This window comes from Ovis canadensis, chromosome 2 (assembly GCF_042477335.2).
Source record: "Ovis canadensis isolate MfBH-ARS-UI-01 breed Bighorn chromosome 2, ARS-UI_OviCan_v2, whole genome shotgun sequence".
NCBI classification, from domain to species: Eukaryota; Metazoa; Chordata; class Mammalia; order Artiodactyla; family Bovidae; genus Ovis; species Ovis canadensis.
This window is the reverse complement of record NC_091246.1, coordinates 176,805,543-176,877,631: the sequence shown is the minus strand read 5'-3', so window position 1 is coordinate 176,877,631 and position 72,089 is coordinate 176,805,543.

Below are 72,089 nucleotides of genomic sequence, written 5' to 3'. Positions count from 1 at the left end.
GAAATTATTTTCGGGCCCCAGATGTTTGTACACGTTTTTTCCCGTGATTCTCATGATTGCCACTGAGTGGTTACACCTCCTTTACCAAGCTGAATAATACATCACACTTAAACTGACACTTCACCAGAGACGGAGTGATTCTGCAAGGCATCAGAGAGCTCAAGCTGTTGAAAATGAATGGATATTAAAGTGAAATATTAGGCCACATAGTAGAACATAGCTGGTTACATAAGAATGTTAAAATGATGTTATTGGCAAGTTGGAGAACACAGTAAGGAGAAAATGATTATAACAGCTAGTAAAAAATGATGACTTATGAAAAATTCATTTATTACCTTAAAGGGCTTGTTCATAATTGTAACCATTTTCCCATAGTGCTAAGAAAACATAAATCTTTTTTTCTTTTCATGCTCAGGTAGGTAATGTTTTTCTTTTTTAACATGCTTTCAAAACTTAGATCTATTTTCATTTCTCTAATTGATGATAGAAATAAATTTTACTCAAATAAGCATCAAGTGAAACAAAAATTTGCATATGATATTTTTGAGAGGAGATTCTGAGAATTCTTGCTTGGTTGTGTAATTTTACAAGTACATTTTATGGCTCATAATTTAGCCATCACCAGCCACTTTCTAAACATGTAAGTGATCCAGAGCAAGGCTTTATTGAAGGAGCATTTGGAAAAATCCCTATAGGTCTGAACTTTAAAACCTCTCCTTCTGGAAATGCATATAAACCTTAAATATTAGGCTGACCTTGAGCTCCAAGTTATATTATATATTCTTCTCCCAGTCAAGGGCTTCCCTTGTGCTTCAGCTGGTAAAGAATCTGCACTCAGTGTGGGAGACCTGGGTTAGAACCCTGGGTCAGGAGGATCCCTTGGAGAAGGGAAAGGCTACCCACTCCAGTATTCTGTCCTGGAGAATTCACAAAGAGTCACAAAGAGTCGGATATGACTCAGTGCCTCTCACTTTCTTTTCTCCCAGTCAAGATATTTTTATTTGTGAGTCAATATGTTAGGGATGGGACTTCCCTGGTGGCTCAGAAGGTAAAGAATCTGCCTGCAATGTAAGAGATGGGATTCAATCCTTAGGTAGGGAAGATCCCTTGGAGAAGGGCATGGCAACCCTTCATTGGTGGGAAGAGTTCATGGGGTCACAAAGAGTCAGACATGACTTAGTGACTGAATAACAACAACAACGTTAGGGGATAATGTGGCTCCTCTTTTTAAAAATGAGCCTAACATAGACTTCCCAAGTGGCACTAGTGGTAAAGAACCCACCTGCAAAACCTGGAGCTACTAGAGATGTGGGTTCATCCCTGGGTAGGGAAGATGCCCTGAAGGAGGGCGTGGCAACCCACTCCAGTGTTCTTGTCTGGAGAATCCCATGGAGAGAGGAGCCTGATGGGCTATAATCCATAGGATTGCAAAGAGTCGAGTGTGACTGAAGCAACTTAGCATGCGTGCAGACAACAATGCCAAGAAGTCTAAAGTTATGTGGTTTAATATATCCACTCTCTTTTGCTAAAATATATGCTCATTAAAAAAATTGTTTCCAGCATATTTTAGATTTACCAGGCCTAAAATGCCATCCCAGAGTCAACAAGCACTCAATGGATGAAGGTTAGAATATGAAAATGAGCAAGGGCCTACTGTAAAATAAATAAATAAATTAAGTTCTATTGGCAAACAGCAAAAAAAAAAAAGAGAGAGAGAATGTGAAGACAAGGGTGGAACAGAGTAATTGTTCTCGACATTACAGAGATTTGTAAATTTTTGCTACTAGTTTTGAATTTCTAGGGTTTCTGATTTCACTGATTTGAAGGGCAGCCTGAGCACCAGGATTTTAAGCCTTCCAGGCAATTCTAATGTACAGCTAAGATTGTGAATCCCTGGAATCAGAATCGAAGAAGAAGAGTACATTGACCAACATTGGGACCAACAGGGGTCCTGTGGAGGCATTAATGGCCTCCTTCTTTTCTGGTAGGATTGTCAGAGACCTGTCCTCTTCCTTCTCCTCCTCCTGCTGATGTCTTCCTCTTCCTTTTACTCTCTCTCATGTATGGAGTCCTTACGATGTGCCAGACAATGCTCCCTACTTAGATTCACTCACTGAATCCTTAACACAGACAAATGCTTCAGATAACACTTACCCCAGTTTTGCAGAAGAGGAAATGGATGATCAGGCAGATCTAGAAAGAGGCTAGATGTCTCCATGATGCCTTTGTATTTGGCTCCCTGTTTTAAAGGGATGAGCCCAGAAATATATCTGTTCTTCCTTGTCTCAGCTGCAGAAGTGCCCAACTTGCAAGTTGTATTTGAATCTGTGGAATGGAAATACTTTTGAAAGTTCAGAGATACACTCCTTTCCCCCAGGATTCCTTCTCTAGTTTCTTTCTTTGGCTGCGCTAGGTCTCTGTTTCAGCATGCAGGCTTTCTCCAGTTGTGGTGTGAAGGCTTAATTGCCCTGTGGCCTGTGGGATCTTAGTTCCTTGTTGTTGTTTAGTCACTCAGTCATGTCTGACTCTTTGCGACCCCATCGACTGTAGACCACCAGACTCTTCTGTCCATGGAATTTTATAGGCAAGGATACTGGGGTGGATTGCCATTCCCTTCTCCAAGACCTCTTCCTGACCCAGTGATCGAACCTGTGTCTCTTGCATCTCCTGTGTTAACATGCAGATTCTTTACTACTGAGACACCTGGGAAACTCCTCAGTCCATGGAATTTTCAAGGAAAGAATCCTGGAATGGGTAGCCTTTCCCTTCTCCAGGGGATTTTCTTGACCCAGGAATCGAACCTGGGTCTCCCACATTGCGGGCAGATTCTTTACTGTCTGAGCCACTGGGAAAGTCTGTTAGTTCCCTGACAAGGTATCAAACCCTTGTCTCCTGCATTGGAAGGTGGATTCATTCTTAACCACTGGACCACCAAGGAAGTTCCCTTAGCTTCTTATTGTTGTGTAAAGTTCATTCATTAAGCAGCTAGTAGGCTGGGTTATCTGAGAAGGCAATGGCATCCCACTCCAGTACTCTTGCCTGGAAAATCCCATGGACGGAGGAGCCTGGTGGGCTGCAGTCCATGGCGTCGCTAAGAGTTGGACACAACTGAGCGACCTCACTTTCACTTTCATGCACTGGAGAAGGAAATGGCAACCCACTCCAGTGTTCTTGCCTAGAGAATCCCAGGGACGGGGGAGCCTGGTGGGCTGGCCTCTATGGTGTTGCACAGAGTCGGACACGACTGAAGTGACTTAACAGTAACAGTAACAGGCTGGGTTATGTAAGATTTTTTTTGTTTGTATACAAATATCCCTAAGTGGGACGATGAGTTTGGTAACAGATTTAGGTATTACATCAGTAACCAAAGCTTTCCAAATTCTCACACAGACCTTCAATCTTTGGGAACTTAGGTCTAGTAAGTAGTGATGAGGGAAAAAATAATGATGTTTGAATAATGATACTATCCTTAGACTTCACGTTGACACCAGGAAATGAAGGTGGAGAAAAGGAAAAGGAAGTTCTAGCTGTCTAAAGATTCCTCTGCAGTCAGACAAGAGCAACTTTGTAAAGGAACCATCTCCTGTTAAGACTAAACTTGCCCTCTGCAGTTCTCTGTTCTGTGCTTTGTCTCAAGCTCTTATGCATGTGTTTTGCCCCACAATTTTGCAGGCATTTATATTATTTTCCAGTAACATTCTTGTTCTAATGCACTTCTATATATTTTATACAACAAAACTCTTTTATACCATGTACATGAATATAAGTAACTAATAAGTTGTTGGGGAGGGAAAAGCTCCATGGAAGGAGGAAACAAGTATGGAGATATTTAATGATATTAAAGAAGTGGAACACTAGTGTGGATGGATTATGAGGCCATCTGTCTATCTATCATCTATTAAAGGCTTCCCTGGTGGCTCAGTGGTAAAGAATCTGCCTGCAATGCAGGAGACACGGGTTCAATTCCTGGGTCTGGAAGATCCCGTGGAGAAGGAAATGGCAACACACTCCAGTATTGTTGCCTCAGAAATTCCATGGACAGAGGAGCCTGCTGGGCTACAGTTTATGCTGTTGTAAGAGTTGGACACTGCAATGACTAAATGACCACCTATTCATCTATCATCTATCTATCCATCTATGCATCTAGCTATCTATCTTGCAGGGTATACTTATCTCCCTAAAATTTGCTTTGTATCTATTTAGGAAATGTTTGTGTCTCAATATTGTGATTTTATACAATATTGTGATAAAATTTGCTTTGTATCTATTTAGGAAATTTTTGTGTCTCAATATTGTGATTTTAAACTACTCAAAAGTAGTTTACTTTAGTTTTGTGTCTCTCAATTGATGCTATTAGACAGTCAATGACTACTTTCATTCAGAGCATAACCATGTTTACTGCCTAAGAGAAAGCCACAAAACAATTTCCTGATACTTACTGAGAGTCTAGAAGAAGTGTCTTTAACCAGTGGATGAATGTTAAGTATATGCATTATGAGATCATAAGATCTATATTTTATAACAAATCACCATCTTGCTCATTGCCTTTGAAAGTTACCTCAGAAATCAATTTAGTCCCATGGAGCATCTGCTGTTCTAAATATTTTGAAATGCTTCTATTGAATATATTTTTCACAATTATTGCATCAGAAATTTTTCTACTTTTGTAATAACTGTGTGCTTGAAGATGTTGGAATCTTTTCTGTGTTGTTGGCCTGAATATGCTCAATGATAAAGTAAGATGTTTTGCCAGGTTTGAACAATACAGTCCTATATGATGGAGTTCTCTTTCTGAATAGTGATTCTCTTTCTAAATAATTAAGAGCAAGTTTGCACCCATAGAGGAAAACCTGTCTAGTTTGGGATAACAACTTTCTCAAGAAAAGAGATCAAAGAACAACTGTGTGTTTTGGAATTTATGAGTGCAACTTGTGTGTTGTAACAGCAAACAGCTGAGGCCTTGAGTCCCTCACTGTAATTTAAACTTTCAGTCTCCAATTCTGTGTGGGATAAGCATTTGCAGCATTCATGGGCATTCTGAGGAGCACTGTCCAAGAGAGTTTGTGTTGGACTCTTTTCACTGACAGGGTCACAATAGATCTGGGAGAGATCAAAGAAAGTTCCTCCGAGTTTTCATTTTCTAAATGACAAGTCAGGACAGGTGCTTCCATTAGTACTGTCTTTGATACAAAAATAAGTGTTACTTGAATCTTTCTTGCATTTCAGACACTTACATGGCAACAGATACATTTAGATCCAGTTGATACACAGTCACTTGTCTTTCTAGCTGTGTCTTCTAAGTCTTTAATTTTTCCTGCCTCCTGTTAAGGAGAAGAGCAGATGTATAGCAAAGAGAGCTTTACATATAATCAAGGAGGCCAAATTATTTTAATAAGTGAAAGTGAATTTAATTGTAGGAATATTCCAAGAACTTTGAGATTCATTCCTATAAAATGGAAGATCAAATTGGGAAACAGGTTATTAAAAATATAGATGTGATTCAAGTATAATGGGTTGCTTTTCTTGCATGGAATGTAAAGTGATTTTGGAAGTAAAGCTATAAAGAGAATTAGGAAGGTATTTTGAACAATGAAAATTACACTGGAATAAGAATACAGCTTTACAAGGTAATTCTTTGAAAGGTTGCAGTCTTGTATATACCTAAGCTATACAATTTTTCATAAAAAGATATATTAGTTCACAGTCCTTTCATAGCTCACCATACATTTGATTGATTGATTCACTGAGATGACACTTCTCATTCTAGATAGTCATTCTCTGACAATCAGTTCAGTTCAGTTGCTCAGTTGTGTCCAACTTTTTGTGACTCCTTGGACTGCAGCACGCCAGGACTCCTTGTCCATCACCAACACCTGGAGTTTACTCAAACTCATGTCCATTGAGTCAGTGATGGCATCCAACCACCTCATCCTCTGCTGTACCCTTCTCCTCCAGCCCTCAATCTTTCCCAGAATCAGGGTCTTTTGAAACTTGTCAGTTCTTCACATCAGGTGGCCAAAGTATTGGAGTTTCAGCTTCAGCATCAGTCCTTCCAATGAATATTTAGGACTGATTTCCTTTAGGATAGGCTGGTTGGATCTCCTTGCAGTCCAGGGAATCTCAAGAGTCTTCTTCAACACCTCAGTTCAACAGCATCAATTCTTTGGGACTCAGCTTTCTTTATAGTCCAACTCTCACATCCATACATGACTACTGGAAAAACCATAGCCTTGACTAGACGGACCTTTGTTGGCAAAGTAATATCTCTGCTTTTTAATATGCCATGCAGGTTGGTCATAACTTTTCTTCCAAGGAGCAAGTATCTTTTAATTTCATGGCTCCAGTCACCATCCACAGTGACTTTGGAGCCCCCCAGAATAAAGTCTGTCACTGTTTCCACATCTATTTCCCATGAAGTGATGGGATCAGATGCCATGATCTTCGTTTTCTGAATGTTGAGCTTTAAGCCAACTTTTTTCACTCTCATCAAGAAGCTGTTTAGTTCTTTGCTTTCTGCCATAAGGGTGGTGTTACCTGCATATCTGAGTTTATTGATATTTCTTCCAGCAATCTTGATTCCAGCTTGTGCTTCATCCAGCCCAGTGTTTCTCATGATGTACTCTGCATATAAGTTAAATAAGCAGGGTAACAATATACACCTTGACATACTCCTTTTCCTATTTGGAACCAGTCTGTTGTTCCATGTCCAGTTCTAACTGTTGCTTCCTGACCTGCATACAGATTTCTCAAGAGGCAGGTCAGGTGGTCCTATATTCCCATCTCATTAAGAGTTTTCCACAGTTTCTTGTGATCCACACAGTCAAAGGCTTTGGCATAGTCAATAAAGCAGAAGTTTTTCTGGAACTCTCTTGTTTTTTCAATGATCCAACGGATATTGTCAATTTGATCTCTGGTTCCCCTGCCTTTTCGAAATCCAGCTTAAACATCTGGAAGTTCATGATTCATGTACTGTTGATGGCATGCTTGGAAAATTTTGAGCATCACTTTGCTATTATGTGAGATGAGTGTAAATGTGCAGTAGTTTGAGCTTTCTTTGGCATTGCCTGTCTTTGTATTGTCTCTGACAATACAAAGTGATTTAGTTTTATCAGAAAAGTTTTGTTTAGTATTTATTTATAAACGTAACTAAAGTGAGTTAAGCTGAATAAGTAAATAGTGATGGTAGTCATGACACTGGGACAGTATGGTATTTCCAATGCTCTATCTGGAGATTTCATATTACTAACACTACACAAAATAAACCAAGTGGGAGTCCAGGGAGCAACATGGGACCCCATAAGCATACCAGTGACCTTTATATTTCTTTGTCTTAATAGCCAACAATTTAGTACCAAGGCTCTGGGTTGATAGTAACTCACTTTTGTGTTGTCGGAAGTTCAATTTAAAAGTGTCACCTCTGAGGAGCGACATTAATCAGAGGTGTGAATATGACATCTTGTAGCTTGTATTCCACCCTCATCCCCATCCTCTGTCAACAACAAGAACTTGATATTCATCCACAGACAGAAGTGTCTTTGTGGCAGCTGCCAGAATTGGGTAGGAGACTGCGAACCCTCAGGGAAGTCCAGTTCAGTTCAGTTTATTTCAGTCGCTCAGTCATGTCCGATTCTTTGTGACCCCATGAACTGCAGCACGCCAGGCCTTCCTGTCCATCACTGACTGCTGGAGTTCACCCAAACCCATGTCCATTGAGTCGGTGATGCCATCCAGCCATCTCATCCTCTGTCATCCCCTTCTCCTCCTGCCCCCAATCCCTCCCAGCATCAGAGTCTTTTCCAGTGAATCAACTCTTCATATGAGGTGGCCAAAGTATTGGAGTTTCAGCTTTAGCATCAGTCCTTCCAAAGAACACCCAGGACTGATCTCCTTCAGAATGGAATTGGATCTCCTTGCAGTCTAAGGGACTCTCAAGAGTCTTCTTCAACACCACAGTTCAAAAGCATTATTTCTTTGGCACTCAGCTTTCTTCACTGTCCAACTCTCACATCCATACATGACCACAGGAAAACCATAGCCTTGACTAGACAGACCTTTGTTGGCAAAGTGATTTCTCTGCTTTTAAATATGCTATCCAGTTTGGTCATAACTTTTCTTCCAAGGAGTAACCGTCTTTTAATTTCATGGCTGCAGTCACCATCTGCAGTGATTTTGGAGTCCCCCAAAATAAAGTCTGACACTGTTCTCACTGTTTCCCCGTCTATTTCCATGAAGCGATGGAACCAGATGCCAAGGAGGATGCTATGAAGAGAGTCATTTTGAAAAGAGACATCCACATCAAGGCGGTTGACTTTCTGACCATTGTCCCAGCTAGAAACTTAGAAACAGCTCTGTACCCTAGGGGATCAACTACAGCCTCATTTGACTTTGATTCTGGCATCAGCACCAAACACAGGACCCAGGAGGAGTCAGGTTCACCCCTACGATGGATAACAGGCATGCACACATAATTTGTCAGGAGTTTGGAGATGGAGGAAATGGGAAAATGTTGGTCAAAAGGTACATACTTCCAGTTATAAGAATACATTCTGAGGATCTAATGTATACCATGGTGTCTATAGTCAACCACACTCTAGTATATACTTGAAAGTTGCTAACAGAGTATAGCTTAAATTTTCTCACTACAAAAACAGAAGTAATTAGATAAGATGATGGAGGTGTTAATTAATACTTTAGTGGTCATACTTTTGCAAAACATATGTGTCACAAATCATCATTATACAACTTGAACTTATGCAAAAATAATAAAGTGAGTCTTTTGTAGAGAGTAAGAAAATTACATTTATATTATAGATTTGTAATTTCCTTTTAAAATGGCTCTTAATAATATCACTGGAGAAGAAAATGGCAACCCACTCCAGTATTCTTGCCTAGGAAATCCAATGGACAGAGGAGCCTGGTAGGCTACAGTCCATGGAGTCGCAAAGAATCGCACACGATTTTGCAACTGAGCACAATAATACCATATGGGCTAAACTTTTATAGTTAATTTGATGACTTTCTCATGAAAAAATAATTTAAAACAATTTAAGCTAGGCATTAAAATTCAATAGGATCTCCAAAGGTCAAAATGAAAATTGTGGTAGTGGGCAAGGCAGAGTCCAAAATTAGGTGAAATGATGATAGTCAAGAAATAGAAGAAAAATATGAAAGTCCTTTTAGATAAGAATTAAGCCATCTGTTGTATCACTAAATTAAAAATTACTGTATTAAAATTTTATTCTACATTCCTAGCAGTGAAATACTTTGAGGATTTGAGTAGATGAGTCAAATTCAATTTAATTATAATATGAATATTTGAAATATCCTGACATTCTATAATGCTAAATCCCTGGAAATACAATAACAAACACTAATGAATTTTAATCACAGAACTTATCACATGGAAGAATACTCAGCTCATGTTAGCATTAACATGATAGCCAATCAGTTTTTAAATTTAAGATGTTCCTAGTCAGCATTTTAAGAATATGTATGGTTGCTATTTCTTTTTAGCTATTTTTTTGTATTACATTTCAGAGGGAAAAGTATCTATTTCATTATCTATATCTTTTTCAGGTTGGTGAAAAGAGTGATTTCTGTATAAGCTGGCCAATTAAAAGAAACTGTAAATGTTCCAGGGTTTGCAAACACTATAAAATCCTTAAACCATACAGATTCTCTTGCCCCCGACAATTGGCTTTGGCAGTTGTAAAATTGATTTGGAGGTGGGGGGTGGTCCTGAATCTGATCCATCATCCCAGTTAATTGGAAAACCATACTTGTGATATAGCATGTCTTTTAAATGCTTAGGATAGCAGATGGTCTTTTAAAAGAAATAAAAAGCTAACAAGCCAAAAGTGACAGCAGCACTTAAAATGCAAAGTGAAAATGGACAAAGTTCTATTACTCTAACAATGGTGGTGTATTACACATAACTATTTCTGTTTTGATGTAAACCTGAGGCATATGCCTTTCAGCTAACAGTCTTTCATTAAAGCAAAGTCTCCTTCCTCTCACACCTTGATTATGTTTCCTGTACATATTTCGTACAGGGTTTATGTATGCAGTTTTTCAGTTTGAAAGTGTTTTTATGATCTTACAGCTCACTTAGGTCATAATGATCATTCTTTGCCCTCCCAAAGAAAAACAATAATTTTCTGGCATCTCTTCTCCTTCAGTTACCTCTACAGTCTAAGGGACTTGTTGGTTAGTCACTGAGTCATGTTTTGTGACCCAGGGACTGTAGCCTGCTAGGCTCCTCTGTCCATGGGATTTTCCAGGCAAGGATACTGAAGTGAGTTTCCATTTCCTTCTCCAGGGCATCTTCCCAAGCCAGGGATCAAATCCACGTCTCCTCCTTGGCAGGTAGGTTCTTTACCACTGAGCCACCAGGGAAGCTCCCTGTTTATAAGGAAATAGGATATCATTAAACTGTGTCAAGAAGGCTCTCACACCTGTGACTTGGTCTCACTGCTCTAGATCGATAAATCTAATCACACAGACATGGCAACAGGAGTCTGAGCTTTGTTGCTTGTGTCAAGAGGCACCACGGGCTGTTTCCGTTCATTTGCTTACTCAGCATCTGGATGAGATATGATAGGTAGCTGGCGGTTCAGAATTATCTTCTCCTCAAGCAGGCATAGTGGGCTTTTCATTGGGAAGGATGCTTCTGTTAACCTAACAAAGCAATTTTTGACAAGGTCATGAGAGCTCTTTGTGGCTATTTTGTGGGGAAATAATACTAGTAATATGGTTTTGACTTGCATTTCTCTAATAATGAGTGATGATGAGCATCTTTTCTCGTGTTTGTTGTCCATCTATATGCCTTCTTGGGAGAAATGTTTAGGTCTTCCACCCATTGTTTGATTTGATACTTGTGTTTTGGGGCTTCATGAGCTGCTTGTATATGGGAAGCTGCTGCATAGCATGGGGAGCTGAGATGAGTGCTCTGTGATGACCTCCAGAGACCGGATTGGGGGGGGGGTGGAGTGGGATGAGACAGGCTCAAGAGGGAGGGGACATATGTATACCTATAGCTGATTCATATTGTTGTACAACAGAAACTAACACAACTTTGCAGAGCAATTACTCTCCAATTAAAAAAAAAATTTGGCTAAAAAAAGTACAGTTAAGGGTCCGTTTTAGCTGATCAAACAATTTCCTGCTTTGGCATGCATAAGGAGCTGGCTAGTTCTGTTTGCCTGCATTCGTCACAGTATTTATTTTACTTTGATCACATGGTAGTAATCACAATTATTAGTTCTTTAGGTTTTTCTTTAGTATCATAGGAAACATGCTAGACATTTCTTTGTCCTCTGGAACTTATATATTTTGTTAGCAAGAATTAATATTATATTCATTTGATATTTCATATCATATACTAGGCATGTAGTAGACACTTGGAAAATATTGATTGACCAACTGGTTGTTTGACAGACCCAAGACATTGTTTGTTTTATTAGATGATCAGGAGTGTTGCATTGTTATGACTGATCCTGTGTGTGAAATATTTTGGAATGTTTCCGGTGATTCATTTAATTTTTAAATATTCTTCAATGCACTTCCACCCTCCAAATAGATGCAAATTTGAATATTTTCCAATAGTTTTATTCAGAGATCAAATATCATTTAAGGGAAGGCTAAATGATATTTATTTTTCATTACTCATCTGGATAAATTTTATTGGTATGAAGATCCAACTTTTTTTGGGAGTCAGTTCAAGGAGACCACATTTTAATTCAATAAAGATTTCCATTGTTTTACTCAAAGCCTAGGAGAGAAATGCTTACCAACAGCCATGTGGATAGAAATCTTGATTTGTCAAGAAAGGCTTAAGAACAAAGAAATGCCCACTCAGTTTCATCTGTTGTAGAATGCATGTACTTCTTTGCAATTCAGCAGCTTGATTTGGTGTAACTTGGTGTGCATTAAAATGAAGAAACAGATAGAGGTATCCTGCTTAGTACACATTCTTGCTTTTTTGTCTTTTCCATTCCTTGAGTGAGTACCAATCATAATATCTTTCATAGTTTGTAGTTTGTATTAACATGTAGGAACAGGTATCTGTGTGTTTTACAATTGGAGAAACTGACACTTCAGCTTTAGTTTGTTTGGCCAATGTTATTTACCCGGTGAAGCTGAGAAGTGAACCACTTTTCTAGTAAATTCTGATTTTTATGATACTCCCTAAGTTTACCCAGAAGCTTTACTTCTTGGGGAATTAGTTCTTGGGTGTTGGAATTTTAATGTTTTTGGAATTTCTTTGAGACATGAATGAAATTGTCATCTGACTCTTGATGAAAGACATGTGGCTGTAATGCTCTTCTCAGGTGTCAAGGCCCACTCAGTTGGGTCTTATATGTATGGGTCACTGTGCAGTGCTAGTTAGTGCTGATGCAGGCTAGGGCTTCTTATTGAGAGGTGGTGATATAATTATTTTAATAACCTTTTACTCAACTATAGATGGCTTGTTTCAGAGGTGGCCTTCATGGAAAAAACTCCAAGAGGTGGTTGCTTTTACTCACCTGCTTTGTGTTTTGTACAGTTTTGCAATGGGAAAATGCACACAAGATGAAAATTCAATAACTTCAGAGAGGGAAGGAGAAACTTAAGGAGAAATATGTTTCCCTTCCTTCCTCCCATGTGCTATTGATCTCTTTTAAATCAAGATGTTGAGACATGAGTTTGATCTCAAAACTAAGGGTGAGAGCATTGTCTCTGACAAGTCAGACTTCTGCCCCTGGGCTGACTATCAATCTAAATTGTGTTGCCAGGCCTTTAACCTCTCTATCTCTGCTGCAGCAAAACATGGGATGTAGCAAAGACGTAATGTTGAGGAAAAATGTGAAAAGACTCCTCATTTCCTGGCCCTGGAATCTTGTGGAATCTTGGCTTGTAAGGGAACATTGTAAAGTTTGTTAAGCAATTCTCCACTTTTAATTTCTAATACAGACTATCCTAATTAGCTGAGAATATATTCTATTTTCAGTTCACTGCCACTTGACTTAGTGGAGGTTAAAAGTCTGAGCTCTTCTTCAAAACTGGTCAAGCCTTGGATTGTTCTGGGATGTACAACTTCAGGGAATTACATGATTGTATATGCCTTTTAATATAAACCTTCTGCACTAATTATTATACTTTTTATTTATTTTTATTGAAATATAATTGACTGACAGCACTATGTTAGTTTCAGATACACAGCACAGTGATTCAATAATTCTATACATTATAAAATGTTCACCACAAAATGTCTAGTTATCATTTGCCACCATTCAGTTCTCTTATAATGTCATTGACTGTTTTCCCTGTGCTGTATATTCCATCCCTGTGACTAATTTATTTTGTAACTGGAAGTTTGTACCTCCTGATCTTCTTTGTCTATTTCAGGCATCCCCTCCACCTGCTTCCCTCTGGCAACCCCTTGTTTGTTCTCTTTATCTAGGAGTCTGTTTCTGGTTTATTGTTTATTCATTTGTTTTTTAGATTACACACATAAGTGAATCATATGATTTTTTTTTCTGGCTCTGTTTGACTGTTTTACTTAGCATGATATCCTCTTTGTCCCTCCATATTGTTGCAAATGGCAAGAAAGTGTGCTGCAGAATGGTGCTTACCTTTGTGTATGTGTGCTAGTCGTGTCTGACTCTTTGTGACCCTATGGACTGTAATCCACCAGGTTTCTCTGTCCATGGGATTCTCCAGGCAAGAATACTAGAGTGGGTGAGCTATTTCCTTCTCCAGGGGATCTTCCCAAACCAGGGATCAAACCTGTGTCTCCTACATCTCCTGTATTGGCAGGTGGATTCTTTACCACTGTATCACCTGGGAAGCCCAGTGCTCATCATTACCAATGTCCTTGGTAGAACGAGCAACCTAAAATGGTTGCTGCCAGAATCTCTATCCTTAGACAGAATTTCAGTTGCCTCCTGCCTCTCTGCAGGACTTTCCAAGATCAGCAAATAGATCTGATCCAGGTTTCTTTCTAATTACTGCCTTTTCACCAGCTCTTGGAGCATGTGAAATTTTCACATGCCCTTAAAGATTGGAGTCTCTGTTTCCTATGCTATCCTACTCTGTTGGCCTTTAAAGTCAGACATTCTGGAGTTTAATCTTTCTTGTTCAGGAGTCTGATGTGGAGATGGAACCCCTGACTCCTTGGGGAGAACCTCTGTAAATTGTAATTGTTCTCCTAGTGAACCACTTGAGGGGTGTGGATCTTTAATTTATCTAGTCTCTGCCCCTCCCACCCATCTTGCTATGGTTCCTTCTTTGTATCTTTAGTAGGAAATCTTTTTTGCTTGTCTTCAGATTGTTCTTTTTAACAGTTTCTTTCTAAATAGTTGTCTGTGGGAGGGGATAAGCTCAGGGTCTTCCTTCTCATCCATCTTGGCCATATTGCCTGTGTTATTTTACAAACACAATCCCATTTGATTTGTACAACTTTTTTATGAGGCAGATGTTTCTACAGATAAGGAAGTTACAGAGAAACTAAGTTTTATCTATGTTGCTTATCACATTTAATTAGTTGTAGATATTTGATTCTAGCCCAGGTTTATCTCATGGTTAAGACCATGTTTGGGCTTCCCAGGTGGCACTAGTGGTAAAGAACCTGCCAGCCAATATGGGTGACATAAGAGATATGGGTTCAGTCTGTGGGTCAGGAAGATGCCCTGGAGGAGGGTATGGCAACCCACTCCAGTATTCATGCCTGGAGAACCCCCTGGACAGAGGAGCCTGGTGGGCTTCAGTCCATAGGGTTGCAAAAGAGTTGGACATGACTGCGTGACTTATCATGCATATGTTGGGGTCTTTTAATGGACTGGAACCTGGTGGTCTGGAGTTGACAATAAGAAAGTGTGAGAGAGAGAGAGAGAGAAAGAAAGAAAGAGAGAGAGAGAGAAAAAAGACACAGGCACCCAAGCTCTGATGGAGCAAGGGTGTTTTATTAGCAGAAATGTAGGCTTATATATCTTTAGTAAGATGATTAATCAGCTATTATACAGGATGAAATTTTATCAATAGCCACAATATGGATAGTCTAATACATACAAGGTCGCTGACACTGAAAAGAGTCACTGTATGTCTCATCTTATGACTTCAGTCCTGAGAACTGCATGCAGCTCTACTTGTTCTCAGAATAGGAACTGATAATGAACAGAGGATCCTTGAGAAATAGAAAACAGCATGCAGGAATCCTCCTGTTAAATGTTCCCTGACAATTCCCCCTTATTTATTATATTTGTAAAAAGGTCTTGACTAATTGAGTTTGTTTAGCTTTAACAATTTTTGTATAAAGGCAATGGTAAACAACAAATATAATTGTAACAAAAGGGGAACACAAGCTTGTATGAAATATGATTGATTATAATGAAAGAAATATTTACTACGACTATGACTGGTTTCTGTGAGATGTCTTGTCTAAGTCCAAAGTTTTTTGGTGTTTATAGCAAATTTTCATCTTTTCTTTTTCAGGCATTTGGGAACCCAGGCTCAAGGCAAAAGGGTCGATGACTGCTCTGGCTTCTTTAGGCTGTACAGGGATGTTGTGGGGTTCTGGGTTTCTTTTACCTATTTTCTGTCAGGGTTTATTAACAGAGGGAGATGAGAGTCTATGGAATGATAAGGTGACTTGTTTCAGCATTGTCTAGGTGTTGGTCAGGGAATATTTTTGTCATACTATTATTTGGAGATTTGTTGCATTTTGGAAGAAACAAACTTAACAAGAAAATTAAGGGTACATGGCCCAAAGATTAATAGAAGTAGAAAAGCTGTTCAAGGGCTACCAGGAGAACTAAGACAGACATTGGTTCATAACATTAGTGTTTTTTTAGGTATGAGAAGATGTAAGAATTTGGGTTCATCAAATCTTTACCTGAAAACATCTGACTGCCTGAAGCCCATTTTTTCTGGTTTTTTTTCCAGAGCATAGCATGCCTTATTTTTGAGTTCCACCCTGAACTCCTTTCAGGGGGTGTTGAAGATCAGCAGCTTGTAGTGGTCACGATATAATCTTTGCAGAGGCAGCTGGCAAGTACCAAATTTCAGTCAGCAAGGTCCCTTCATAGTTGCATATTTGACCATGTTTGGGGGGCATTTCATGGCTATTGTGTCCCACGGTGTTGGGAAGGCTCATTTTCAGGTCTAGGGAAGATATCATTGATAAGCCACTCAGTGTGCTGTTATTGGACCAGGCCTTGTAAGTAGCAAAAGTCTCTGGACCATTGTCTTACTAGCCTCTTGGTCCAGGATAATATTTTCTCTCTTTTTTTTTTTCTTTTTCATATCTAGAGTTACATTATTACAACCATTGATCTCATATGGAACTGTATATCAGCATTACATCATAGGCTCAGTCACACATTTGTTAATGTAAGAAATTCTTTCAAAACAAGTGACATAGAAAATAATGTAGCTATTCAGTTCAGTTCAGTTCACTTGCTCAGTCATGTCTGACTCTTTGTGACCCAATGAATCGCAGCACACCAGGCCTCCCTGTCCATCACCAATTCCCGGAGTTCACTCAGACTCACTTCCATCGAGTCAGTGATGCCATCCAGCCATCTCATCCTCTGTAGTCCCCTTCTCCTCCTGTCCCCAATCTCTCCCAGCATCAGAGTCTTTTCCAGTGAGTCAACACTTCACATGAGGTGGCCAAAGTACTGGAGTTTCAGCTTCAGCATCATTCCTTCCAAAGAAATCCCAGGGCTGATCTCCTTCAGGATGGACTGGTTGGATCTCCTTGCAGTCCAAGGGACTTTCAAGAGTCTTCTCCAATACCACAGTTCAAAAGCATCAATTCTTCAGCACTCAGCCTTCTTCACAGTCCAACTCTCACATCCATACATGACCACAGGAAAAACCATAGCTTTGACTAGACGGACTTTAGTCGGCAAAGTAATGTCTCTGCTTTTGAATATGCTATCTAGGTTGGTCATAACTTTTCTTCCAAGGAGTAAGTGTCTTTTAATTTCATGGCTGCAATCACCATCTGCAGTGATTTTGGAGCCCCCCAAAATAAAGTCTGACACTGTTTCCACTGTTTCCCCATCTATTTCCCATGAAGTGATGGGACTGGATGCCACAATCTTCATTTTCTGAATGTTGAGCTTTAATTAGCAGTTATTAGTAAAGTCATAAGTCTTAAGATACTTGTATCATGTATAAAACTCTTTTTTACTTGTCACAAACCTTTTTTACATTTTATGCATTTATCTGTAAGTCATAATTTTTTTAATAAAATGTACCACATATAGAACTTTTTTCTTGGATTTTACTTTTCATAAACCTTTTTCACTTTCTGTATTTATCACTTTATTTGTCTATTCATAGAATAGCCATCTATAAGCCATATTTTTTTCTCTTAATAAAATTTAATTTCTTTTTTTATACCCTTTTTACTGAAAATATGCATCTTACTTTTTTTCAGAAACCATGAACTGTTGTTTAGCTCATCTATAAATTAACCTCAGCAATATTATCTAGAGACAAAGACATACATTGAGACATACATATATATCCAGACAGACAGAGATCTCATTGTTTTCTGTTAAAATTAAAAAGATGTTTGTTCCCCGCCCCCCTCCCCCCCCCAACCCCTGCTTTTATTTTGGCTTGAAGTTATGCTAATCTGTCTAAGGCTGACATCTCAGGCAAAGTGAGTTGTCTATTTCAATAATGTGATAAGAGTTAATTATAGGCTTTTGCCTAGGCATGTTTTTGTTATATCAAGGTTGGAGCTGTTGGGTCAGGAAGTCTTGTGGGAGAACAAAGAGAGGAGAGTGCAAATAATTTTAGAGGTAAATTTAGTCTGATGTGAGTAAAAAACTGTTTTTGTAATTTATTTTGTACTAAACAGACTTTTTCTTGTGTCTCTTGAGAAAGTGAATGAGGGCTATTTAAATTAGGATCTCTTTTCATTAACTTTTTTAAGGTCTGTTAAGAGATGTCATTTGTTAGATTTCTTTTTTATAACAAAGATAGGATAATTTCAAGGAGAGTGAGCAAGTCTAGCAAAGGAGAGACTTTTGGATTTGTGCCCATTGGCAGAGGAGGAGCATTTGGAGCAGCCAGGGTAGGATTAGTAGGAAAGTTCTTAAATATTTTGTGTTTTTCTTTTTTTTAATGTTCTAATTGGGCCTTTTGTAAAGTTTTATCATTTAATTTATATTCATGTAACAAGCATTCTGTCTGTTGTCGAATATTGCAAGGGCTAGAATTACCTTGAAATGGCAGAATTACAGCTTTAATGAGAGTTCAAAGGGGCCAGAAATCAACTGGAATTTCTTTCTATCTGGCAGATCATTTAACTTTTTTTTTCGACCCAGTGCCAAATTTATAAATCAAAATTGGCTTTATCAGGGAACCAAGGATTACACTCAATGACTGTTTGAAGGCAAGTCTCTATTTGTTTTGTGAAATCAAAAGTCACTGAGCTTTAAACAAATGGTGAAGTAATGTAGAGAAATGATGGGGCTTTCTAGCCATTTGACCCGTGTCTTAGTACTTACTGACCTCAATAGGCTTTGAGTCACTAGGCCCAAAATGTCACATGTACCAGGTCCCTGTTCGGGTGCCACTTGTTGGGGTCCTTTAATGGACTGCAACCTGGCGGTCCAGAGTCGACAATAAAAAAGTGAAAGAGAGAGAAAGAAAGAAAGAAAGAGAGAAAGAAAGACACGGGGACCCAAGCTCTGATGGAGCAAGGGTGCTTCATTAGCAGAAATGCAGGCTTATATATATTTAGTAAGATGATTACTCAGCTATTACACAGGATGAAATTTTATCAATAGCCACAATATGCATAGTCTAAAACATACAAGGTCACTGACGCTGAAAAGAGTCACTGCATGTCTCATCTTATGACCTCAGTCCTGAGAACTGTGTGCACCTCTACTCGTTCTCAGAATAGGTACAGATAAGGAACAGAGAATCCTTGAGAAATAGAAAACAGCATGCAGGAATCTTCCTGTTAAATGTTCCCTGACATGCATGCATGCAAAACCATGTTCTTTCTATCATGCTATAGTACTTGAATATATTTGCTTTCCAGAAAAATTGTTTTCCTACAAAAATTTTCTTTTGTTCCCAATTGAAGCAGCAGTTGTTTGGTACTGATAGTTTATTAACAAAGGCCATATTTTATATGTTCGTTGACATTTTTGGAGTCTAAGTGGATATTTGCATGCATTGCCTCAATCTCACATTCTTTCTGAGCTTAAGCTAAGTTATTACGACCAACACTACTGGTTTTTACAGTAGGCATGTACAAGTGTGAGAGCTGAACCATAAAAAAGGTTGAGTGCCAAAGAATTGATGCCTTTGAACTGCGGTCCTAGAGAAGACTCTTGAGAGCCGCTTGGACAGCAAGGAGAAAACCCAGTAAATGCTAAAGGCCCTGAATATTCATTGGAAGGACTGATGCTGAAGCTGAAGCTCCAATACTTTGGCCACCTGATGCAAAAAGCCGACTCATTGGAAAATAAGTCTGGATGATGCTGAGAAAGATTGAAGGCAGAAAGAGAATGGGGCAACAGAGGATGAGATGATTGGATGGCATCACTAGCTCAACGGACATGAGTTTGAGCAAGCTCTAGGAGATAGTGAAGGACAGGGAAGCCTGGCATGCTGCAGTCCATGGGGTCACAAAGAGTCTGGCACAACATAGGAACTGGACAACAATAACAATACTTCCAAATCAAATCCAGAAACCCAGAAAAACCAAGAGCCTGTGTATATTATTGCTCTTAATTTTATGTCCTAGCTGAGTCCTTTTACCAGTGCTTAGGTTTCTTGAGGTACTATAATGCAGGGTGACTTTCACTGATAGAGTCAGTCTACTTGACTCTTCTTATTACTCAAAGCTACCAATGCTACTATGTGTAGTCTGAAGAGAAAGAAGAAATCTATCCTGAATATTTCTGAAACTCTTTTTAAGCCTTGTTTACTAAAATTTTGAATGGACTTGAATTTTGCAAATCACAATTAATAGGACACATTAAAACTAGCACATGTTTAACATGTTAAAACTATGACATGTTAAGCCTGCACCAGCACACTTATGTCTAGCCCTAATCTCATCTATATTCCCTGAGGACATCAGTTGACCAGTTCTAGGACTTACTCCATCAGTTTTCTACCTCTGAAAGGATCTTCCTCTAGTTCATTCAGAAGAACATTTATTCCTTCTTCATAGTTCCGCATGGGCATTACTTTCATGATCCCTCTTCTACTTTATTTGTCTTACCTCTGTTTTCTATATAACTGCATTTGACTGTGAATCTGTGTATTTCTGAGTGTCTGTACTCATAAATCTATATAACAAATAAATAAATTGACATATTTTGGCAAAAGCAGAAACCTCTTCTTCTTCCTCTTGGAATTCAAAATCCTAGCACAGTGTCAACGCGTAGTAGTCACATATAGGTTTACTAGTTAAAACTAAACACTATAAATTTCAGAAGTACATTATGGAATAATTAGCTTAACAGATTCTGCTGGGTTTCACTAAAGAGAAAGATGTGCTGCTCAAGTAAGCAGATTACTGGACAGCTGTGTTTTATTGAGATAGCTGAAATAGCCATTATTTATTAGGGCAAAATCTAATTTTGCTGCCTGTCACTTATCAAAAAATTATGTAACATTATTTTACGAACTTAAAAGGAAAGAATAAGATAGTATAAAAATTATAAAACCATTATGATTGAATTGCAGTGTCCCTTGGTATAAAAATATTCTTATCCAGCCAATTAACAAAATGTTTTAACTAGCAAAACAAAAAGAGATATGCTTTGTTTTTTCATGTATGCATGTCTTTGAATTTTAATGAGATGAAAAAATATCTTCTGTGAGTACTCTCACAGATATTGCTTTGTGTGTGTGTGTGTGTGTGTGTGTGTGTGTGTGTGTGTGAAACAGCTTTAATGGTTTTCAGGGAGACTCATTGTTGTAGGATGTTAGACCAGGGTTTGGCAAGCTATGGTTCATAGGTCAAACCGAACTCACCACCTGGTTTTGTACATGCAAGGAGTTAAGGGTGATTTTGAAATTTTTAAATGATTGAAAAGTCAAAAGAAGAATAATATTTCTTGGCCTGTGGAAATTATATAAAATTCAAATTTCAGTACCTATAAATGAAGTTATATAGAAACATAGCCATGCCCATCCATTTCTATATGGTTTCTATTGTGTTGCAGTGGCTGAGCTAAATAGTTTTCACAGAAACAGTAGAGCCCTAACTCTAAAATATTTAAAATCAGAGCCCTTATAGAAAATTTGCCAATCTTTCCTCTAGAAAGCATGCTTCTTCCATTGTAAATTTATCTTGGGAGCCGTACACCATCAGCCAGTACTTACACGCTACGCTGGCCAGTCTGTGCTCACAATCTTGCATGGTTGTATGAGAAATCAATATGATTTACTTCTGGAGTTTCTGATAAGTCTACCTTGTGTCACAAAACCAAACAAAGTTTAAATGTAGTCTCCATTCTTGTTTGTCTTTCACATTTCAGTTAATAAGGTTGAATGGAAAATGTTCCTGCCAGACCCATTAGTTTGTCACAGAGATAATAGGAATTTATTATATGAAAGTATTTTCATTTTCAGTAATCCACTAATTATTCCTAGTTGTCGTCTGCTCTGTATCCATTAAAATAGAAATTTTTATGATTCCTGGAAAAGGATGGCTACAGATCAGAATAAGAAATTCACTATTTGGCTATATCTTTCAAAATAGTCATCTTAAATTTAATCATATTTTTAGTCTGAAGTTTTCTGTTTGCAAAATGAGGTTTTCTGAGAGAAAAATTTCAGAAGCAATCTCATATCTGAGTTTTAACAAGGTAAAAATAAAGAATCAAGCCTCATTTGGAGCCTTCCTGTGGTCAGCCATTCATGAAGAAGTGTATATATTCCTATTAGAAAAGGAAGGGGAACAAGGAAGACTCTACCAAAAGCTCCTCCCATGAACTGCAAGGTCACGTACATATTACACAATTAATACATATACATTTCTGTATCCTAACAATAAGCATGAAGAGACCAAACTTAAAAACTCATACAAATCTGTAGTTTCTCCACAGAATGGTGTGCTTAATTATACACATAACATGTACAGAATCTGGTTTTTAAAAATTACAAGGTACTGATTTAAAAAAAAAATCACATAATACCTGCATAAATGGAGATGTTCTTATTTAATTGATTGAGCCACTGAACATAGTAAAGATGTCCATTTTCACCAAAGTCATTTATGTGCTTAGACGGTCAGTCGTGTCCAACTCTTTGTGACCCGATGGACTGTAGCCCACCAGGCTCCTCTGTCCATGGCGATTCTCCAGGCAAGAATACTGGCATGAGTTTCCATGCCCGCCTCCAGGAGATCTTCCCAACCCACTGATTGAACCCAGGTCTTCTGCATTGCAGGCAGATTCTTTACCATGTTAGCCACCAGGGAAGCCTATCAAGATACCTGCAAGTTATTTTTCTAAAGACATAGACAAGTTTATTCTAAAATGCTCATAGGCACAGGTATGTATAGGATAGATAGAGCAAGCATCCCAGCAAAGGATAAAATAAGGACAATTGCTAATGCATTGCTAATTAAGCCTTCATGTATAACTGTAATAATCAAAACATATAGCATGTCAGGATAGAGACACAGATCAATGGAACAGAAGGGAGAACCTAGAAATTGACCACTCAGCTATGCCTAACTGATGTTGATAAATTGAAAAAGTAATAAAGTGCCAAAAGGATCAACTTTTCAACCAATAGCATTTGAGCAATTGAACATCTATGGTCCAACAAAAGTCAAAACCTTATACTATATATGAAAATTATCTCACAATGAAATATAGATTCAATTATTTTATTTTTTTTGAAATATAGATTTAAAATGTAGAATGTAGGGGCTTCCATGGTAGCTCAGTGGTAAACTGCTTGCCAATGCAGGAGATACAAGTTTGATGCCTGATCCGGGCAGATCCCGCATTCCACAGAGCAACTGAACCTGTGTACCACAACTATTGAGCCTGTGCTCTAGAGCCCAGGAACTGCAATTACTGAGCCCATGAACTGAAACTACTGAAGCCCACGTGCCCTAGAGTGTGCGCTCTGCAACAAAATAAGCCACAGCAATGAGAAGCCCATGCACTGCAACTAGAAAGGAGTCCCCACTTGCCGCAGCTAGAGAAAAAAAAAAAGCCTGCACAGAAATGAAGATCCAGCATATCCAAAAAGAAATAAAAATTTTTTAAAAATGTAAGCCTATAAAGATTTAGAAAAACTTTGGACATAACACCAAAACCATGAGTCATACATGGAAAGTTAGTAAATTCAATCCTAACAAAATTAAAAACCCTGCTAAGTGAAAGCCCATGTGAAGAGAATGAATGACAGCTATAGAGTGGGAGAGCCTCATCTCTGACAAATGCCTAGTATATAGAATATAAAAAAAACTTTTAAAATTTTAGAATGCAAAAAGTTTCATAACTCAGTAAAAATCAAGCAATCCAACTATAAGTGGAAAAATACATAACATATTTCGCTGAAGATGATACACAGATGGAAAATAAGTACATGGAATGATGTTCATTATCATTAAACATTAGGCAAATGTAAGTTAAAACCACATTGAGCCATTCTACATATCTTCCAAATGGCTAAAATATAAAACAGCTACAACTCCAAATGCTGGTGAGGATATGGGGAAACTGAATTACACACTGCTGCTGGGAATACAAAATAGTATGGTCACTTTTGAAAATACTTAAGACATTTTCTTAAAATATACTAAACATGAAAATATATTAACAGCCAGAAATTTTACTCCTTGTCATTAATCCCAGAAAAAATGAACACTTATGTTTACACAAATACTTTGCATAATTGTTAATAATAATAATTAAAAACTGCAATTAGCCCATATGTGCTGGTGTGACTGGTTAAACAAATGATTATGTATACCTATAATGGCATGCTGCTGTTGTTTTAGTTAAGTCATGTCCAACTTTTTGTGACCCCTTGGACTGTAGCCCGTCAGGCTCCTCTGTCCATGGAATTGTCCAGACAAGACTACTGGAGTGGGTAGCCATTTCCTTCTCCAGGGAATCTTCCTGACCCAGGAATCAAATCCATGTCTCCTGCATTGGCAAGCAGATTCTTTACTGCTGAGCCATCAGGGAAGTCCCTATGATGGCATACTAGTCAGTAATGAAAAAGAATGAATGTTGGTACATGGGACAATTTGAATTGCTCTCCAGATGATGCTGAACCAAAAAATCAAAGGAACAAAAACAAACAAAAAGCCCCCAGATGCTACATAAGTTATGTTTTTATCTTTATAACATTTCTGGAATAATAACTTTTAGAAAGGGAGGACAGATTATAGGTTTGCACAGGGATAGAGGTAGAGACATGGGGTTGAGAGGGATATAAGTGTGGTATATAAAAGAACAAAATAAAGGATTATTATGATTTTGGAACTGTTAAGCATCCTAGCTGTGGGGGTTGATACATGAACCTACACAGATGATAAAACTATATAGAACATCATATGTATATACATATTAATACAAGTAAAACTAGGAACCTGAATAAGGTTGGTGGATTGTATCATATCAACATACTGGTTACCATACTATAGTTTTGCAAAAGCAGTATTATTGAGGAAAACTTGGAAAAATGTGCAAATGATCCCTGTGAATACTTTCTTACAAGTGTATGTGAGTCCTTGGTTATTTCTTCAGAATTTCAATTAACAATATTCTAAGACATTAACAGTTATTGGTGATACACTATTTCCACAAAGATGCAAATTTTAAAAAAAGCCTGCAGAGTCTAGAGACCTGCCAAAACTGTAGACTTTGGCAGTCTCCTCCATCATCAATAGTGTGTTGTTCAGTCACTAAGTCTTGTCTGACTCTGTGACCCCATGGAATGCACCACACCAGGCTTCCCTGTCCTTCACTATATCCCATTAGTTAGTACAATAACCCAGAGTGCACGCAGGATTAGTTTTTGATTCAGTAGGTGCCAGAGCAGAGGATTCAGTAAACAGGCTCAGATCAGTCAGGAAGAGACATTTCAGTGAGAACCTGATATATGCCCCTTCTATGAAATGTGGGCAAACCCATTCTTTGCAGATCCTAAACTCAGATCTTTGCCAGAATGATGGGCCAAGCTAGGAAGAAAGAGAAGAAACTCTGAGACACTGTTCTCCAAGTGACTCAATGGCCACACAACACTCTGAAAAACACTACCTGAGTATGGCTAAAGTATAGCTAGGTGGGACTGGGTAGACAGGAATGAAATAGAAGTTAACCGTTTTAGATGGATGAAATTTTAGAGCAAAAATTTAATCAGCTGTTAAAAGTAAAGGCATACTTTGAGCATATCTGACTCATAATTTGCAAGTTTTAACTTTGTTGTTGTTGTTTAGTCGCTAAGTTATGTCGACACTTTTGCCACCTCATAGACAAAGCTGGCTCCTCTGTGCACGGGATTTCCCAAGCAAGGAGTGGGTTGCCATTTCCTTCTCCAGGGGATCTTCCTGACCCAGAGATCAAACTCATGTCTCCTGCATTAGCAAGGAGATTTGTTACCACTGAGCCATCAGGGAAGCCCTCAATTTGCTATCCTAGACAGCGTGTTGAAAAGCAGAGATTTCACTTTGCCAACAAAGGTTCATATAGTCAAAGCTATGGTTTTCCAGTAAGGATGTGAGAGTTGGACCATAAAAAGGGGCTGAGCACTGAAGAACTGATGCTTTTGAACTGTGATGCTGGAAAAGACTCTTGAGAGTCCCTTGGACTGCAAGAAGATCCAACCAGTCCATTCTGAAGGAGATCAGCCCTGGGATTCTTTGGAAGGAATGAACTAAAGCTGAAACTGCAATATTTTGGCCACCTCATGTGAAGAGTTGACTCATTGAAAAAGAGTCTGATGCTGGGAGGGATTGGGGGCAGGAGGAGAAGGGGATGACCGAGGATGAGATGGCTGGATGGCATCATGGACTCGATGGATGTGAGTCTGAGTGAACTCTGGGAGTTGATGATGGACAGGGAGGCCTGGCGTGCTGCGATTCATGGGGTCGCAAAGAGTCGGACACGACTGAGTGACTGAACTGACCGAACTGAACTGAAGAGTGTCTGGTCCAGTGGTTCCTAATCTTTCCCCTATCAGCTTTTCCCATTTTGATCTCATATATTAAACTGTTTTGGGCTTCCCAGGTGGTGCTAGTGTTAAAGAACCTGCCTGCCAATGCAGGAGACATAAGAATTGTAGGTTTGATCCCTGGGTCAGGAAGATCCATGGGAGGAGGGTACAGTAACCTACTCCAATATTCTCACTTGGAGAATCTCATGGACATAGGAACCTGGCAGGCTATGATCCATAGGGTTGCCAAGAGTTGGACATGACTGAAGTGACTTAGCACACACACATTAAGCTATTTAATTCTCTGTACATACATTTCAGGGCCACATGCTACTGAACATGCAATAAGAGTATTGAACAGTAAATGTCCAGTTTTCATTAGATTTTTAAAAGCTTTGGAGGGCCTGGGTATTGGAGCTCTATTACTACACACTTTTGGATCCCTTGTATCCTAGAAATTACAGTATTAGAACCATCTAGTGGCACAGGATGCTTTTTTCCCCTAACAATTCCTTAGTCACCCATATTTGCATGCCTAAAATAACATGAGATCCACATTCTACCACTGTAGGAATTTTTCATAGAAGACACCCTTTATGAATGCACGTGTGCTAAGTTCCTTCAGTGGTTTCTGACTCTGCTACCCCATGGACTGTAGCTCAGTAGGCTCCTCTGTCTATGGGATTCTCCAGGCAAGTATACTGGAGTGCGTTGCCATTCCCTTCTCAACCCAGGGATCCAACCTGCATCTCCTGTCTCCTGTATTGGCAGGTTGGTTCTTTATCACTGGCGCCACCATTCACTTATGCATGACTTAAGCTTTTCAGGAAGTTTTCCTCTCAGCCATACCTGCTTTACCCAGAGTAAGACAGGGGCCCAAACAGGATCTCTGTGTGCTGACTGACTATGTGCTTTAGCCAGCTGACCTGCAGAGGCATCAACAGAGGTCTTCTTGAAGCTGTACAGTGACCTGTGACTCAGATTTCTTTGTTCATTATTGCTCCTCTAGGCCATAGAGAAATGTGCATCGGTAAGCTCCTGCTCTTGCAAGACAAAGACAGATAACTTTAAGAGGGTGTCTGGGACAACTGAATTTAGCAGTTACTTTTAAAATCTCAACTATGTATAAGGCATTCTGATAAGCACTTCAGGGCATTGGAAGATGACACAGGTAGATTCTCTTCTCTCTGATTGCCTACAATCCAACATATCATTTTTAGAATTAGATATTTTCATTTATTTATTTTAATATTTATTTTGTCTTTTGTCACAAAGTGATCCTATGAGATTGTCAGTGAATGGTAATGCTTCTGTTTATAGATGAGAAAACTGAGGCTGAAGAGCAGTGACTGTGTTGAAATTATAGAACTGGCAAATTGAGAGATGCTTAGTCCTGAAGCCATGTTCTCCTGACAGCTACCCGGTCCATTGCTTGTTCTCCAAACCCATCACTCTGTTAATGTTGTTCAACACTTTGTCTGAATATATTTGAACTATTATCTTGAGATTACTCTCATAAAGGTTTATATCTCAAAATTACTAAATAAGATAAACTAACAAACAGAATATCTTCCTCTCCTTAACATGGGGAAAAAAGCAGATCCTGTCTAGGCCCAGGTCTCACGCTGGATATCATTTCTTGGGTGACCCTGAGCACGTTAACCTGAGTAATTTTTACTTATGAATCAAAAACCTGATACCACCAAGTTCATAGGTATTTGAAGTTTGACCTTATTGTCTAATTTACTTTTAAATTGAAGCTTAGTGGTTGCTGTCTGCTTTGTAGGTTTAGAGTTTAGGATAGGACATGTTGGCTCATGATGTCATTTATTAATTCCCAAATACCTTTCAGATTCCATTATATAGTGTCCTACTTTTGCTAGCTAATAAAATACTCTGCTTTCACAATTGTTTTTAACTTTAATACTTATTTCGATCTTTTTAAAGTCATTGCAGGCATTATGCGCTGCATCTTTTAAAATGGCTTGGACTTATGATATTTTTGTTGGATTTTGCATTTTGTCCCCATTCCATGAGTTTTTTTCTTAATGTTAACACCACATCTTTTAAAAATTCTAATTTATGTTAAATTTTGGCATGTGAATATTTTTAATATGTTCTTATCTATATGGAATTGTGACAACTAAATTTCATTGGCTTGCAAAATGGTCCCTGCATACACAGGGCAAGGAGAAACTAAAGAAAAATGGTTGGTGTTGTGTTGTGTGTGTGTGTGCTCAGTCATGTGCAACTTTTTGTGACCCCATGAACTGTTGTCTGCCAGGTTCCTCTTTTCATGGCATTCTCTAGGCAAGAATACTGGAGTGGGTAGCCAGTCCCTTCTACAGGGGAGTGTCCCAATCCAGGGATCAAACTTATGTCTCCTGCATCTCCTGCATTGGCAGGTGGATTCTTTACCACCGAGCCACCAGGGACTTTCACATTGGTAGGTGACAAGTTTAGTAAGTGAGGAAACTTACATGGAGGTTTATCTTGGGTAGTTTCAAGACAAGTAAGTCTCTGCATCCACATGCCAGATTCTTGAAAGTTGATGTAGAGGCCTTACTTGTGTTCAGCCACTTATACTGTCCAGTGACACATTGTGCTCTCAAAGCTATGTCTTTGGAACAGCTCTCAGCTCTTGTCATGGGAAAGGGGTGCAGAACTTACATTCTAAGAACAAGGAGAAGGGTGAGGAACTCAGATTGCTCTGGTCTAGATCAAAGGTCAACCAGTGGGCACATCTTCTGAATTACCTCCTCTAACAAATTTAGAAGTCATTTAAAATAATTTAATCAAGGAGAATGCCGTGTATAAAGTCTCAGCTTCTTTTGCTTTTTTGTTTTATTTGTTAGGAGGAAATTTTAAATAATTTTGCAGTGCACATTTAAATACATTGAATGATGTTGCAGTTTTATCTTTTATGTCTAGTTTATCTGTAAGTAGAAGATAGTCCTCCATAAATAGTTCTTTAACCATTAAAGAAACAAAATTTAAAATGTTTTGTGATTGACCCATTAATTTTCTTGGAAATAAATAAGTATATGCTTTCACTACTTTTAAATTACCTCCTTATTGCCTCTCTCACGTAACACTGTCTATGATGAATCTGCTAATTTTGCACCTCAATAATTTTTAAAGTTTTCATTTATTTAGTCCTTTTCTATCTTCAAAAAATGAAAATATATTTCTTAGATTTTATGGTAATAGGAAATACAATATTCTTTTCCTAAATGTTTAATAAGAGTAATAATGGCTATAGCCCACCAGTCTCCTCTGTCAGTGGAATTCTCCAGGCAAACATACTGGAGTACATACATTCCCTTCTCCAAGGAATCTTCCTGACCCAGGGATCAAACCCAGATCTCCTGCATTGCAGCCAGACTCTACTGTCTGAGCCACTGTCTGAGCCACTGTCTAAGCCACATCAGGGAAGCTGATGAATAATAAAGAAGTCAAAGTACAAGTTCTTTCTAGATCTTTCGTTCTCAGCATTTCAACAATTTTATTCTTCCCTTTGATATACAACAATGTAAATCACCTGTTGTTTGTGGAAAGTGTTCCCTGTAAAACTTTTGATCTTCCAGTGTGTTTGTATTTGCACACAATGGCTGTTTCTTCTCTAGTATTTGTCTGTGACAGTTCAGAGACAGTTTTTGCCATAGATCTTGGACTATCTACCTCTCACATCATTTTTAATGCAAAGCACTTTTTAACAATTCATAGGTACTGTTTTAAAGCCTCTTCCCCGACATAGAGAACGGCCACTTCCTCTATGCCTTTAGTAAATTTGCCACATCTTTTCTGATCTTCATAAATTACTTATAAATTCCTCTCTTCTTATAACTAAAAATGTTGCCTTCTTAATACTCAAAATATCCCTGTTAAAAAGGTATGAATTCAGTACATCACATTATCTTATTAATTTTTCTCATGGGATGAAGGACAGCACAAGAAGCTTTCAATCACTCAGGGAACAATAAGTCTGTGCTAATGTTTTTATTTTTGTATAAACATAATTAGAAGAGCAAATCACATTTATATGAATACCATCTTTTGTTAATTTGACTTCTTCACTTTGTATCACACTTAAAATTTAAATGTGAACAACATTTCTGTCTAAACCTGACAGATATGTAGATTATAAATGGACTTGTGTCCACCTGAGCCTGGATATTTAACACTGTTCCTCTCTCCATGAAATAGAGAATTAGGAAATGCTAATTGCTCACCAGTATCAATTTCTCCTCCCCTTACTTATCCTGATTTTATTAATATTCAGGGAAAAAAATTATCACCTAAAACATATTTCCCATATCCTTTTAGCTATGTGAGTCTGTGTTTCCAGCTTATCAAATGAAATGAAACTGAGTATAATTGAAAGATAGTTCTTTGGAAAGCATTTATAAAGGAGCTAACTGAAGTCCTTATGCTTCTGGAAATTAATACAAGATGGCTGGAATTCTGGCAGTTATCTTGGACCATGAGGACCTTGGGGATTGATAAATCTACAATAGATATGAAGCCACAATACCATTCTGAGCTGTCTACTCCCAGATTTCTTTTATGTGAGAGATAAATATTTGAATAATGTTTAAGATGGATTCTTACTGATAAAATGTCAAAAGAGAGGGAAATTGTGATTAGATTATTTGACTTTCCACTTTTGAGTTAAGATTTACAGCATAATTTTGTCATTGGCATTGTTAGCTTTTCATTTTACATATACGGCTACTCATGCATTCATGGGCATGCTAAGTTGCTTCAGTCATGTCCAGCTCTTCTGTGACCCTATGCCTGTAGCCCACCGGGCTCCTCTGTCTATGGGATTCTCCAGGCAAGAGTACTGGAGTGAGTTGCCATACCCTCCTCCAGGGGATCTTCTCAACCCAGGGATTGAACCCAAGTCTCTTATGTCTCCTATGTAGGCAGGCAGATTCTTTACCACTGGCAACATCTGGGAAGCCCTATCTTCATAAGAATACATATTTTGATTCTTATGAAAATTTTTTCAAGATATAATGATGATAATAGCTAACATTTGTATAGTGTCTCACATTTTATAAGGTGTATAAGGGTAGAATAGCTAATGATAATAGCTTAGAGCTAACCTTTCCAAATGGCACATTATATACCAGTCATTATTTAGAAAAGGTATTTCAGTTGGAGTCAAACAGACCTGGGTCCAATTTCTGCCAATGTATTTATTAGCTGTTTGGCCCTGAACAAGTTACTTAATATTTTTAAGCATCAAGGAAAGCTAAAAAACAATATCTTTCTATTATAATATTAAATAATATCCTTTTTCTAAAGTATTTTGAATGATACCTCTAAATAAGTATTATTAGCATATAATTGTCTTTCAATAAATGACTATTGTAATTATCACTGCTGATTGTTTTACACACATTTCTGCTCCTTTAATTATTTTTCCACTCTCAATCTCAGCCTGAAATAGCTAATTGTCCCAAGGAGTAATATTGGATAACATATTGAATGTCAGTTAAATTTCTTATATTTTTATTAATTTAATTTTAATGTTTAGCTCACATTATTATTTAAATATTCATTTGTGTATCTTCTATCATTCATCTCTATTTTAAGTTTCCTGAGGACCATCAGTAAGTATTATGCTTTTTTTATAGCTCTCCTAGCAACTAAACAATGCTGTCCACAGAATGGACCCCCAAAATATGTTTGTACATAAATGAATAGATGACTTGTATCTATCAGTGTGCTTATTTATGGCACAATTTCCTCAGCTTAAATCTTGAACATTAGCTTTTTGTTGTTGCTTTTATAAACTTGAGGTTCCCTATTACCCCAAAACCGAAGTTAAGCTTTTTATCTTTTCTCCACAAGATTTTTTATCTTAGTGTGTTTTCATTGTTTCATTCATGGTAATTTAACTGCCAGCATTTCTAACTTTCTCTGTTTCATCTTCCATCATACAATTCTCCTGTCCCGGTTATAGACTGGAGAGTCTTGACTACAGCATAACTGAAAGCATGCTCCCCAACTTATGCTTATACACAAAGTCTGTGTTACTTGCTGCTCTATGACGAGATGATGACAGAAACTGAGATAAAGAATTTAGAATCTTCTCTAACAATTTGGTGTTGCCTGGATATTCAAATGTATGCTATTCATACTTGTTGCATTGATCTGGGTGCCAATTAGTTTGAGTATCACATAGTGAGTTACATCCATTCAAACTATGAACAAGTCATGGGCAGTTGATCAACATGATCAATCCATGTTGGATTAAGGATGAAACATACACACATATATACATATACACAGAAAAAAAAAGATTTTTCACAATAGTTTGGGATATATTACATTAATACAACCATGAAGTATGTAGGGTCTTACATGTGGTTATGTTCTGCACTTGCTGTAATTAAACATGTGTGCATGCTAAGTTGCCTCAGTAGTGTCCCATTCTTTTGTGACCTAATGTCCTGTAGCTTGCCAGGCTCATCTGTCCATGGGATTCTCAGGCAAGAATACTGGAGTGGGTTGCCATGCCCTCCTCCAGGGGATCTTCCCCATCCAAGGATAGAACCCACATCTCTTCAGTCTCCTTCATTTTCAGAATGGGTTCTTTACCACTAGCACCACATGGGGAGCCTGAAATTAAACATAGGTAGGTATTTACATCTTTAGAAAAACAACTTTTTTGTTTTTGTTTTTGCCAGAGAGACTTAGAGCATAGCATATGTACTCCTCACCACCTTTCCTTCCAAGTGAACTATACAAACTGTGTTACTGATCGTTTTTAGGTTGCAAAGTCTGGATATTCAAGGGCTTTTAGTTCATTAGTATCGACTCACATCAACATTATGACATAGAGTAATGGGAATCTTATATTACTGACTCTAACCTGAAAGAAGACACAATTACCATTGTATATTTCATCTTTCAGAGCTTGCCTGGTGCTCATGGCCATCCTCAGCTCTAATGCTTTTTCTTTTCCCTTTGACTACCAAAGTGACATGGATGGTGCAGCTTCTAGTTAGCAGTAACCAACGGATGGCTGCTCACCTTTCCCCCCTCATACTTCCATCAGTATGGCCATTGACATTTAGTAGAGCATCATCAGAACCACATTAAATTACTCAAAGATGTTTTTAGATCCCTTTCATTTTCTAGTATAAGCTAATTTTATTAAGTCCAAATAGGGGTAGCTGTTTAAGAAGGTAACCAAGTCAGAATACACGGAAAACATACCATATGCCTAATATGGTGCTAGTCACCAATTACGATATTCAAAATGTTTTCTCTCTGATTACTTAACTTTAGATTCATGTTCTGGTTAAGGGACCAAACAGAAAATATGTACTGAATATATACTTACAAGGTGCCATGCTAAATGGTGCAAAAGATACAGCAAAAGCATTTATCTTCTTGAGGACAAAATACTCTAGGACATATGGGACAAAGGACAAGACAAAATAATCCCCTTGGTGTCAAACCCCTATCTGTATATTTCAATGTTTTCAGATCAATGAATCTTTGCTTTTTAATCTTTGCATGTTAAAAGTTTAACCTAATCAATAAATTCATTTATTTTCCATGTGTACTCATGATCGTATTTTAATTAACATTGATTGAGTGCTTACAATCTGCCATTCAATGATATAAATGTTTCTACTAGTATGAGCTCATTTAATATTTAGAATCATAGAATCTTCTATGAAGTGGTGCTATCGTTATCTTCCTTTTACAATATGTTTACTCATAGTTAATCTAAATAAAAATATTTAGCATCTTATAAAGTGGGAAACCAAGGCACCGAGAATTTAAATGACAACCAAAATTTCATAATTATAAAGTAATGAGAACAGACACTTAAGGAGTTGTTTTACATAATTTAGATTTATCAGAAAATATGTAATCCATTTGTTTTAGCAGAGAATATATAATCCATGTCCAAGTCTGAAACTCTGTGGACTGTAGCCCATCAGGCTCCTCTGTCCATGGGATTATCCAGGCAAGAATAATGGAGTAGGTTGCCATTTCCTATCCCAGGGGAATCTTCCAGACCCAGGGATTAAACCCTCATCTCTTATTTCTTCTGCATTGGCAGGCAAATTCTTTACCACTAGTATCACCTGGGAAACCCCATATAATCCAATCATTAGAGCAAAGATAGTCAGTCTCTCAATTCAACAACAGGAATGCACTGGTATTTGGAAATCTTTACTAACCACAGGACCATCAGTGAAGGCTGGTGTAGTTTTCAGATTAATTAAATAATTTATTTAATAATTGTTTGGGTGTCTGCTAAATGACAAGAACCATTCAAAGTATCAGCATACAGAGATAAATGGACAAAAATCTTATCCTTAAATTATATGAGCTATAAAGGAGGGCCTGGGTAACATCCACCTGTACTAATAGTTTCCTAAATGGGAACCATTTCCACTGGTTATTCTAATAAAGTAGTCAGGTCAAATAATGATCTTTATTCCACCTTCTGAGTAATGGAGAATCTTTTAAAAATTATCTCTGACCATTTTCTCTTAGTCTCTCCAACATTCATCCTTCATGTTTTGCAATTGGTCAGTCATAAGACTCAATCAGTGTAAAAATCAATTAAACTATAATGCAGTAAATTCCAGGGGGCATTTGAAAAACAGGACAAATGACAGATTCTGTGTTTAGCCACATGTCTGCCTTGTTTTATTAATACATGCCAGTCTGTCTCTATCTTTTCCAATCTATTTCCCACTGAAGCTGATTCCCTTGCAAGTTTTTCCTGTGAGGAAGCAGGTGAAGCCTCAGCTGACATTTGAACCTGAGGCTGTGAGGCTCGGGATGTCATTTTGCAGGGTGTCAGAAGACAGATTCTGCCACTTTTGAATTAGTTTAGCTAGGAAGGTGTTTTACTGAGTCTCAATTTATCTACAAGATGTGGGGGAATATAATAATAAAACATCTTAAAAATCAAGACAAATAATGGAATACTTGGACAAGTGAAAGCAGTGTATCAATGCAAAGCAATGAAATAGGCAGAAGAAAATAGGGCTTTTGAGCACTGGCCCATAGAATTCAGTGGATTAGCACAGAGGCTTCTGACTTAGACTGTGTGGGTTTAAATACTGGCTAACCACTTACCAGTGGTCCAGTCTTGGGCTAGGTGCATGATCTCTCTAACTCTCTCTTTTCTCATCTTTAAAATGCTAATAATAATTGCACCTGGCTTGAAGTGTTATTGTGATTTTTAAATAAGAAAAATAAATGCCCTCAATATATCTTAAACTAAGCTTGTGTTTTATTACTTATTTAGTAAATACTAGACAGTGTTCTGTATTCATCAGTACTGCCTTGTTTTGCCTTTAGTATAATCAATACAAAATGTCCTGTTAATAGATACATTTCATAGGTGAACATGCCAAACCATAGAGAGTTAAGTTGCCCAGATTCATAGAAATAACAAATATTGGAACAAAAATTGAGAGACCTGTATTGTAAGTTCAGAGTTCATGCTCTTAATATTTTGCTTTACTGCCCCCAGTGATGAGGGAGAGGGAGAAAGAAGGAGGGAAATCTCTTACTCCAATTTCCAATTTACTACCTATGTGACCTTAAGGAACTTTAAACATTCTGGGTCTCAGTTTCCTCACTCAGGGATGAAAAAGGTTATTGTAGGCATTGCATGTAAGAGAATATGGAAAAAATAGCACATTGCTCACATATACACAGAAAGAAGGCTAATTATGTGATAATTATTAATCAATTGATGACTATTAATTTTCCTCACTGAAGGCTTATTTCTTAACCATCATAACTAAGAGAAGAAATGTAGTCATCTGGGCAGGATCTTTTTCCATTCTCACAATGAGTTGGTCACAACTGTCTAAACTGATCCAGCAGCTTCTTGTACCTAACTTTTGTCCAGATATATGTTCCAAAAGTGTAATATGGGATGCTCAGTGATGCTATGCATCCAGACTGAGACCTCCATATCTGCGTTATTTTGCTGGTGTGCTGTTGAGTGCTGTAGTCACAGGAAATGCTATTAAGGAAAAAAAATCAACCAATGAAGAACCCTAAAACCTCCTTTAGAGGTAAAGGTGAAATCAGTTTCCCATTCATTCTATGCCAGGGCACTTCCCGTGTTATCTATTAAACCTTTCTCCCTAGATCCACCTCTGACAAAGATATTTCATCTGCTACTGCTGAAAAGCAATGTTTCTTCTCAACATCAATGTAGTATGGTTTTTAATTCCTTAATATTTTGTAAAAAGTATTTCATTAAAATATTGATTAGTCCCAATGTCGATGAGGATATGGAATAATAAGCCCTCTCACCCACAGCTGGTACTGTGCTCGTAAACCATCTGACAGCAATGAAAGGTGAAGTGTGTAAAATAAAACAGCAGAGCTACTAAAGATAAATTAGCACCTCTCAGAGTCTGAAACACAAGGTAAAATTTTTTTAACTCCACATATTGTTTTCAAGATTTTCTGTATTTTTTTTCTGATAATATGAGTAAGCATAACACACACACATTATGCAGCATTTGGAAAGTACAAGTATATGAAATTAAAAAAAAAATCAGTATTCCATACAAGAGTGATTACTGGGTTGCCAGAATAGTACACAATTAAGAAATTTAAGGTCCTCCTTCCTTTGTGGCTCAGACAGTAAAAAATCTTCCTGACATGTGGGAGACCTGGGTTTGATCCCTGGGTTGAGAAGATCCCCCAGAGAAGGGAATGACTACCTACTCCGGTATTCTTGCCTGGAGAATTCCATGGACAGAAGAGCCTGGAGAGCTACAGTTTAAGGGGTCGCAAAGAGTCGGACACGACTGAGTGACTACACTTAAACGACTGAGTGACTACACTTACCTTTCAAGGAACTGAAGATGTTTTCCTTTTTAAAAAATTTCTTCCCCCCCCCCTTTTTTTTTCTTTTCAGCACATAAATACAAAGGAGAAAACTTTATTGTGCAACACGCACATTCCCATCTTCTTTAGATACATCTGCCAGTTCAGAGAACTCGCCGTCTGCTCTGTTTGTTTTGAGTAATTGTGTTTTCGTGGCTGCCTAGCTTCTTAAAAGGGCTCCAAAATCTTCCTTCTACTGTTATATACTTCTGTGTAATACCCTCCCTTGTGCTGAGTTGTCCCCATTGACTTAATTCTGATGAATATAATGCAAGAAAAGTGAAGGGATGTCCCTTCTGACATCTTGGAAGCACAAGGCAAAGCCTTCTCCACAATGGGGCCAGCCCCCCCAAAACAACAAATGAAAAGAAAAACAAAAATAAAGTCCAGAACACACAGAAGGAGAAAGAGTAACAAATAGGTTTGAAAAAAAAATTGAAACCAAATCAAGCCCCTTAAAGCTAGCTCTGTTTTTTGCTTTAAGCCTTCTCTTTTGCCAGAGTTTTCTGTCATCTTCAATCAAGAGTCCCAAATGATATATTAGTTCCAGTTTTTAAACTCATCAACCAAACATCACACCTCAAAATGTCTTCATCCATTAATAAAAAAAATATTCATTAGGTGACTGTAATGTATGTGTACAGCATACATTTAAATCCACAGCTGGCTAAACTTCTATTTGCTTTAGGAAAGCAGGATACACCAAATGAAATATTACCAATTCAATGTTTACATGCCATTTAAGATGAGGCAGATTCCTTAAAACATGATTTTCTATGGGATAGTTTTCAAAGTCTCTCTTAAAGTAAGTTAAATAGTTGCAATTTAGTTTTTGTGATATATTTTAGTCACTTAAAACCATTATTGGGTTAGGATTTTATCCCCCTTTTTTTCGGTGTTAGAGGAAAATTATAAATGGACTTTGGCAACCCTTTATCCATTTTGAAGTCAGACAGTCATAGTAACCCGTCTGGATTCTAGAATATCATAAGAGATTTAGAAAAGGCTTTTACTGAGAAAACGAGACATTTATCAAACATAGATGTGAATTTGCTTTAGGTTGTGCTTAATACAACTAAAGTCCTTAGCTCCTGGCTATGTTAATATAATTTAAAGGTGACCATAAAATTTTGTTCTCTGGAGCTAACCCTTTGAAAGCTAGTTGCTTTTTAAATTAATATGAATAATACATGAAATGTAGATGGAGATTTTTCTGGACTCATGCTATTGCATCGTTATGAAGATACAGCAAATAGCTGCCAAAGAAAGAAGTTCAAAAATAAAATAGAATCTGTTATGCATTTATATTATTGCTGCACATCAATATTTTCACTAACTTTTGCAGTATATGACTACCGAAAAATCATTGAAAATATTAATTGTAAAATACACACCATGCGTTTGAAAACTGATCAAAACCCTTAACTATACAATCTGGTTTAAAAAATGGGATACTTATTCATTCTGTGTGAAATTTTCACATGTAACTTGACATGTCTAGCAATTAAAATAGTTAAAATATAAAAATGTTTTAAAATATACTTTTAAGCACAATCAAATCTTTTGTAACTTAGCAGACATTTTCAATATCTCATTGTCTTCATCCTATGTATTCACTGCAATATATAAAATTCAGATGAAATTAATTCAACATGCTTTCTTTTCTACATTTTATTTTATTTTTTTTGGCTATGCCATGTGGTATATGGGAATCTTAACTCCCTGACCAGCGATTGAATCAGCATCCCCTACACAGGGAGTGCAGAGTCCTAATCACTGGAGTGCAATGGAAGTCCCAACTCAAGGTTTTAGAGGTTTTAAGAGCAATGACTTACTAGGGTTGCATGCTCAGTCGCTTCAGTCATGTCCGACTCTTTGTCATCCTATGGACTGTAACCTGCCAGGCACCTCTGGTCATGGAATTCTCCAGGCAAGCATACTGGAGTGGGTTGCCGTGTCCTCCTCCAGGGGATCTTCCCCACCCAGGGATTACACTCAGGTCTCCTGCATCTCCTGCATTGCAGGTGGAATCTCTATCTCTGAGCCACCAGGGAAGCACTACAATGGTTGAGTTGCATTAATAACAGCTGGAGTAGAATCAGAGCTTAACATTTTTCACCTTTAAAAATATGTGTCATCTTTAGATGACAGTTTGATATAGGTAGACATCTAGAGGATTCTCAGAAACGCTCAGAGAAAAGATTGGACTTCCTCTAGTCAGGCTGGATAAAGAATCTGGCCATGTTTGATGATTGTAAAGGAGTAATCCACTTATGAGAAGATGCTAGAGACACTTGAGTTTCCTAGATTACATTTGAGGCATAAATGAATAGGTTTGTTCACCATTATCTTAAACAAGGAAACTCCTAGCTAGCACTCTTTGAATCGTAGAAGACACATGTCCATTTCCCAATTCATACATTGGTCATACTAATTTTGTTAAGAGAGTTAATTCACATGTGTATATTGTATAGATACATGTGTGAACACATACATATACCTATTCTTGGATTAATGGGCCCAGAAATACTCCAGGTCATGCCTTTTTAAACTAAAATTGTTTTTTTTTTAATGTTAAAACTGTAAATTGTTTCCCTACAACTCTATTTCCCAGAGATAGCATTTCCAAGAGAAAATAACATTTAGTTCACATGGACCCCAGAAACTTTCACTGGGAAATTCTACTAAACTTTCCATTTCAGATAATCCCAATGGCACTTATGTTATACCAGAAATCTGGAGAAAAGGAAAACTTTCAAAAACAGCAGAAACAACAATGAAATCAGAATTTCTATTTAACAGAGAAGCACAAGAGACAGTCCCAAGGAGTCAGGAAAAATATAAGGATGTTTTCACTACAGTTTAATACTGTGTTACAGCAGAGTTTCTTAACTTTACAATAATAACATTTTGGGCTAGGTATCCCCTTGTGAGAGTTTTCCTCTGCATTTAGTATTTTAATGGCATCCCTAGCTACTACCCAGAGATGCCAGTGGTACCAACGTCTACCCACAGTTGTAACAACCAAAAACGTCTCCAGGTATTTCCAAATATTCCTTGGGATACAAAATTACATTCAGTTGAGAATCACTGTATTAGTGGTGTCAAACAGAGAAATCAGACAAGATGGAATTGTTAAAAATATGAGAACTGGAAGAAAAGATAAACTTTTTATTTGGGGTGATACATTTGTATATGTCAAGATTCTAAGAGAATTAATAATTTAAAAAAGAAATCAATATGATACAGTGTTACAATTAATTTTCAAAGTCTATAGTCTTTTTGTATACAAATAATATATAATAGGTAAAGCAATTTACAATAGCAAAAATTAACATAAACAAAATCTGTATGAGGAACATGTTAAAATACTTCCAAGAAGCACATAAATGGATTTGAACAGATATAAAGAGACATCTTTTTTCTTGAACAGTTTCAATCCTTCCCTTCCAAGTTAATATAGAAATAGAAGATATCAATAAAATGCCAATAACTTTTTATTGAACTGGACAAGTCAATTCTAAAGTTTATATGGGTATAAACATCAAGAAAAGCTAGGAAAATATTGATAAGTAAGAGCAGTGATGTGGTGGGAGATGATAGCTCCTTCAATAAGGTGATTGCAAGTATAGTCTCTTATCAGCACAGGAACCAGTAGAATAGGATGGGTAATTTAGAAATGAACCCTAGTATATATGGAAATTTAACATATGATAGCTTGTTTTTTATTTATTTAACCATAGATTAGCGTCGCCTATTCTAGATCTTCACATGAATGGGATCATGAATATAAGTTCTCTTATGTTTGTCTTATCAAAGTTTATTCATTTTTATTTAGTAGTATTTCATTATATTACAGGCAAATTTATTCATTTTCTTTGGCAGGCACTAAGCTTTGCTTCCTCTGGCCAGAATAATTCTGCTTTCTACATTAGGAAAGTGCCCTTGGGCAGAAAGCTCACTTCAAGTTTTTTCCTTGTCTAGTGGAATCACAAATGGATGCAGTTTGTTGTCCAAATCCTAAAAGCAGTTATATCATATATCTTGTTCAGTTTTACAGTTGTTTAAGGTAAAGATTAAATTCAAAACCATCTACTTCAGGATGCCTGGAAATGGAACTCAGTCAGGACTTTAAAAATATTTCTATAGGTTAGTCCATAGAAAGGACCCTAAAGTGATGATGTTCCAGCAGCAGTGGGTCAATTTAATGCCCCTGTGTGGTTTCATCAACTCAATGGACATAGATTTGAGTAAACTCCGAGAGATAGTGAAAGACAGGAAGCCTGGCATGCTGTAGTCCATGGGGATTGCAAAGAGTCAGACACAACTCAGCAACTGAACAACAGCAGTTTGATCTCTAAGTACTTTTTCTAGTGAAAAAGCCAGAGATTCATGGAGCAATCATTGATCTCAGATATGGTATGTGGAAGGTAAAAGGTGAGTTTGAAACACCTTTTTGTGCCTAAGGCTAACACTTAATCAAAGACTGCTGGGGCATTCAAAAGTCTTCAGATTCTTCCTTCTTGAAAGAAAATAGGCCCAAAGGACATTCTCTCACAATTGGGTAAATTTTTTTGAATTATATATTATATCATATGGAATTGGCATTGAATGTTTTGGGTCAGATAAATATATTTTTTTGTTTATGTTCTGTTATAATAATCATTATAGTCATCATGACATTCAGGCAATTTTATGAGTATTTTACTTACATTAACTAATTTATCATCAAACAATCCTTTTAGATAGATATAATTAATCTCGATTACACAGACATCTATATTATTTTCAACATTTTCTCTTGTGGTGTAGAGCAAAATCTTCCTATAACATCACAAGTTTTTCAAAATCAGTTATAAATAACCTGTTACTCATAGTAAAGTTCGGAGGTACATTGAATGAAAAAACACTATCATCAAATATATCAGGAATTTTAAATTATTTATTTATTAAAATATTTAATTACATATTTACATATGATGAATTTAAAATTGTCTTTATCATATAGTAGATAATATTACTACAATTATATTAGATAGTAGACATATAATATATATTGGATGTGATATATGTATATTATGCATAAATATGTTAAATATATAATACAGAACTATACAAATAATTATATATTACATATAATTATGACTTCCCTGCTGGCTCAGATGGTAAAGTGTCTGCTTACAATGTGGGAGACCCGGGTTCAATCCTTGCGTTGGGTAGATCTCCTGGAGAAGGAAATAGCAACCCACTCCAGTATTCTTGCCTGGAAAATCCCAAGGATGGAAGAGCCTGGTAGGCTACAGTCCCTGGGGTTGCAAAGAATGGAACACGACTGAGCGACTTCACTTTCATTTTCACATATAATTATATTACATCAATCAGTTCAGTCACTCAGTTGTGTCCGGTTGTTTATGACCCCATGGATTGCAGCACACAAGGCTTCCCTGTCCATCACGAACTCCCAGAACTTACTCAAACTCCTGTCCTTTGAGCTATCCAACTACCTCATCCCCTTCTGTCCCCTTCTCCTCCTGCCTTCAATCTTTCCCAGCATCAGGGTCTTTTCCAAAGAGTCATTTCTTTGCATCATGTGGCCAAAATATTGGGTTTTCAGCTTCAGCATCAGTCCTTCCAGTAAATATTCAGAACGGATCTCCTTTAGGATGGACAGGTTGGATCTCCTTGCAGTCCAAGGGACTCTCAAGAATCTTCTCCAACACCACAGGTCAAAAGCACCAATTCTTTGGTGCTCAGCTTTCTTTATAGTCCAATTCTCATATCCATACATGACGACTGGAAAAACAGCTTTGACTAGATGGAATTTTGTTGGTAAAATAATGTCTCTGCTTTTTAATATGCTCTCTAATCTGGTCATAGTTTTCTTCCAAGGAGCAAGTGTCTCTTAATTTCATGGCTGCAGTCACTATCTGCAGTGATTTTAGAACCCCCCCAAAATAAAGTCTCTCACTGTTTCCATTATTTCCCCATCCATTTGCTATGAACTGACGGGACCAGATGCCATCATCTTAGTTTTCTGAATGTTGAGCTTTAAGCCAACTTTTTCACTCTCCTCATTCACCTTCATCAAGAGGCCCTTTAGTTCTTCTTTGCTTTCTGCCATAAGGGTGGTGTCATCTGCATATTTGAGGTTATCGATATTTCTCCAGGCAATCTTGATTCCAGCTTATGCTTCATCCGGCCCAGCATTTTGCATGATGTACTCTGCATATAAGTTAATAAGCAGGGTGACAATAGACAGACTTGACATACTCCTTTCCCAATTTGGAACCAGTCTGTTATTCCATGTCCAGTTCTAATTGTTGCTTCTTGACCTTAATACAGATTTCTCAGGAGGCAGGTCAGATTTCTAGGCTCCAGAGTTGTGAGACTATAAATTTCTGTTACTTTAGCCTACCAGTTTATAATACTATGTTAGAGCATAACATTGTATATTATTACATAATATTACATACATTTTGCTATAATATAGTATAAACTAGTTGACTGAAGTAACAGAAATTTATAGTCTCACAGCTCTGGAGCCTAGAAGTCTGAGATCAGGGAGCCACAGAGCCAATTCTTGAGTGCTGTGAGAAAGAATATGTTTCATGGCTCTCCCCTAGCTTCTGGTGGTTTGCTGCAATCTTTGGCATCCCAGGATTGTAGGTACATCACCCTAATTTCTGCTTTTATGTTCACAGGACTTTCCCCTGTGGGTGTTTCTGCTTCCAAATTTTCCCTTTTTGTAAAGATACTAGTCATATTGGTTTAGAGACCCACCTTACTCTAATATGACCTCATTTTAACTGATTACATCTGCACTGACCCTCCAAATTAGGCCACATTACGAAGTACCAGAGGTTATGAATTTGACATAGAAACATTGGGAAAATGAAATTCAACCCATAACAATGCAAATGTACATTGCCCTAAAATTATGGTTCAGTCTTGGTTTTTATTATAAAATGGCAAACATTTTTGGTGACTTGATTCTTTACTCAATATTATGTTCTTGAGATTCATCTTTGTTGACACGTATCACATTTATTCTGTTGTATAAATATACTATAACTTTTTTGTTCATTCTACTACCAACTGATATATGCATCAGTTTAGCTTTTATATTTCTACTACAACAAATGCTGCCATGACCATTCTAAACGTACAAGTCTCTAGATGCAAATTGTAAGGTGCTCTTTAGGGCAGTAATCTCACCTAGTAATTGGGTTATAGATGTCAAGGATTATTGGTTCTTTCAATCCTGGGGCTGCAAACAGCTTTGGACTGTGTGCAAGGAAAAAAATTATCTTATTCTATGGACTTAAAAAATGCTAGAAGGACTGCTTTACCATGACATTGTTAGAATAGTGGTATGTCCACATTCACTAGATACTACCAAATTGTTTGAAAAAATGCTAGCACTATCATCAGTGTGTGGGGGTTCTCAATTCTCTACACCCTTGACAACACTTGGAATTGTCAGAATTAAATTTTTATGAATCTGGTGGTTCTGAAATAATACTGAATTTTACTTTGGATTTACTTTTGATGACTAAAGACCAATAATCATCCTATTTATCAGAAATTTATGTTTTCTTTTCTGCAAACTCTCTATTCATTGTTTTGGGTATGTTTCCATTGGTTTGTTGGACTTAACATTTTATTGATTAAAGGAGTATATTTGAAATGCTAATTGTTGCTTATATGAATACAAATATGTTCTTGCAGTTTGCCTTTTAATTGATGGTACTTTCTGATGAGCATATTTTCATTTCAGTTAATTGGATTTAATAATCTTTCCTTAGATCTTTTTTGAATCTTGTTTTAAAAATCCTCTGTAGCCCAGAGGTATGAATATATTCTCTTACATTTTCTTATAAAGTTTAAGATCCTGCCTTTAAAATAACTAAATTTTTTGGTTCTGAAGCTCTGTAATATGCTTGTATATAATGTAAATTTGTAATCTAGTACTATTTTTTTCTTGTATGAGTAGTAAATTGGCTTAGTGCCATTTTCTTTTTAAATAATCCACCCTTTCTCTAATGTTTGACAAAGGAAATATTTTCGTGTTCCCAAGTATATATAGGTCTGTTGCTGGGCTCTTTGTTCTCTTTTCTTGTTTTATTTGTCCAACATGATACCAACACCATAGTGTCTTAATTACTACAGCTTTGTAGTAAATCATGTTTCCTGACTGAGCAAGGCTGTTAGTTCTGCTTCAGAATTATTCTTGAATCTTTGCCATTTCCTATACATCTTATTGGATAAGGAAATGGCAACACACTCCAGCATTCTTGCCTGGAGAATCCCAGGGACAGAGGAGCCTGCAGGGCTGCAGTCCATGGGGTCTCAAGAGTCAGACACGACTGAGTGACTAAACAACAACAACAATACATCTTATTTACTTTAATTTTTAGAATTACCTTATCAAGTTTCACAAAATACCTTGGTGGTATAAAAAATAAGCTTGTTGTGTTTCTGTATATTAAAGGAATGGACATTTTAAAATTATATTCAGTATTCTTATCTATGAAAATGTTACTTCTTTCTAGTTTATTTAAGTATCTTTGAAATAAATTCTATAATTTTCTCTGGAAAGATTTATTTCTATATATCTTACTTTTTGTTGTTATGAATTGTATTCTCTCTAAAATTGTATGTCCTGATTTATCTTCAAGATGACACATAGAAATGCAATTAAACTTAATGTACTGATTTTACATCTGACACCCTTTATACTCATTATTGTTGTTGATAAATACTCATTATTTTAATAATATGATTGTGTTAGTTATTTATGGATACTGTTTTATAACTTAATTGCTTGTGGTTAGAAAATATATTTATGCATAATAATAGATAAGTATTATATATATATGTACATATCAATCATTTTAAATTTTTTAGTATGCATTAATACCACATACTTAGATATGTTTTGAAATATTTCATGTGAGGTTAAAAAAATGAGGTTTCATTCTATTGGGTTCAGTGTCTTGTATATCCATAAAAGCAAGTTTATTAATTCTGCTTTAAATATATTTGAGCTCTCAATTATGGAGAGAGGTATTTTAATGTCTGATATTGATTGAAGATATGCCTGCTACTCCCATGTTAATTTTTTTTTATGTAATTATTTGAAAGCTATGGAGAAAATTAGAGATACCAAGGGAATATTTCATGCAAAGATGGGCTCAATAAAGGACAGAAATGGTATGGACCTAACAGAAGCAGAAAATATTAAGAAGAGGCGGCAAGAATACACAGAAGAACTGTACAAAAAAAGATCTTCACAGCCAAGATAATAATGATGGTGTGATCCCTCACCTAGAACCAGACATCCTGGAATGTGAAGTCAAGTGGGCCTTAGAAAGCATCACTATGAACAAAGCTAGTGGAGGTGATGGCATTCCAGCTGACATATTTCAAATCTTGAAAGATGATGCTGTGAAAGTGCTGCACTCAATATGCCAGCAAATGTGGAAAACTCAGCAATGGCCACAGGACTGGAAAAGGTCAGTTTTCATTCCAATGCCAAAGAAAGGCAATGCCAAAGAATGCTCAAACTACTGCACAATTGCACTCATCTCACACACTAGTAAAGTAATGCTTAAAATTCTCCAAGCCATCTTCAGCAATACGTGAACTGTGAACTTCCAGATGTTCAAGCTGATTTTAGAAAAGGCAGAGAAACAAGAGATCAAATTGCCAACATCAGCTCAGTTCAGTTTCGTTCAGTCACTCAGTCGTGTCCGACTATTTGAGACCCCATGAATCATAGTACGCCAGGCCTCCCTGTCCATCACCAACTCTTGGAGTTCACTCAGACTCACGTCCATTGAGTCAGTGATGCCATCCAGCCATTTCATCCTCTGGCGTCCCCTTCTCCTCCTGCCCCCAATCCCTCACAGATCAGAGTCTTTTCCAATGAGTCAATTCTTCTCATGAGGTGGCCAAAGTACTGGAGTTTCAGCGTTAGCATCATTTCTTCCAGAGAACATCCAGGGCTGATCTCCTTCAGAATGGACTGGTTGGATCTCCTTGCAGTCCAAGGGACTCTCAAGAGTCTTCTCCAACACCACAGTTCAAAAGCATTAATTCTTCAGTGCTCAGCTTTCTTCACAGTCCAACTCTCACATCCATACATGACCACTGGAAAAACCATCACCCTGACTAGATGGACCTTTGTTGGCAAAGTAATGTCTCTGCTTTTCAATATGCTATCTAAGTTGGTCATAACTTTTCTTCTAAGGAGTAAGCGTCTTTTAATTTCATGGCTGCAATCACCATCTGCAGTGATTTTGGAGCCCCCCAAAATAGTCTGACACTGTTTCCACTGTTTCCCCATCTATTTCCTGGATCATGGAAAAAGCAAGAGAGTTCCAGAAAAACATCTATTTCTGCTTTATTGACTATGCCAAAGCCTTTGACTGCGTGGATCACAAGAAACTGTGGAAAATTCTGAAAGAGATGGGAATGTCTGACCACCTGACCTGCCTCTTGAAAATCCTGTATGCAGGTCAGGAAGCAATAGTTAGAATTGGACATGGAACAACACACTGGTTCCAAATAGGAAAAGGAGTACATCAAGGCTGTATATTGTCACCCTGCTTATTTAACTTATATGTAGAGTATGTAAGAAATGCTGGGCTGGAAGAAACACAAGCTGGAATCAAGATTGCCAGGAGAAATGTCAATAACCTCAGATATGCAGATGACACCACCCTTATGGCAAAAAGTGAACAGGTACTAAAAAGCCTATTGATGAAAGTGAAAGAGGAGAGTGAAAAAGTTGGCTTAAAACAACATTCAGAAAACAAAGATCATGGCATCCAGTCCCATCACTTCATGGGAAATAGATGTTGAAACAGTGGAAATAGTGTCAGACTTTATTTTTGGGGGCTCCAAAGTCACTGCAGATGGTGATAGCAGCCATGAAATTAAAAGACGTTTACTCCTTAGAAGGAAAGTTACGACCAACCTAGATAGCATATTCAAAAGCAGAGACATTACTTTGTCAACAAAGGTCTGTCTAGTCAAGGCTATATTTTTTTCCAGTGGTCATGTATGGATATGAGAGTTGGACTGTGAAGAAGGCTGAGTGCCGAAGAATTGATGCTTTTGAACTGTGGTGTTGGAGAAGACTCTTGAGAGTCACTTGGACTGCAAGGAGATCGAATCAGTTCATTCTAAAGGAGATCAGTCCTGGATGTTCTTTGGAAGAAATGATGCTAACGCTGAAACTCCAGTACTTCGACCACCTCATGTGAAGAGTTGACTCATTGGAAAAGACTCTGATGCAGGGGGTGATTGGGGGCAGGAGGAGAAGGGGACACCAGAGGATGAGATGGCTAGATGGCATCACTGACTCGATGGACGTGAGTTTGAGTAAACTCCGGGATTTGGTGATAGACAGGGAGGCCTGGTGTACTGGGATTACTGGCATTCATGGGGTCTCAAAGAGTCGGACACGACTGAGCGACTGAACTGAACTGAACTGATGAGGCAATACAACTTTAAAATTTATGTGTCCTCATGGTAAATTGAATCTTTGTCAATGTGGTGATCCTTCTAAGTCAGTCATGCTTCTTATCTTCAAGTCTATGTGTCTGCCACAATAGCAGTATTTAGTGTAGAATTTTCCTGGTATAATCTCCAATTTTCTCCAGTCTCATTTCTGTGACTTTTGCTTTTAGAGATATCTCTTGTCAACAGTATATAGTTATCTTTTTTTTCTTTAACTATTCTAAAAACTGAGGAATTTAGCATAATTATTTTGATTATTCATGTATTTGGTTTCAATTCTGCTACTAATTTTGTGCTTTCTGTTTGTCTTATTTTGTCTGTATTTTTTTGGATGATTTTTTTCTCTACTTTTCTTCATCCCATTTGATCTCTTCACTAATTTGGAGGTTGTATGTTCTATTTCTATTATTTTGCTCTGTAACCTGGAAATTGCATTGTCATCTTTTTATGACTCAAATTAGCCATTTGTTATTTTTATGCAATAAGTTTTATTTGATCATTCATTCATTCATTCATTCATTTATTTTTAGGTCCAAAAACATATTTATGATTTTTTTTTGCTTATTATGTCTTCTCACATCTCAGAATTCCCTTTTGGGATCATTCTTTTTTTTTAAATATTCATTGGAAATATTGTCTAAACTTTCTTTAGTTCATCCTCACTCATGAATGTAGGGCTTCCCTGGTGGCTCAGATGGTAAAGAATCTGCCTACAATGCTGGAGACCTGGGTCCGATCCTGGGTTGGGAAGATCCCCTGGAGAAGGGAACGGCTATCCACTGAGCAACTGCCACTTTCACTTTTTCATGAATGTAAATTTATGAAAGTGAAAGTTGCTCAGTCTTGTCTGACTCTTTGCGACCCCATGGATTAAGTTTATGGGGCATACAATTCTGGATTCACCACTATTTACCCTCAATCACTGACACTGATTTATTAACACTGCATAGGTTTTTTTCCCCTTCATTTATGCTTCTTGTTTCACGTCCATGACCTCTTTGGAATATTGTCTCTTTTCATATTTGAGAGCCTCTTTTTTGGGCAATTGGATTAGGCAAACATTAAGCCTATTTGTATTAGTCAATTTGGGCTTCTTTTGTAGACTACCACAGACCTTCAGCTAGAACAGCAGACATTTATTTCTCATAGTTCTGATCTGGGAAGTCCAAGGTCAAGGTGCCTGGAAATTTTGTGTTTGGTAAAGCCCTCTTTGTGGCATGTAGACAGCTGCCTTCTTTTCCTTACATGATGGAGAAAGCGTAGTGAGAGAGCTGACTCACTGATTTTTTTAAAGTACACTAATCCCTTCATGCAGACTCCAGGCATAACCTCATCTAAACCCAATCACCTCCCAAAGGTCCCACCTTCAAGTATCATCACTTGCAGGAGTTAGGGTTTCAATATGAATTCTGGAGAGACACAAACATGCAGTCTGTAACACTGTCTCTGTCCTCTGTATCTTAACTTCTCTTTTATCCTTTCAAACTTATTATTTATTTGTCTGGAATTCTGTTAATTTTTTGAGAAATATGTCAAATGTGTAAAAGTCACTGATGATGACTCTAATAGATCATTAACACATTAGCACAATTCTTTCTGTGGAGGCATTACAAAATCTTTTCTCTGACTTAGGTGATGTTTAGCTTTTGAAACTAAATGTTACGCTAATGTAGTCTCCTAGAAGACTTTAGAAATAAGAGGACTAGAGAAAATTCTTCACTTGCTTTGTGAGCTTGGGAAATTCTTTGAAATTCTGTTTTTAAAATATGTAATAGTAACATGTTTCCCTGGTCACTCAGCAGTAAAGAATTCACCTGCCAGTGCAAGAGATGCATCTTTGATTCCCAAGTCAAAAAGATCTCCTTGAGGAGGAAATGACAAGTCACTCCAGTGTTCTTGCTGGGAAATACCATGGACTGAGGAGGCTAGTAGGCTACATTCCATAGGGTTGCAGAGTTGGACATGACTAAGTGACTGAGCAAGGTGAGGCAAGAAATAGTAACATAAATCTCAAAAAGTTAGCTAATGATTGTGGCAAAAATTTAGATGACATTTGTAACAATTCTTTGAGTTTCCAATAAAGTCATCAAAACTATATGATAGCATTATCAAAATAATAATAGTGCTATTATCCATCTTAATGTTTTAATTTGTCTAGCTGTGGTTTGATTAATCTTAGAGAAACAGTCATTTGGAGGTTTTTCCACTTAGGAAAATATATTTGAAATTTCAGGAAGTATGAATTCCACTGTTTCAGTCACAGTAATTCTATGTATCTGCATTTGTGTCTATATCTACATCTGTAACTTTATAGTATATATTTAGCAATATAAATTGATTAAGCAATAGTTATTTAAGCATAAAATATTGTCATGATTTCTTGCTTGAGCTTTCAACTAAAGTTGAAAACTTAAAGATAGCATACACCCTGGGTTGTACACTAGGGAAGCGATAGAAAGAAACCTTATATCAAGTTTTCTGAATTCTCACTAAAATCAAAAGGAAATAAACTTTATTTTGGAAGAGTTCTTTTCTCTTAAAGCATATTTTAATCTCAGGAACTGGTGATATCATATTATGGCAGTGCTTTGCTGATATTACAGGAAAATCATGTGAGTTCCTGTAGAATTACATCCAACATATTTGTAAAGTTTGCTGTGAGCTCAGGAAGCATTTATCATTTGTATGGCCAGAGAAAAGCAAAATTAGTCAACTCTCCTAACCACATCCTGTTTATACCTGAATAGAAAGAGACATATTCCTCTGTGAGAAAACTAACCTTGTGTCATTCTATAGACATAGTTGCAGAAAAAAATTAGTCTAATTCCCTTTAAAAATATAAATTAAATGCTTTCAAAATATTCTTTATGTGAACACATTGTAGTTATTTCTTGTAGTAATAAGAACACCTAATATTCCTTTTTAATTTTTAGTTTATTTCCCATATAAAATGTCAGTGTTTCTTCAAAGTTTTGCAAGTTTACTGAAGTATAATATTGATAGTATTTATTATTACACTGATCACAATAAAATAAGATATGAGCACTTATACTATTTCTAACACAGTCCTAGCACATCACATAAATTATCACATTCAATTCCATCACTAGGACACAAAAGATGTACTATTCTTATGCTTGCTTTGCACAATGGTGAAAACAAGGCATGATTCAACATCTCACAAGAATCCACATCTATTAAGTATTAAAGCAGTTATTTAAAGTTAAGAAAATTGCTTTAAGTAATAGAACGAGTCAAGGTGAGAGTCAATATCTAAGTCTGCTAACTTCTGTTTTGTTTTTTTATTGGCTGAATGATTTCTTTGTTTTGTCTCATTGTTTTCCTGAGATTCCTTTAGTTAGTGAGAATAAAGATGCTGTCCAGGTTTAATTAATGAGCTTGCCTGAATATGACATAGTGCTAGGTCACTGGGTACCACAGTGGATAGCAGGTGCACATACAAAATCATTTGGCAACTTCTACAAAGTATGAAATGTTTTAGCTCCTCAGAACCTGCTACTGAGATAAGTACCATTTGAGCAGCAACTACTAATCAATTTCACCTTAATATAATAAAATGACATTGAAGAACAGGTTTGACTCTGTTAATACAGCCAGTTTACAAAATGACAAAAGGGGCATTTGTGAAGAAATTTGTATTTTCAACAAGTACTTAATTATGGTTATTTTGTTTTAACAGTTCTAAGAGTAATGCTGACTTGTAGAAAATTAGATAAAAAATAAAAACTAGGACAAAAGTTTGAAAACAAACTACTTCACTCATAGATAAACTACAGTTAAATTTTTATTTATGTAAGTCTTTAGAATTTTGTGGGTTGTATCATACTTATTTAATTGTTTCTTTAATGTTATATATATAAACACATATAAACACAATGACCAAACAATTGCTTACTGGAAACAAAGAAAGAGCTTTTCATCTTTATCTGAATAAATTGTCTTCTCTAGATAATTTTGTATTGATGGTAGAGCACTTTCATGATCCTTTATTTATTCATCTATTACTCATTTATTGAGCACTTAAAATGGAACAAGCTCTATCCTAGTACATGTGTTTTTAAGAAAAGACATTGTAATTCCTACTATTAAGAGGCTTATATTCTGGTGAGGATAGGTAGACAATAACAATAAAATAAAAAATATATGCATGTTATACCATCAAAAGGGGAAAATTAAACAGAGTAAGAAAGTATGGTAGACAGGAATCTAAAATGATCCTTCTAATGGCCTTGCATCTATATAACCCTCTCTCCCGGAGTGTGAAGGGCTTTTGAATATAATGATATCATTCCCATTGTACAGAAAGAAGTTTTACAGGGTAATAAGGTCCCAATCAGTTGACTGGGTAATAACCATGGGGGAGATTGTCCTGAGAGAGCCTGGTTTAATCACATGAGGCTTTAAAAAGGATGGTGAAGCGTCAGAGAGATGTTTTCCTTCTGGCTACAAGAAGATGCCAACTACCATGTTGTGAGAGGAAGAAGCTATGTCAAGGAATTGAAGGAGGTCTCTATGAGTTAATAGCATCCAGTTGTTTACAGACAATAAGAAAATGGAGGAGGGAGTTAGCCCTCCCATCACAAAGAAATTACTTCTACTAATAACTATGAGCTTGGAGGAGAAACTTGGCTGCAGCCAGCACCTTGATTCTGGCCTTGTGAGAACCTGAGCAGAGGACCCAGTTAAGTGGTGCCTGGCCTCCAACCCCTGGAAACTGGAAGACAATAAATGTGTATTGTTTTAAATTCCTCAGTTTGTGGTACTTTGTTCTGTAGAAATAGAAGGCTAATCTGAGTGCTGCAGGCTAAGTTGCTTTGGTCATATTTGACTCTTTGTGACCCCCTGTGTCCACAGACAAGAAAACTAGACTGGGTTGCTATGCCCGCCTCCAGGGGATCCTCCTGACCCAGCGATTGAAGCCATCTCCTGTGCTTCCTACACTGCAGATGGATTCTTTACGGTTGAGCCACCAGGGAAGTCCAGAACACTAAAATAGGGGATCGAATCCTAAGGGGCTGTTTTGCGAAGATAAGATGGCAAGAGATAGAGAAGAGTGAACTAGGCACCATTTTAGGTTTTTGATCATTTGAATCATGTATTGAAGTATCAAAATTATTGGTTTTCTTTTTTTTATTTATTTTTTAAAATAAATAAATTTTTTATTTTTTTTTAAGTTTTTTATTTTTTAAATTTTAAAATCTTTAATTCTTACATGCATTCCCAAACATGAACCCCCCTCCCACCTCCCTCCCCACAACATCTTTCTGGGTCATCCCCATGCACCAGCCCCAAGCATGCTGCATCCTTAATTAATTTTTTGGAGGCGAATTACTTTACAATAGTGTATTGGTTTTGCCATATATTGACATGAATCGGCCACGGGTATATGTGTTCCCCATGCTGAAGCCCCTCCCCGCCCCCGCCACTTCCCTCACCATCCCATCCCTTTGGGTCATCTCAGTGCACCAGCCCCATACACCCTGTCTCATGCACCAAACCTAATTTTCTTTATAGAATTTTAGAAACAATTAAAGAAAACTCTTTCATGATAAAAAAAAAAATGAGGGATTATTTGAGCAAATAAATAATTCCCTCCTCAGAAACCCAAAGTAATCATTATTCTCAGAGATAGTATTTTAAATGATAGAAATCTTAGGAGGAGGGTCTCTTAGGGGGATCAAAATCAAGGATCTAGAGATGTACTGGAGAAGGCAATGGCACCCCACTCCAGTACTCTTGCCTGGAAAATCCTGTGAACGAAGGAGCCTGGTAGGCTGCAGTCCATGGGATCGCTAAGAGTCGGATATGACTGAGCGACTTCCCTTTCACTTTTCACTTTCATGCATTGGAGAAGGAAATGGCAACCCACTCCAGTGTTCTTGCCTGGAGAGTCCCAGAGAAGGGGGAGCCTGGTGGGCTGCCGTCTATGGCACACAGGGTCGGACACGACTGAAGTGACTTAGCAGTAGCAGTAGCAGAGATGTACAGCAATAGCTGCCAGGAGGGAATCAACATGGAGGAGGTGGAATATCAGTAGGCATTTTTCCTTTATTTATGTGATGAATATTTAAAGGAAGCATGAGCACAAGAGCAGCTATCTAGCAACTAATCAATCAATCCTTTCACCAATCAATAAGGAATTAGAGTTCTTACTGTATGTGCAGTGAGCATTCACTAGTATAAACAGAGAACACCATAGATGTAATGACACTGCTGCTGCTGCTGCTAAGTCGCTTCAGTCGTGTCCAACTCTGTGTGACCCCATAGATGGCAGCCCACCAGGCTCCCCCGTCCCTGGGATTCTCCAGGCAAGAACACTGGAGTGGGTTGCCATTTCCTTCTCCAGTGCATGAAAGTGAAAAGTGAAAGTGAAGTCGCTCAGTCGTGTCTGACTCTTAGCGACCCCAATGACTGTGACCCACCAGGCTCCTCCATCCATGGGATTTTCCAGGCAAGAGTGCTGGAGTGGGGTGCCATTGAGCTCTTCCTAAAAAGTTAAACATAATTGGATAAGAAAATATGGAGTAGCTATTTACAAGACTACAAGTAGTTTGTCTGTCTACTGCCTTTTCTGAAGTATTATTGTAAAAACTGTGTTCTTTATCATACATAGCCACTTAGTTGTTGTTTTTTTTTTTTTCCTATTCGTTCATGTGCATGTGCGCTAAGTTGCTTCAGTTGTGTCTAACTCTTTGCAGCCCTATGAACTGTAGCCCTCCAGGTTCCTCTGTCCATGAGGATTCTCCCGGAAAGAATACTGGAGTGAGTTGCCATATTGGAGTCGGTTCCCATGCTGGAGACCCAAAGATTGAACCTGGGTCTCTAGCATTGCAAGTGAGTTCTTGACTGTCTGAGCCACAGGGAAGCCACCCAAATTCCTTGAAGGAGTAGCTGCTCCAAGTTCCTTGAAGGAGGAGCTATTAATATGTTTCAAGCTAGTATTTTCAGCACCCAGAACAGGGCTGTCATTTTGCTAAATAGATTGCTAAATGAATGATGAATGAATGAATGGTAATCTGGTAACTTTAATCATGTATGTATTTCATCAGGTGATGGAATTTATGGGTGCATTCCCCACTCTTTATTTTCAAACCCTGCAAGCCTCACACTAATTTCCTCACCCCTGTCCCTCCTCTTTCGAAATACAGTACAAATATATTCAAACACCAGACATGTTCCAAAAGAAATTCCACCATTTAGAGTCATAGCACAGGAAATCAATTTATGCATCATATTCTGACTGAGAATTGGCAAACGTCAAAATTGGCAGACAGATGAAATTCCTCAGAGAAGGTACAGATGGACCAATAAGCCCAGAAAAGAATCTTTAAATGTTTTTTTGGAAAAGAAAATGTTTCATTTCAATACAACTTTCATTTTTTTATTGTTGCAGTTGATATTTTAAACCATAAAAATATCTTTAAGAGTTTGAGACTTATTACAAATTCCTCCTTATCTTGTATCACTTGTTCTTGATCAGACTGGAGAAGAGGATTTTTTTTTTTTAAAGGAAGCAATGCCTTGAAAAGTTATCTGTATCCTACTAGTATTATTATGCCTTAATTTAAAATTAAATAAATATTCCCAACATAATAATCACTAAAGGGCTTCTCAGATGAAACAGTTAGGAAAGAATCTGCCTGATAATGCTGAAACTCAAGGGACACAGTTTCGATCCCTGGGTCAGGAAGATCCCCTGGAGGAGGGCATGGCAACCCACTCCAGTGTTCTTGCCTGGAGAATTCCATGAACAGAGGAGCCTGGTGGGCTGCAGTCCATGGGGTCACAAAGAGTCAGACATGACTGAGCATACACAACAACAATAGTCACTAAACAATTTTATTATACAAATCATTATTATATTTTATATTAATTATAAAATATTATAAAATTATATTTTATATTATTATTATATTTATTACTATTATATAATAACTTTATTATCTTGTACCATAAGATAATTTTTCTAAATAAGTTCCTTCGAGTTAGACACCAACAAATATTTCAGTTTCAGAGAGGGAGAATAATTAAAAATTATTCCAGAATTAGGAACACAGTATTTGACTCTGATTATTTTCAGAACTATATAGTGTGCAATCAAAGGTACTGATTATAGAAAAACTCTTCAATGTATGAACATGGAATGCCTCACAGATGAAATTAGTTGTTTAAGTATAACCTGGTACAATTGGCACATTTTATTTTAAATTTATGGGTCTTATAATCTGGAGCTATTTGCTATCACAGGTGTTAATTGTTTTGTATTGTCTTTAGCACTGCCCTGGGAAGCATCAGAATCTAACTGTTTTGTAGAGTTAGCCCTTGTTAGTGCTCATAAATATTTAATAGTACAATGTGCTACATATACTAAGTGCTAAATATTTTAATTTCTGCATTCTGTGTGCCATAGTCACATTGCATATTAAATAAATTTTCTATGTGTGTGCTGGGTGAAGATACTAAAGTTCAAAAGCTAAGTTGAGACTAGTAACCAAATGGCCCTTTCTGTCTTGGAATAAATAACTTGTGTGAATGGGCTGATCATTGCTCAGTGGAATAAGTTTGCTCATGTGATGATATTGACATTGAAATTCCCTGTTTTTAGAGAAAAGACTCTTAAGGTAAGATCTTTTAGAACTCATACAATAAGAAAAAAGGTGATTTAGCTGCCATTGTAAGAGTCCTTAGTGTAGATTTATTTTTCAGAAATATCTACTTGTTTTAAGTCAAACCTACTTACTTCATCAGATCTAGCTATAAAGTACTGCTTATTGTAGCTGCTTCAACCTCAGTGTTTTTCAGACTTTACAGTCACTGGAGAGCTTGTGAACAGACACATTCTGATTCAGTAGATCAGGACTAGAGTCTGAGATTCTGAAATTATAACAAATTTTCAGATAATGCATCACATATGTGCAGGATCACACTTTTAATGGTAAGAGTCTATAATACTGGTTTTCAGTCCTGGATAGTCATCAGAGGGCCTTCCCTGATAGTTCATTTGGTAAAGTATCTGCCTGCAATAAAGGAGACCCTGATTCAATTCCTGGGTTGGGAAGGGAAGGCTTTCCTGGAGAAGGGAAAGGCTACCCACTCTAGTATTCATGGGCTTCCCTTGTGGCTCAGCTGGTAAAGAATCTACCTGCAATGTGGGAGACCTGGGTTCAATCCGTAGGTTGGGAAGATCCCCTGGAGAAGGGAAGGCTACCCAGTCCAGTTGTCTGGCCTGGAGAATTCCATGGATTGTATGGCCCATGGGGTCGCAAAGATTCAGACACAACTGAGTGACTTTCACTTTCTTTCATTAAGCATCAGAGGCTTCCCAGGTGATGCAGTGGTAAAGAATCTGCCTGCCAACATAGGAGACCTAGGTTTGATCCCTGAGTCAACAAGATCCCCTGAAGAAGGAAATGGCAAACTACTCTAGTAGTCTTGTCTGGAGAATCCCAAAGACAGAGGAGTCTGGCAGGCTACAGTCCATGGGGTCCCAGAGAGTTAGACAGTACTGAGCATGCTTACTAGGCAATGGACACAGGACTAGAAAAGGTCAGTTTTCATTCCAATCCCAAAGAAAGGAAATGCCAAAGAATGTTCAAACTACTGCGTAATTGCACTCATCTCACAAGCTAGCAAAGTGAAAGTGAAGTTGCTCAGTCGGTCTGACTCTTTGCAACCCCGTGGACTGTAGCCTACCAGACTCCTCTGTCCATGGGATTCTCCAGGCAAGAATACTGGAGCAGGTTGCCATTTCCTTCTCCGAAGTAATGCTTAAAGTTCTGTAAGCCAGGCTTCAACAGTCCGTGAACCATGAACTTCCAGATGTTCAAACTGGATTTAGAAAAGGCAGAGGAACCAGAGATCAAATTGCCAACATCCACTGGATCATCAAAAAAGCAAAGAGAGTTCCAGAAAACATCTACTTCTGCTTTACTGACTATGCCAAATCCTTTGATTGTGTGGAATATAAGACAACCTGACCTGCCTCCTGAGAAAGTTGTATGCAGGTCAGGAAGCAAAAATTAGAACTGGACATGGAACAACAGACTGGTTCCAAATTGGGAAAGGCTTATGTCAAGGCTTTACGTTGTCACCCTGCTTATTTAACTTATATGCAGAGTACATCATGAGAAATGCCAGACTGGATGAAGCACAAAGTGGAATTAAGATTACCAGGAGAAATATCTATAACCTCAGATATGCAGATGATACCACCCTTATGGCAGAAAGTGAAGGACTAAAGAGCCTCTTGATGAAAGTGAATGAAGAGAGTGAAAAACCTGGCTTAAAACTCAACATTCAGGAAACTAAGATCATGGAATCTCATCCCACCAGCTTATGGCAAATAGATGGGGAAATAATGGAAACCATGAGTGACATTATTTTTCTGAGCTCTCAAATCACTGCAGATGATGACTGCAACCGTGAAATTAAAAGACACTTGCTTCTTGGAAGAAAAGTTATGATCAATTTTGATGCCATATTAAAAAGTAGATACATTCAAGGCTATGGTTTTTCTAGAGTCATGTATGGATATGAGAGTTGGACTATAAAGAAAGCTGAGAGCCAAAAAAATTGATGTTTTTGAACTATGATGTTGGATAAGACTCTTGAGAGTCCCTTGGGCTGCAAGGAGATCCAAACTGTTCATCCTAAAGGAAATCAGTCCTGAATATTCACTGGAAGGACTGATGCTGAAGCTGAAGCTCCAGTACTTTGGCCACCTGATGCAAGAAACTGACTCATTGGAAAAGACCCTGATGCTGGGAAAGATTGAAGGTAGGGGAAGAAGGTGACGACAGAGGATTAGACGGCTGGATGGCCTCATTGACTCGATGGACATGAGTTTGAGCAAGCTCTGGGTGTTGGTGATGGACAGGGAAGCTTGGCATGCTGCAGTCCATGGGGTCGCAAAGAGTTGGACATGACTGAGTGATGGAACTGAACTGAACTGAGCATGTTCACACACATATGCCTCAGAATTGTACGTATGGAGTTTTAAAAACTACATATTTGATTCACTAAGTCTTAGGGCAATTTTTTACATTTGTAAACCTCTCTAGGTGATTCTAAATATTAGAATGAGGAATTCCATGAGGAATGAGATACGAGGAATTCCACTGGGAGAGATGTTTTCACCATTTCAATCTAAAAGGGATGACCCAGAGAGATGTTATGGGGAGGGAGGTGGGAGTGGGGTTCATGTTTGGGAACGCATGTAAGAATTAAAGATATTAAAATTTAAAAAATAAAAAAAAATAAATCATTATATTTTAATTGTTTAAAAAAATAAATAAAAGTATATCAGTTTCTATTCAACATTTTAGAATTAGAGTCTCTTGGGTACACATATGACATCTGGGCCAGGTAAAAGTTAATCTCTCACCACCTAATAATAATACAGATATTTATTGATTTGCCTCCTTGGCAACTCAGCACTTTACACCTTCATTCAGACTAGTTTATTACTTCATCCAAATGATTAGGAACAGGGCAGTAGAGGGGTCCTATGAAATGTATTCTGTTCAGTTCAGTTACAATATATGTAACAGTGTATGTGGTGGGGATGCTGACCTGGATAGATGGGAGAGAATTTAAAAACTGTAAGCAAGGGAGAACAGTTTTACTTTTCTGAATTTGCCCAGAGGCATAACTTGAGGTAGAATAAATTATTCAAAGCTTGAAAAAAGGGCAAATTTCTGTGCTTACGATGTGTTCAGGTGCACAGATTTGTGTGTGTGTGTGTGTGTATTGTGTGTACACAACGTGTATATGCTGTGCTGTACCTAGTCACTCAGTCATGTCCAACTCTTTGCGACCCAATGGACTATAGCACCCTAGGCTCCTCTGTCCATAGGGATTCTCCAGGCAAGAATCAAGAATACTAGAGTGGGTTTCCACGCACTCCTCCAGGGTATGTGCTTATATATATATATATATATATATATATATATATATATATATATATAGAGAGAGAGAGAGAGAGAGAGAGAGAGAGAGAGAACAAGAGAGTGCTTATTTGAACTTATGCAAATAACTGCCCACCTTAGATTTTAAAGCGCAAACAAGAAGAGATGGATCTGACAAGAAGCAGAATGGAAAAACATACCTCTGTGGAATCACCTGCATAGATCTGCCTCTTCCCCACCTCCATGTCTTAATTCCAGGACAGCATCTTTTTAGTCATTGTGTTAGTTTAAGCTATAAAATAGGTGGTGAATGCAGGTAGAAATAATGTGGAGCATTTGTTATAAGTGTGTGTTTTAGTCGCTTAGTCACGTTCAACTCTTTGTGACCTCATAGACTGTAGCCCACCAGGCTCCTTGGTCCATGGAACCCTCCAGGCAAGAATGCTGGAGTGGGTTGCCATTTCTTTCTCCATTGTTATAAGTGAGTTTTAAGTGATTAGGTCTCATCTATCTCTTGGGACCCCATTCCTGAACTTCCAAGATTACTCTCCATGCTATGACCGTAATCTTTATCTTTTCTAATGTGGTCAGAGGCAAGAAGGATGAACAGCTGCAGTGAATTAAAAAGAAAAATAAATCCAACCTGAATGAGACACAGCCTATCTAGACCTGGAAATCTGTCCTGCTGGAAAATTGCTGGACAATACTGAACTTTATAGACATGTATTTCTACAATTATACCAGTTGGTTTATTACTTCAAGATGACATTTTTGGACTTTTCAACTATATAACAAATGTAAAATAAGAATTTATCCATAATGGAATGAGGACAGTATTCAACTGCAAATATTATATGATAGTCTTTCAAAGAGATTCTCATCGAATTCAACTACGGATATATTTTCTTTGCTTAAAATTAGGTGGATTCTGCACATTTCCCCACAAACGTAAAGGATACTAGTTATTAATTTACAGCATGTAATTCAAGCTGGCTTTATTTCTGAAATTCTGGCAAAAAGAGCTACTTACCACTGGATGTGATTTTTTAATACTATTTCTAATGGAGAGAGAAAAGCAATGAGATTGGCAATTAGTTTTAAATAAAGTCAGTCATGGGCTTTCGTGGTGTCTCAGTGGTAAGGAATCCACCTGTAATGCAGGAGACATGGGTTTGATTCCTGGGTCAGGAAGATCCCCTGGAGAAGGAAATAGCAATCACTCCAGTATTCTCACCTGAGAAATTCCATGGACAGAGATTGGCTGGCTGTAGTCCATGGCATCACAAAAGTGTTGGACATGACTTAGTGAACAAACAACAACAAAATCAGTCATTTAACTTGTTACTCTGGGGAAGAAGTGACACAGACTTTTTGAAGTTCAAACAGAGGGGAAAAGAAAAGTAAAACCATGAAATTCTGTTAAGCAAGGAAAAGTCTAATAGCATACATTCTTATAGCATTTGGAAATCAAACTTGCTCTTAATTTGCCTGTGGTGAAAGGACAAGTTATAAAATCTTTATTTCCCACCCAAACTATGTGACAGTTTATGCTTATATGAAAGAATATCATCTGACTCCTGGAAATTTGTGATAACCCAAGAATTTTGTAAAACTTTTTTTTTATGATTAATTGTTACTTGTTTGACTAAGTTATATTTAAATGAAATTGAATTTAGTTACTTTAGCTGTAAATGAAAGAACAAGGCTTTTGTTCTGTAACTCATTACTGTATATTCTCTCTATGTTATGTGGTTTATCTTGCTAGTTAGAAAGATATGATATAATATTTCCTTTTGTCTGCTTTTAATAAAGAGTATCTCTGATCCAAACAGAATGAAAAACTTTGATGTGACTTAGCATGTTGTAATTTTCAAATGTAGTTATTTGGCGTGGAGGATCCAGTCTCTTAGCTAATCTATGTGCTTATGTGAGAATTGTTGAGTTCTGTAGTAAAAGGAAGATTAAGAAAAATTATTTAGATCATTGCCAGAGAATGGAAGTTTAGAATGTACTTTTTGTTTTGGGAGAGTTCAAAATGCCTCTAGGAAAAGAGATAAATAAAAGGAATAATAAAAATATTTTAGCAAGTATTATAAAAAATTTCTCAATAAGAGAAAAATGTTTACTGAAATTTAAAAAGTGGTGAACTTGAAGAATGATACATACCCAGAATAAACCCATGTGTTGCTATGGAGTTGTGATTCAAGATAAAACCAGAAATGTAGATGTACTGTCCTACAATTGTTAATTGAGAGTTCAAGCAGTCATGTCATTTCTCAAAATTGCCATAGTTTCCATTTTGTAGAATTCTAATGAATATTGATATTCTCTCCTTCCTCGCCATATTTTAAACTTTATTTCCCACCACTAAACAAAGTGACATCTATAACTCATCAACTTCATTTGGTTAAATGCTTGTACATTTTGAGCTGAGTTGAATCTGGGTATATTTGATACATTCAACTTTTCTATGGTAGAAACTATGTTCTTAAGTTTTTCTTTACCTTATTTAGCCAAATTCAGACTTAAATTGAAGAAAGTAGGGAAAACCACTAGATCATTCAGGTATGACCTAAGTCAAATCCCTTATAATTATACAGTGGAAGTGACAAATAGATTCAAGGGATTAGACCTGATAGAGAGAGTGCCTGAAGAACTATGGATGGAGGTCCATGACATTGTTCAAGAGGCAAAATGGTTGTCTGAGGAGGCCTTATAAAGAGCCAAGAAAAGAAGAGAAGCTAAAGGTAAAAGAGAAAAGGAAAGATATACCCATTTGAATGCAGAGTTCCAAAGAATAGCAAGGAGAGATAAGAAAGTCTTCCTCAGTGAACAGTGTAGAGAAATAGAGGAAAACAACAGAATGAGAAAGACTAGAGATCTCTTCAAGAAAATTAGAGATATCAAGGGAACATTTCATGCAAAAATGGGCACAATAAAGGACAGAAATTGTATGAACCTAACAGAAGCAGAAGATATTAAGAAGAGATGGCAAGAATACACAGAAGACCTATACAAAAAAGATGTTCATGACCCAGAGAACCACGATGGTGTGATCACTCACCTGGAGCCAGACATCCTGGAATGTGAAGTCAAGTGGGCCTTAGGAAGCATCACTGTGAACAAAACTAGTGGAGGTGATGGAATTCCAGTTGACATATTTCAAATCCTAAAAGATGATACTGTTAAAGTGCTGCACTCAATATGTGAGCAAATTTGGAAAACTCAGCAGTGGCCACATGACTGGAAAAGGTTACTTTTCATTCCAATCTCAAAGAAAGGCAATGCCAAAGAATGTTCAAACTACCGCACAGGTATATTCATCTCACATGCTAACAAAGTAATGCTCAAAATTCTCCAAGCCAGGCTTCAACAGTCTGTGAACTGTGAACTTCTAGGTGTTCAAGCTGGATTTAGAAAAGGCAGAAGAAACAGAGATCAAATTGCCAACATCTGTTGGATCATCAAAAAAGCAAGAGAGTTCCAGAAAAACATATACTTCTGCATTATTGACTACGCCAAAGCCTTTGACTGTGTGGATCACAATAAACGAAAATCCTGAAAGCGATGGGAATACCAGACCACTACATTTCTCTTCACCAATATTTTAAATATTATATTTGTTGGTGCCATAAATATGGCACAATCACAACCATGTCTTTTCAAACCAATAATTTTTCTTGTTAATCATCTTGAACTTACATTGATTTTCCTACCATGTACTGTCCTATGTGATCCCTTTCCCCAAGTTTCTTAAAACCAAAATATTTATGCTTGTCTTTTAAAATTTTTGTTATTTTTTCCTTTAAATTTTTCACATTGAAAATTATAGATCTGTAGGAATTTCCAATTCATGGGAAATTCCAATGGCTTGTTGGTCTGGTTCCTCTCAGTGGTTATATTTTATGCAATTACAGTGCACTATTAAAACCAGGAACTTGACATTGGGACAATATCTGTGAATAGCACTATGTCATTTTATTACATATGTATATTTAGCTAACCATGACTTCAATCAAGATATATTATTAATCTGATACTATAAACCTATCCCTTTATAATTATACCCACTTTTTCTTCTCCCAACCATCCTTAACCACTGGTAACCATTACATTGCTCTTCCTGTCTATAATTTTGTCATTTCAAGAATAACATATAAATGGAACCATAAAGTTTGTTACTTTAGACCTTTTCAGATTGGCTTTTCTCTTTTAAACTAATGCTCATGTATAGTTCTGTTGTGTTTTTAATCCACTCTACCAATTTCTGCTTTTTAATTGATGTAGTTAAACAATTTACATTTATTGTAATTGATCATATATTGGAGTTTGAGTCTGCCATTTCTTTTTTTTTCTTTCTGTTCCCTCCATTTTTCAATTCTTTGCCTTTCCTGTGGGCTACTTGAACTTAAAAAAAAAATCCCATTTTGGTTTGTCTATAGTGATTTTGTGTATACTACTACCAGCAACTTCTCTAGGTGTTACACAGTTCATAGATATTTGGACACAGTTCCTCACAATATGCTGTTGTTAATGCTGTGCCAGATTCAGTAATGCATAGGAGTATCCCATTGCCTTTCCTCATGTATAATATACTTTTCTCAAGTATTCTACATTCATTGAGAAACCACATCTGATAAGGTTATAACTTTTGCTTCAACCTTCAAATATGTTTTAGGAAATCAAAAAGGAAAGCCTATTTATTTAACTATATTTTTGTTCTTTTCACTGTTCTTTTTTCCTTCCTCATGTTGTATGATTTATATTTTTTATCATTTTCTTTTGGTTTCAAAACATAATTTTGTCATGCTTTTAGTTTGTTGATTATAAGTTCTCTTAGTCTACATTCAAATCCGTATTGTTGATGGACTAGCTGTTGAAATGAAAGCTAGCCACAAGAGCTCAGGCCAGCAAATTTATTGCATTGTGCTAAAACTAGATGCTAAAAGTGAAAGCCTGGACAACTGTAGTGAGACTTTCCTAATCAGTAAGAAGAAGTGATACTATTTACATCTAGGATGATGGTCTAATTCCAAAACGCACGTTTTCTGCCAAATTCTCTGTGCTGCATTTCATGGTAGGAATTATTTTATAGGCATTCAATGTCCAGAAAATAAAGAGAAATTCTGCTTCAGTGTTCTCTTATAACAACCCTTAGTTGTTCAGATGTATGACTCCCTTTATAAATTATGCTTGGGGAAACTAATATTGAAATATCAGATAATGATGTCAATAAATATGCAGTTTATTTCCGATTCTGCCACTTTCTCATTCTCTGTGCCATCCAACAAGTTCTTCAGCCTTTATAAGGCTCATCTCTCATATAGTTCAGATAGTTTGGTGAGAGATTTCTACATAAGGATCTTGAAATATAGTGACTGTGAATCTCATTTATGCGCATTTATAATGTGGCCATCTTCTCTTCCTCCTCCTTCTTGTCCCTCTTTCCTTCATCTTCTTCTTCCTCTTCTCTTCCTTCTCCTCTTGCTTCCTCTTCTTTTTTTCTTCCTTTTATTCTTAACATATGATTATAAAACATTCTTTCCAATATTTTAGGAGTCAATGTTACTGTGTCTCTTAGTGAATCATTACCCTTGACGCTTGACATTTATGTTTTTAAATCAACAGTTTTCTGATTGTGAGTTAGCCAGTTTCTCATTCTAATTAGCAGTTGTGCACTGACAACATTGATTTGGCATTGGAAAACAGCAAACAACCAATTCATAAGACACTAATCCAAGAGGAACATGCATGTCAGGTTATTATTTTAATTAGCTCTCATGAGCTAAACTTTCTGAATAGCTTATTGCCAAAACATTTCTCATCTTCCCACAAGTGATTAAGAGGCAGGCAGATGACTTCTATACCAGATTTGATGGAGCAGAAGCAAATTTTATAAAATGTTTTCAAAGAGCTGTTAGGCTTGGACAGAGCCTATCTGCAGAAACTGCCCTCAAGTCAAATGTTCAAGTCAAGTGGAAAATAACTATGAACTTGCATAGGAGATAAAAACATACGTAGTATGGAAGTATGTGTTGTTACCAAAATAAGAAAAATTAGAGCAATGTCTAATTATGAAATAGTCTAAAAGGAACACAATTTTATTAACAAGAGCAAGTAAAAATTTCTTTTAGATTACCTAAAGTATCGAAGCTAAGAAAAAAATGAAATTTTAATTCATTAGAAAATAAAAAGATATGGAAACTGGATATGGTTAATCTGCACATATTAGCATTGTCTAAAAGGATTTTATAACAAGTAGAGACATACATGGTAAATGTGCTATTTTTTTTGTAATGTGAATATCAATTGTATATCTGAGTGCAGTTTATATTTCAGCACTAGTTTTTGTTATTCATAGATTCATACAGCATCAGAAAGAATTCTTTCTAATTAATTGTTTGCTTGTGACTAAAGAGGGTCTTCCTCCTTGATCTCAGGAGGCACAGAGGTTTAGAGAATATTACAACTATATTCTCTCACATGTTACAGGTTCTTCCATATTAGTATGTAATTTTTTTCACTTTTATTTTCCATTTCTTTGCAACCTTGTTATTCAAAAAGCAATGTGCATTACAGTGGAAGTTTAAACACAGATAAACAAGTCAGATAAGCTTTACTTGCTATAGTTTTAAGATGGCATTTGGTCTGCTTTGACTAGAATTCTGCTTTCATATGATTTCAAAAATATCACTTTATCATGTTATGGTTTTTATTCTCTTTTATAATTTAGCGTTTTATGACTGGGATATAGATAAGAAGTTTAAGCTGAATTCTTGAGATCTATCATGCTTTCTGTTTTATAAGTATTTAATTGATTTAACTATCATCAATACATGAACCAAACTCAGATTTATCTCAGCCTGAAGCCTATGAAAGGAAAGGCAAAATTGCATATGACCCCACTTTTGGACAGACATTTCCAATTTGGGGGTGAAGGCAAGTATAGCTGCCTTGCCTTTGTTTGAATGAGTTTGCTGCTTATCACTGCTGATGGAACAGAGCTGTTGACGGGGAGGAAGATGGTCGAGGGGAAAGGACTATGTGTAGGTTGCAGCATAGAGAGGACACTTCTCTGGCCATGTTATTAATGTACACACAGCACTCTACTCATGGAGGTGGGAGTTAATATTTCTATTTAATAATCTAATCTAGCCAAATTTTGCTCATGTTCCCTCCTAAACTGTTTCCATCACCTACTGTCACACTGCTGGCTGGCATCCTGAGAAAATGATCATTTCCCAAGATTCTGAAATTTGCATTAATGTCTGACTTTTCGTAAGTCCCCCAGTGACTAAGAAAGCCACAGCTACTGATAAGAAGAAAAGGGTTATATGTGGGTGAGGGGGTAGAATAATCTTTTTATTTGTTGACTTTCTGCAAGAACTAATTGATTCTTTATTTAAACTTTTTGTTTTGTATTGGAGGATAGCCAATTAACAATGTTGTAATGGTTTCAGGTGGACAGCAAAGATATACATGTATCTATTATTCCTCAATGAATGTATCCATTCTCCTTCAAGTCTTGCCCAGTAGCTCAGCTGGTAAAGAATCCACCTGCAATGCAGGAGACCCCAGTTCAATTCCTGGGTTGGGAAGAGCCACTGGAGAAGGGATAGGCTACCCACTCCAGTTTTTTGGCCTGGAGAAGTCCATGGGGTTTCAAAGAGTGGTACACAACTGACTTTCACTTTCACCTTCATTCTCCCTCAAACTTTCCTCCCATCCAGGCTGCCAGATAACATTGAACAGAATGCCATGTGCTATACAGTATTACAAGGACTTACTGTACTGCACTGTCCATTTTAAATATAACAATATGTACATGTCTATCACAAACTTTCTATCCATCCCTTCTCCTCATCTTTCCCCTTGGTAATCATAAGTTTGAAGAACAACTACTTGAGTCTGTGTCAACAAAGAATATAATGTATTCAAAAGTATTTTATCAAAGGTAGTTAGTTTTTCCAGAATTGTTTAAGATCCTGGAGTTACAAAAGTATATATGTTAGAGAGGTTAGCCTCAAAGAGATCACAGTCAGTAGAAGATAATGCAATATATTTAGAATAGCAAAATGAAGATTTACGAAAGCACAGAGGAGGGTGATGAAGAGGTGATAGAGAGGAAAAAAAAAATCTTACTGGAGCTGATTCCTGTACCAGATGTTAAAGGGTGAGTTGGATGATCCAGGAGATGATAATGAGAAGATAAAAGCTGTGTTGTTCAGTCACTAAGTCGTGTCTGACTCTTTGCAACCCCATGAACTGCAGCATGCCAGGCTTCTCTGTCCTTCACTATCTCCCTGAGTTTGCTCAAACTCATGTCCTTTGAGTAGTGATGCCGTCCAACCATATCATCCTCTGTTGCCCTCTACTCCTCTTGCCCTCAATCTCTTCGCGTATCAGGGTCTTTTCCAATGAGTCAGCTCTTCGCATCAGGTAGCCAAAATTGGAGTCAAAGTTTCAAGATAAAAGCATTCTAGGCAGAAAATACTAGTACGGATGTACAAGTACAGAAATAGGGAAAAGCATGACACATTCCATGAAACAGAATGAGACAATGGGTCCTGGGACTCTTAGCCTAAGTGTTAACCTGCTGCCTCTCCTCTAAGCCCCCAGCCCTACTGAATCAGAATATGCATTTTATCACAATCCCCAAGACATTTGTATTCACCTTGAATTTGCAAGCAAGATCACCTCATAGGCATTGTGTAATTTAGTTAGGAGGTGTGTCCGTTCTGGTCATTTTTAGAAACTATTGATTCTATGAATTTGTTAGATTTAAATACAGACAATAACTATTCCCATTTATTATGTTAAGTTGATTCTCTAGCATTCCCACCATACTTATTACTATTACGTATATATAACATCCCAGGTGTTGCTAATGGTAAAGAATCCCACATGCAGGAGACACAAGAAATGCAAATTGGATCCCTGATCGGGAAGATCCTCTGGAGGAGGAAATGGCAACCCATTCCAATATTCTTGTCTGGAGAATGCCATGGATGGAGAAGCCTGGCAGGCTACAGTCTATAGGGTTGTAAAGAATCAGACACAACTGAAGCGACTTAACACATATATACAGATTGGTAAATATTTTATGTATTTTGATCCATTGCCCTTGTTTCTTTATTGATGCTCAATTTGAAATATGTTTGATAAAGGGAGCATCTTGAAGATGGCTTCTGAATCCTTCTGACATGAAGAAAGTGGTCCTTTTGAATATCCTTGCTTTCTCTATGTCAAGATATGTTGTATATTTCATACTATATCCTTCCTGCCTAGATATGCAATCAACCATTTCTCTAAAGGGCTTTGGTCCTTTTTGAAAGCAAATTGGATCCTTTTATTTTTTTCCCTAACTTGGAGCAGGGTTCCAGACAAGTCTTATTTAAACATTTTATTTGTTAGGTTACTTCATTATACAAATTCTTTCCATGATTTTTTTCCTTAATCCATAGGACAGTCCAAACTCCTTAGCTTAACATCCACAGTATTATTGTTATCTGGGTTTAATTTACATTTCCATTTTTTTTCCTGGTTAACATATTCAGAAAACATGCTCCAGCTAAACAAATCTATTAGTTGTTCTTTGAATCTTCCTAGCTCATCAGTATTTTCAAACCTTATATTTTAATAGTCATCTGGGATAAAAAGAACACATTCTTCTTTATTTATTTAAATTTTGTTGGATTAGTTAGGGGTTTAAGGCAAATCTGGTTAGCTCTTAAAAGTTTTTACTGTCCAACCATATCACAATATTTTCTTGCTCCTTTTCTAACAATATTGTAAACCTCCTTAATGTGAGGGGCCTTGCTGTATTTTTTTTTTTCTCTTTTATTGAATCATTTTTCCGATGTATGTGTGTTAGTTGCTCAGTCATGTTTGACTCTTTGTGATCCCATGGACTGTAGCCCACCAGGCTGCTCTGTCCTTGGAGTTTTCCAGACAGGGATGCTGGAGTGGGTTGCTATTTCCTTCTCCATTGACCCATACATAGAAGGAACTTTACAATAGTTGCAAATTTACTATTTTATTCTCAAAATATTTTTTCCTAACAAAATTGTAAACCCTAATTTTATTCTCTTTACACATTACTAATTCTTGTACATGTCAATCAATATTTGAGTGGTAAGAACAACCTGTTTTGAGTGGAAATTCTGAAATAATTTATTTTCAAGTTCTGGATGATGTAGAATTTTAAAGAGGAATAACAATAAAATAATTAGGTCAAACAGCATAAATAGATAGAATGTTGAGTCATGGATACCAGATTCTTAAAAGCACTCCACATAAGTACTATTTCTGAATTTTTCATTTTAAAACTATACTACCACATTTTATTCTTTGGTCCTTGATAATGGTAGAAGATTGAAGTGAATTTCTGCAAATGGAAGGAAGATATAGATGATATTAATTATAAGAGGATGGTATGAAAGAAAATAATGGGAAAATGAGAAATAAAGAGTGTAAACATAGAGGAAAAAGCTGAATTTAGAAAGATTTTGTAAACAAAATATTGAAGCAGTTTCCTCATTTGCAAAATGGGGAATAACAAACTTATAATGTTGTACACAGAATATATTAAGAGAGTGTTTGTAAAATTCCAAGCTTAATGTCTGGAAATTACTAGTATTCAATAAATGATAATTATTCTTGATATCACAGATGGACATAGAATTTGATATACTACAGTATATTAATACATTGCAAATACTGCATCTTCCTATAAATATATGTATGAGTATGTGCATACAGATGTATTTACATACAAACATCTATTGTTGTTCAGATGCTAAGTCATGTCCCACTCTTTTTGACCCCACGGGCCTGGCTCCCTTGCCAATACATGCACACATATGTGCAGTCTGTATGTCTCCATAAATGTGTGGCCATGTACATGTACATATAATACAAACACACACACACACACACACACTCACACACACACACACATGATTTTCCCACCAAGGGACGCCCTAAATTTCTGGAACTATAGAAGTTAGATATTGTTATTATGCACTGATTTGCTAACAAGTGTATTTATTAAGCTGAGATTTTTTGAGATAACTGTCAAATAGCTATTCCCAAAGAACTTTTATTTTCCTTAAGTGTGAAAAGAGTATAAATGTCCTTTTCTAAAACATTTGTTTTTTTTTTAAACAATTCCTTTGATAGCTATTTTTATTTTTATTTTAATTTTTTTTTTAGTTTTTTATTTTTTAAATTTTAAAATCTTTAATTCTTACATGCGTTCCCAAACATGAACCCCCCTCCCACCTCCCTCCCCACAACATCTCTCTGGGTCATCCCCATGCACCAGCCCCAAGCATGCTGCACCCTGCGTCAGACATAGACTGGCGATTCAATTCTTACATGATAGTATACATGTTAGAATTCCCATTCTCCCAAATCATCCCACCCTCTCCCTCTCCCTCTGAGTCCAAAAGTCCGTTATACACATCTGTGTCTTTTTTCCTGTCTTACATACAGGGTTGTCATTGCCATCTTCCTAAATTCCATATATATGTGTTAGTATACTGTATTGGTGTTTTTCTTTCTGGCTTACTTCACTCTGTA